The following is a 56290-nucleotide window of genomic DNA, read 5'->3' as shown; positions in this document are numbered from 1 at the left end:
TTAATGTTGTCTTTTCTATGAGTGCTGGAACCAATTTTGGTTATAGAAATGGAGTTTTGGCAGAGAAATTAAGTTGTAATAAATGGTTTAAAAAGCAGCGATCAATGCCCAAGACACAGATAATGTGTATAAAAACAAGCTGAGGAATGGAAACATCAGCATAGAAAGTTTAGCTTTCGACAGAGGTTGATAGCCCAAAATATTGTGATATATTTTATATGGCCAAAAACCACTGTACATTTGACACAGCTTAGCTCATAACTACATTTTTGGATTGCATGGAATATCCACTCATATCTCCTCCGATGTTTCTCTTTATAGGCCAGGAGAGTCTCGTTTTAAAGAAAAGTGGCTCAAAGATGTAATTGAAAGCAAAATCACCATGATGGAGACAGTCAACTTTTAATTCCCTTTGAGTTGTTGCTTTTTAAAACAAACAAACAAACAAACAAAACCCCTCTCCTTTATGTAGGTTTTCTGTGTCTCATTTTGTAAATAAAAGTTTGTGTACTCGTAGTCAAGTGCATTGCCATTTTGGGGTGGTTTTTCTTTTTCTTTTGCTGAATATTAAAATTACTTAATTCATAGACAGTGGTAATATGAAAAATGTGAATCATTACACCAAGCATTAAGACCATCCATCCTGCAGTTGCTTCCTGGCCAGTAGATCATGGGAGTCAGAGATCCCCATTTACTGTGACATTTGAGTCTATATGGGCACAATATACACTAGGAAAGGAAGCTTGGCCTGCACAAACTCGCACTGTCAGTAACTGACAGTCCCCTTTTTAGGGACCTCCACCAGGGGATATTCGATCTTCATAGAATCATAGAATAGCAGAGTTGGAAGGGGCCTACAAGGCCATCAAGTCCAACCCCCTGCTCAATGCAGGAATCCACCCTAAAGCATCCTCGACAGATGGTTGTCCAGCTACCTCTTGAAGGCCTCTAGTGTGGGAGAGCCCACAACCTCCCTAGGTAACTGATTCCACCGTCGCACTGCTCTAACAGTCAGGAAGTTTTTCCTGATGTCCAGCCGGAATCTGGCTTCCTTTAACTTGAGCCCGTTATTCCGTGTCCTGCACTCTGGGAGGATCGAGAAGAGATCCTGGCCCTCCTCTGTGTGACAACCTTTTAAGTATTTGAAGAGTGCTATCATGTCTCCCCTCAATCTTCTCTTCTCCAGGCTAAACATGCCCAGTTCTTTCAGTCTCTCTTCATAGGGCTTTGTTTCTAGACCTCTGATCATCCTGGTTGCCCTCTTCTGAACATTCAAGACTTGCCTGTTCTACATAACCCCCAAATCCAAATTTGAGAATCAAGTCTCCAAATAACAATTAGTGCATTCAAAGTTGTTAGAATAAGGTGACAGCAGCTTCCCTCCCACACCTCACTCCTACAAATTTCAGAGAATGAATCATGGCTTCAAACTGGCAAACCAACATGTGAAAGACAGCAACACACAAAGTGATCAGATGCACCCAAGGGAACACTTTATTTTAAAAATATTTTGGAAGAGTGCAAGAAAGGGGTACTCAGAATGTAGCAGATAAAGCCCCCCCACACACACTGGGGTTTTCCTGTTTTGTTTTGGGTTTGGTTCCCCCCACCCCCTTTTCAGACTGCAGCTTCCTGTGCTTTGTCAGAGGTGCCCTGAGGTTGTCCTGAAGTGGGGGGGATGGCCTGTTGGGCAGCCCCAAAGATTTCTGAAGGGGGGCGGTCAGAAGTCCTAACGCACAGCCTGTGCAACTGCGACATGGACCTTTGAACCACCCCACCAGTTTATAGATATCTACCCCATCCATCCTATTCAGACACTATTTACAATGTCAGGCAGGAAGAAGCTTACATTCTTCTTTTGTAAGTTCTAGGTCATCACTCTTCATATTGCCAAATATACAGAATTTGAAAATAACGAAGTTAAATCTGTACTATGTGATGTAATTCTATTTACAAGGTGTCCGAGCAAAAAAAAAAAAAAACCCCAAGACTACGGTGTAAGCCAATTTGTGCTATTAAAAATGAAGGGAGGAACGCTTACTTACAAACAAAAAATGCATACATTCTGGACAGGAAGCTTATAAAGGTGATGTCCAGCATTAAGAGTGGTTCAGTCTTGTCGGGTGTACAGGGGTAGACACACAATGTCATTGGGCCATCTTTTATTTCTCTAGGCCAATGAAAGATCTCTTCAATCTATTCTGTCCTGCACTTTGGGCTCAACATTTTTTTATCCAAGAACGTAGAGCAAAGTGACCTTAATAAAACCACAAGTTTCAGCCATGGAAGTCCCTGTTTTTATCCATCTGGGATGAGCTAGTTACTTCGCGGCTCAGAATTTTAACAAGCGTTCCCAGATCATCAACAGATGGCAACATCTCTGATTGCCAGCAATATTTTGGTATCGTTTGCGTGACGGTTGGCCTTGCTCAATTCCTACCTCACTTCGTGCAGGCCTGTATACTTCTGCTATTGGCAAAGCCACGTAAGTTTGTTAACAAAACCTGCCAACACTGTTATAATACTCATGAACCGTTTTCCAAAGTTGAGGCAGCGTTAGGCCCAAGCAAGCAGGGCTGTGGGACTGGACACACCAATTTTCAAACTGCTATTATCAGGCGGGGATGGCCGACAACGGTTCCAAGTGGTGGTGTACAAGCAGAGCAAGCAGCTCATTTTTCGTCTTTGCCTTTGGTTTTTCTGTAGACCATCTCGCGGAAGCTTGCCAGGATCTTGTTCTCTCTCTTCCGCCTCTCCTCCTGGTTGAAAGATGCCAGGGCTCTCTTCTCATCTGCACTGTAGATCTGGTTCTCTTTGCGCAGACGCACAGCTTCCATTCGCCGATGTCTGGTGAGGTACACAGCGCTCATTAAGAACCGGGAGCATTCAACACCAACACCACCCCCGTTCAACCCAAAACAGAATATTCCCTTTACTACAAGGGCAGTTTTCCTTAGGTGTAACATAAATGTCTTCCCCCACCCCTCCACGCCCTGCAGTATGTAAGAGCTAAACAGATGATAAATCCATATAATGTAGTAAAGCCTCATAGCAATTCCCATCAGGACACCTACCTACTGCCACTCATTACATAGCCAGACTTCTCAAATGATGCAATCTCTTCACTGGTGAGGCCAATTTCACCTCTCCTAGGGATGCGTTTTCCAGCTTTTACATACTCCGCCATGGCAGCGCCTTCACCAGGGAGTAAAGCATGTCCATAGCTTTAAGAAATAAAGGGAACACCATCTCAAACAAATGAAGTCGCTAAGCCTTTCAAAATCGTGGATGTAATCTGCTAAATCCATCCCAGTACTATTTAAGCAAGCTAGAAACCTTCATGGCTGCAAACTATGGTGGCCTAGTTAGGTTTTCTTATTTCTTTCCTCTGGTTAAGCTTACTGTTTTGCCTGGGCAACACCAAGTATAGAGGCTGGGACAGACAGTGCAGCCTGGGAACCAATTTCCCCTCACAATGAAGGCAACATGTTCAGAATGAAATGTAAGATTTGTGGTTCCACTGCAGGTCTATTCAGAATCCATAGATAATGCAGTGTACCTTTATGCATTCACACTGGGAAGTTGGGAGATTGGGTGATGGACTATACCTCCAACCCATTAAATGATCAATTCTAGGACAGTATATATCTAGTGTGTTGCCTAACAGAGCGCCAAGAGAAAGAGGAAGTCCTGAAATGAAATCTCACCTCATGAATTAATGGCCTTGAGCAAGCTACTATTCTTTCAAGTTTCAGGCCTCAAGCTGTAGTATGAAGATAACACCACCAGCCAACCTTAAAGGGTGCTTACTATAAGTATGACTGTGATTAATGAAAAATTACTATCATCATCATCAACTATTAAATTTCTATACTGCTCCATAGCCAAAGCTCTCTGAGCGGTTTACAAAAGATCAAAAGGCTCTGAACGTCTGTGTGAGCTATATAACTGAAAGGAACTATATTTACGTCGGAAATCTTACTTCAAGGGCCGGTCATCTTGAGAGGCATGGGTAATGGGAGCTTCTGGTCCAATGAAGTCCACTGCATCTGTGTTTTCTACAAGGAGTCAAGAAAAAAAAAAGGAATGAAGACAAAGCATTCTGCAAAGCATTAAAAATGCCTATTATATCCTTGCCAACCTTTCTGTTGATCTGCCTCACTCAATGGATCCCTCCCTTCTACTGGTCTTGGACTTATTTGCATGGCATATTTCTTTTGATAGCCTCCTACCCTTGAGTTTTTCAACAGAAAAAGGCAGGATACTAAACCTCTCCACCGTGCCTGGGTCCAGCTCCAGCTGAGAGCCCCCTCCCTCCTGCTTCCAACTGTCTCTGGAGAGGCCACCAGTGAGGGAGGAAGCAGCAGCCAGGCACCTCTCCACCGTGCCTGGGTCCAGCTCCAGCTGAGAGCCCCCTCCCTCCTGCTACCAACTGTCACTGCTGAACTTTACAACTAAGATTGTAGTGCCTGAATTTGCTTTCCTTTTCCCCCTCCTCCTCCTCCTCCCTCCCAATTCCCTTTCCTTTTGTGTCACGTCTTTTAGATTGTAAGCCTGTGGGCAGGGACTGTCAAGAAATACTTTTGTAAGCCGCCGTGAGAGCCTTTTTTGGCTGAAGGGCGGCATAAAAAAATCCTTAAATAAATAAATAAAAATAAAATAAAATAAACAAAGAATTAGCAGTTATCTTACAAAGAAATCATTTCAAAGCCGACATCCATCCACAACCCTTTAAGGATGTGTATGTGAATGCATTTTTGTCAGACATCCTGGGTAGTGACAACCTACTTGATCTTTCAATCCAGAGATCATCCCCTTGCAGTGCTTCATCATCAGAATCTTCGCTGCTTGACTCGCTGGAGTCCTTCCTGCTCTTCTTACTCCTTTTCTTCTTGGACTTTTTTCTGTTAAGAAGGGCTGAGATGCAGTGAATTTGTAAAATCAAAGTTCAAGAGGGCTGGGAACAAGGGTGGAATGCTTTGGCCAACTGTCACCCCTGGAAATTACCAGCAGCATCAACGAATGAGTGGAAAGATAAAGGCATTGAAGTATGAATTAAGGCGTATATAGGAAACCACCCATGGCCTACGAAAAGTTTTGTGCTTTTCCTGTGCGTGTACAACAAGCAATGCAGCACAAGGGGAACCGGGTCTGTCCCACTGAAGCCTGTGAAGGTGTTTTTTTTTATAAAGATCACCACATGAATAAAATAAATTTTGCCACCCTTTTCAGTCCCTCGCGGTGCAATCTTATGCCTGTGTACTCAGTATAAGAGTTTAATAAGACTTGCTCCCAAGTATAGGATTGCAGCCTTAGTTGTATTAAAAACATACTGGATCAGACCAAAGGCCCATCTAGTCCAGCATTCTAGACCACCCTCCTGCTTGTTTTCACCAGCAGCTGATATACAGAGGTATACTGGCTTTGACACTGGACATAATATATAGCCAGCATGACTGGTTGACACTGATAGCATTATTCTCCATGAATGTGCGTAGCCCCCTTTTAAAGCCGTCCAAGGTGGTGGCTATCCCTACATTACACATCACCTCACTAAAATATTTTACACTGGTGAAAATGAGCGAATTCAAGAACAAAAAGGAGGAAGGTAAAAAAAACACAATTGAGTGTAGAAACTTTAACAAAAAGCAATAACTAAGAGCAGAATCATGGTCTTAAAGAGTTCTCTTGGTGACACCACAGACATGAGACCTGTTCAGAAGACACCTTAAGCCCTGCTGGTTAAGGCTTTTGGTTAAGCAGGAGGGTTTAAGGTGTCTTGTGCGATGCGTTTCCCTGCTCACTCATTAACCACAGTCGGACCGCCTGCAGCAGGGTTGGCAGCTCTAACCGTGGCTTCAAATGTTGTGTGCGACAGCACGGCTTGTGGTTAGTGCTAACCCCAGAGAACCATTGTTTTGCTAACCATAGTTTCGCTGACCAGGCCCTTTGGCTTTGTAAATAGCAGATGAGGGAACAGGATAAATAATAAGATGCGCGTGTATGGTTTTAAGAGATCTTACTTTCTGTGCTTCTTCTTCTTCTTCTTCTTAGCTCTCTTCTTTCCCCCCTCACCTGAAACATTAATCACCAATCAGTCAATCAATCGGGGGGGGGGGGAAGACACAAAATACATGAGGGTGCGAGGGATGGAAACCCAGCAGGGTTTGGGGTTGTCTCCCCCAGCCTGATGCGCTCCAGACGACTTGGACTGCAATTCCCATCCTTCCAAGCCACCATGGCCACAGTAGCTGGGGATGATGGATGTTGCAGTCCAACGCATGTTGGGGAGAGCCCATTCGGTGAAGGCTGGTGTATCCATTCCAGTGTTGGGCTGGGACCAGTAAAGCCCAGGTTCAGATCCCGGCTCAGTTATGAAGGTTACTGGTTGACCCTGGTCCAGTCATTCACTTTACCAACCTAATGTATCTCATAAGAAGAGAATAAAGGGAGTGGTCTTAGGGAAGAGCCATGTATCCCACCCTGCGCTCCCTGGAAGAAGGGCAGATTAAGATTATAAAAGCAGAACGGGAACACTAGCCATAAACAACAGGCTCGCACATACGTGAAGCAACTTTTCGCTTCTTTTTCTTCTTCTTTTTCTTCTCCTCCTCTGAAAACACAATTGAAAAGGAAATGATTTACAATCAAGGCAAACCGTTCACTCCAACGCATTTCTCTCTGAGCTGATAGCTCCTGACTCTGAGGCAGCAACTGCTCCCTTAAAAGAAACCATAACTGCTTCTCAGCTGCAGAAACATTCTTCAGACCTACTGGGGAAAACTACAGCCTTGCTTTCTACAGTGGGGAGGGCAGGACAGACAGGCGAATGGATTGCCGCAGCACGGGGGGACAGAATAACATTTTCAAGTAATCTGTATGCAGTTGTTAAGGCAACTGAAACTGTCCCTGAGACAGGAATTGGTAACCTTAATTCTTTTTGATGAAACTTATTCTAGCAATTCCATCTGCAATACATTAAATGGCAGACAATCAGGTGCAATGGGTGAACCTACCAACATGTTCTCGGGGGGGGGGGGGCGCAGCTGCAAGGAAATCCAGGTGCTTGGGGCCTGTGGATTTCCCCTAGAGTCCTGGCGCATCCGCTAGAGTTTGTGTGTGGGGAGTCTCTGTCTTTATACAAGGTGCAATTTACATAGAAGGAAGCGCATGGCTGCAAATGGCATAAAATATGCCAATTACAGCTGTAATTTTCCCATGATAGGATAATGGCAGGTGCCATTAGCCCATTTCATCTTTTAAGAACAGAGAGCCGCCCTGTGCAAAATCCAAGGATGCACAGGTAAGGGGGAGGCTGCTCCGCTGCGGACTCTGGAGGTCAGATTCTTGGGAATCCGGCCTCATTGGGGTCCGCAGCAGATTTCTCCAGCATTCCTACTTGTGTCCTCCAGATGTTTTGCGCTACAAGTTCCATAATGTCTGACTAGTGACCATGTTGGTTGTGGTTTATGGGAACTGTAGACCAAAACATCTGGACAGCACCAGGTTGCCTTCCCAACTACTTGGTTTTTCATAGAAGCTACTGATGTACCTAAACATCTAATCTATATAGAATACCTTCTGAGCTGGAATCAGAGGAGCTGCTCTTTTTAGATGTCCCATCTTCATCTTCTGCAGGGGTATGTTCATCAGAACTAGATTTAAGGGCAGAACACAAAACAATTTAATCTTAGTCGAATAAAATACAAAAGATGAAAGCTTAACTTGAAAAACTTTTTTCATACGGCCAAACCAAAAACATAGAAATGCTTAAGTGGACTGGCTTTCAGAGTAGGAGTTTCAATAAAATATATTTCTATGCCATGTTCCAGACACTATACCAGAATACATGTATAATTTTGAATTGGAGCTTAACATTCCAGGGAGTCTACAATCTGATCTGCTTGGATTCCACCCTTGTCCAAGTTAGAGATGGAGAACTGGGCTTCAAAATGTGAGAAAGTAGAACAGAAAATATATTTTACATCACCACATTGGCAGAGAAGTATAAAAGAGGAAGAGAAAACAAAATTAAAAACAACTTTATTTACTCTGGGTCAGGAACTTTCGGTGAGAACCCCCAAACTTCAGGTGCTCCGAGTTCACCTATTCTTTCTCTCTCATTTAATCTCCTGTAAAAGACAAGTCTGTTATAACCCAGAACACACCTTGCACATATAAAAAATCAACATGACACATTGTGATGTAAGCTACAAACATACAAAAACAACATGCATTTTGAACACAGATATCAATATATCGGCACTTTGCATGCTTTCATACAGAAGGTGCAAGACTCATAGGAGTGAAAGGGTTAAACCTGACCATAGGTAATTAGGCCTTTAATGCTAAGGCAATTCGGAACCTAGTTGACCAATAGCAACACACACACACTTTTAAGGTTATCCTAAAGCAGATCTAAAACCCCACAACAGCAAATTCAGTGTATGAGACATTTGCATCTATGCATTGGGGAAGCTTTATCCCATTAAAATCACTATCTACTCAATGCTATGAGTATTTACTCAGAAGTAAATCCTTCTGAATTCAATGACTCCTATTCCTACATAAGCGTACATAGAATTGCTGCCTGAGATCAAAGTCAATTCAACTATATAAGTTGTTTATGTATCACATCCTAACCCACAATGTCCTGGAACCACAGAAACCATCTCCCAGCTATAAAGATATAACAATGGTAAGGAACAAGTAGAAATACTTGGAGAAAAGCTGGGATGTTTTATGATATTAATGCACTGCATCAGGAGAGACTTGAAATCAAATTGAGTGTCAGATTGAGACATCTTTTAAAAAATATTTTACTTAAAAGTCTATATCTCATCAAACGGCAGACCTATCAGGAATTAAATTTAAAATCATAAAACAACTAAGGAGCTGTTTTATACAGGAAACTGCAGCCAAGACTCAATCAGCAGCAAAACAAGCATTGAAATAATAATGCTCAGTAATATAAAACACCCCGTAACATAAAACACCCTATCTCACATGTGAATGCAAATAAAGTACGTGCCAGGTGAACATCCATGGGAACATTTCACAGGCAGGGTCTGGCCACCAAGAAGGCCCTGTCTTGGGTTATTATCCATCTAAGCTAGTCTTTTTCAACCTTAGGTCCAGAGATGACACTGGACTACTAGAATTCATGATCACTAGCCACAAGTGATTATGGGAAGTGTAGTCTAACATCTGGGGACCCAGATCTGAAGACAATCTTGAGGAGAGGGCAGATGGTTGTTTAGGTACCTGAGCCCAAAGACATATATTTAATTCATTATTTATTTATTACGTTTATACCCTGTTATTTTTCCTGGTGGAAGAATTCAAGGCAGCAGCATACATAATCCTCCTCCTTTCCATTTTTATCCTCACAACAACAACCCAGTGAGGTAGGTTGGGCTGAGAATCTGTGACTGCCTCAAAGGCACTCAGTGAGCTTCTGTGGTTGAGTGGGGACTAGAACCCAGATCTCCCAACTCCCAGTCCAACACTCTAACCACTTCAACACACTGGCTCTGTGTAAGGCTTTGGACCACCACAGAGATCAAACCCAACAGCTTTTATGGCTCCAGGAGTTTGCTTTAAGTGTATATTGGCAGTTCTGCTCCTTTCAATAACTGCCTTGGAAATATTTATTATCTACTCCAGGAAAGCTCTGGTGTGGGCTGGTCCATGAAGTCACGAAGAGTCGGAAGTGACTGAACGAATAAACAACAAAACCCCCAGGAAATGCTTCTCTGGTAAACTGCTGCTTTACAGGGAAGGCCAACAACCCACAAATTGGAGAAAGACAAAAATGGTGAAACTACCTGAATATTTGTACTTGAGAGACTGTGGGGTTGTGTGTGGGGGGGAATTGCTGGCCAGGGGGATTGAGACATTTCAAAAAGCATGCCCACCCTTTATTTTGTGAACCGCCCAGAGAGCTTTTTGTACAAAGTGTTGGTCATTACCTTTAAAGCCCTAAATGGTTTGGGTCCAGGTTACCTGCGGGATCACCTTCTCCCATATAGTCCGCCCCACACACTCAGGTCCTCTGGGGAGAACATACTTCAGTCAGCTAAAACTAGGCTGACATCAGTTTCCCAGAGGACTTTTCTTCTGTCACCCCCAGATTGTGGAATGGCCTGCCGGAGGAGATTTGTAAAATTAACTCTCTGTGTGATTTTAAGGCAGCTTTAAAGACTAGCCTTTTCCGGCAGGCCTATCCAGATCAATGTTAAATCATGAATTTTTAAGATGTGTTGATTCCTGTTCTACTGTTGTTCTCCGCCTCAATCCAAAGGGAGAGGTGGGTAAGAAATAAACATATTATTATTATTATTATTATTATTATTATTATTATTTATTCCTAACTGCAGCCTGACCTGGGGGGGGGGTGTTGGGGTTGTTCGTCCTCAGTTGAAAGCCTGCATACATTTAAATCAACCTGGTGCCCTCCAGATGTTTTCGACTACAACTCCCAGCATTCCTGGCCGACGGCCAAGCTGGCCTGGGCTGATGGGAGTTATAGTCCAAGACACCGGGAAGGAGCTAAGCTGGGCGGGGGAGGCTGATTTAAACGTACCGACACAGCAAACAGGTGCGGGGAGGGAGAGGGGGCAGTGGGGCTGGCGACACTTTGGGACCCAACGGGGCTCGTCACTCGCCTCTGCCGCAGCGACTCCTCCTGCTCCTTGCCGTAATGCTCGAGGCCGTGCCGGTGGCTAAAGTGGTGCGGGGGCCCAGGCCGCTGGCGAAACCCACTGGGCTCGCGGGACCGGGACCGGGACCTGGACCGGGACCGCCTGCTCCGGCTGGGCCTAGGCGGAGAAGGGCTGGCCGAGCCCTCACCGCGCCCGCGCCGGGAGGACGGAGACTCCACCGGGCTCCGCGAGCGGGACACCGGAGCCATCGCCTAGCAACCGCCAGGCTCCACTGGCCGCCACAAGCGAGTAGGCCGCAGCCGCTTCCGGGTAAGGCGACGATTCCCGATGACGACGAAGACAACAGCGCTCCTTCCTGCCTCGAGCATAGCGTCACTTCCGGCCAAGCCACCGCCATGTGTAATAGCTAAGCATTTCGGTAGCTTCTTTTCTCTCAAGCTCTCTCACCTTCAATGCCTGGCCAGGGCCGTCTTGAAGCTGTTGTCGTGATTTTCTTTGTCCCCACAGAAAACAAAAACAACTCCTAGCATGCCTTTTGCCCAGAGCTGCACCCTCCTCTTCTGCTCCAGATGGGGCATAGTGAACAGTCGCGAGAGCTTTGGTTATTGGGTGGTATAGAAATGAAATAAATAAATAAATAGTAACCGAGGCAGCCAACCCACGCGCTCTCGCTTCAGGCCCAGGACGGTGAGACACTTCCAGATCATGATGATGATGATGATGATGATGATAATAATAATTTATTTGTTACCCGCCTCTCCCTCTGGATCGAGGCAGGGTGCAACACAAATAAAAACACCATAAAATACAAAGCCTGATAAATCCTCCCTCCTACCCAAGGTTATTGAAACTGAAGAGTGAATGGAGGAATGACTGACAGCAAGGGCTAGAATGGAATGGTGGGCGGAGTTAGTGGCAGTTGGGGAAAGTGAGTTAGTGGGGGCTGAGTTAGGACTGAGACATAGACTGAATTCGGACAACATGCTAATCAACAGTTGTTTCCCATTCTGTTCCTATCCCCCACCCCCAGTCGATTAGCATGTCATTCGAACTCAGCCATAGTGGTGCCCATGTCCTCTGAGGCACTTTCCTCCTCTAGTGGCTTATGGTGCTCCATGACAGAGCATCGAGGAGTAGCATTATTATTATTATTATTATTATTATTATTATTATTATTATTATTATTTATTTATTTATTTATTTATTTATTTATATAGCACCATCAATGTACATGGTGCTGTACAGAGTAAAACAGTGAATAGCAAGACTCTGCCGCATAGGCTTACAATCTAATAAAATCATAGTAAAACAATAAGGAGGGGAAGAGAATGCAAACAGGCACAGAGTAGGGTAAGCAGGCACAGGGTAGGGTAAAACTAACAGTATAAAGTCTGCACAACATCAAGTTTTAAAAGCATTGCCAAGGAGGGGAGGTAAGCGGCTGTCAGTGGACACACACAACTTTGGCCAAGTCCTGCTTGGATTGCCTCAGCCCATACTTCTCACCCACTAAGTGTTCCATCAGGATCCTGTAATGAAGGGCCGGGCACTTGTCCCCCTTTCTCAAGCCTGTTTCTGGGCATGCACAGAGTGCTTCCCTTCCCGCCTTCCCTCTAAAGGATGAAGGCTGCACCAATATCAGGACAGGGTGCCTCTGAGCATGTCCAGAGTTTGGCATCTCAAAGACATGTTGTTGTACCTAGTTATGATTTTAACACCACACATGGCAGGTGGGAGGAGGCACTGCAAATGGATGCAGCCCATTTATGTGGGTTGTTTCCTTTTATGTGGAATTGGGTTGATTGCTTGAGACTGAGTTTAGGAATCACAATGGTCGCCAAAGGCCAGTAAATCCGGCCTCCCACCCAAGGCATCTTGGGAGTTCTGCCCAAGGCATGCTGGGAATTGTAGGCATAAACCTAGGTTTTTATTAAATTCTTTAAAAATACTTAACCCCCCCCCCACCCGAAATTCATATTTCTAGATTTTTTTCCTGATCCATGTACACGAGGACCTGTCTGGGTGAACAGCATTAAGGCAGTACCATATGTGGAAGAGGGTAAACATTTTGGGACATACGTGACACACGCATACTTTCCGCTTTATAGGTAGAGATTAACAATTATCCCCATAGAGATAGGAAAAGAAGATGGTGCAGACACACATCACTTCCGGGATGCGCCACGGAATTCGGGGCAGGACCATGGGGAGCCGCTCTACAAGCGGAACTCTGTGCTGCCCTTATTCCTTGCCACCAATTCCCCTGCATGTTCAATGCGTAACCGGAAGTGTCGGGATAGTTTCCTTAAGTGTAGCCTCTCGACTGCACTGAAGCGGTTGAGCACGCAAAAGGAGAAATGTCCGTTTGTTTTCTTGCCCCCCGTCCCTCACTTCCGGTCATATTGTCAAATTGCTCCGGTGTCAGATCCTTCGATTTACAATGCTATTTTTTCCCAACAAGACTTTTTTTTTTTTTAAAAAAAGAAGACTTAAAGTTGTATAGACTCCCAAAGTTTACGATCTCTTAGACATGTGTCCTTTTGATCTCTATGATCACCCTCTACATCCGGGTGCATCACTTTATAGCGCCCGTGTTGCGCCAAGGCTCCTGCGGTTAGATCCTAGAGGCGGTTCCTTTGTGCTTGGATGGGCTGCAGCCCCTAAGAGACGATGGAGCCTGGCGCCATGACCGAGGCGGGAGGCAAGACTCCAGGTAAGCGCATCCCTTTACGGCCCCCTCGCAGGCGAGGTTAAGAAGCCCCATCAGCAACTTCAAAAAAAAGAAGGGGGGGAGGGGATTTTAGGGTGGCCTCTTTGATCCGGCGCCTTTGGATCAAAGGAAAAGCGAAGTGGGGCCTTCTCGCGGTGATCCGGAGCGCGGCTTCCTTTTTCTATGGAGTTCAGATATCCTGGCCCCGGTTTTGTTCTCTAGGACTAAAAATGTGCAGACTGAGGCGCTTCCCGTTATATTTCGTGGCTCTGGGTGGCCTATTATGGAATAAAGATCAGTCTTTTTAACGCAAGGGGTCCTCAGTTTACTGTTACAACATTTCTGCTAAACTGGGATTTCTCAAACAAACCACGTTCACAAATATTGTTCCCTCTCTAGATTAGACGAACTGGCACTGTTACTTTTCGGGACTGGTTCAGCGATCCACAAAACAGTCTTGTGAGTTGCCGCATTCTAATACCTCTCAAGGGCTTTAATGGCTAGATAACACGTATCTTTTGAAGGTGTGTGCAATTCCCAACGTTGCAAATTGGATAACTGCAAATTGCTAGAAGGCATTTTGGGGTACCTACGCTAGTACATTATTTTGCAACTTAACTGGGAGGTGATTCATGTGAATGTTCCTTTATAATGGGTTTAGGTGTGAGGGTGTTAACTTTTGGAGCGATTATTTTGTATGAAGATGCTCCTTCACTTCATCTTGTCTTAAGTTAAATTTTGATGAAGTATCAAAACCCTAGGCAACTGAGAACAGTTTAGTTTGAAACCTGATTTACAAGGATAGTATTATTCATGATGTAGCACTGTTCTGTTAGAAGAATAACAGGTAGAGCTACTTGTTGCTATAAGCAAGTAGTAATGCGGTCCAAAAAAGACTGTCTTTTTGTCTTTAGCTCTGCCACCATTTCTCTCTTCAAGGAACTGAAACTGTCAACCACTGTATTGAAGATAAGGTGTGGAATACGGGAAATACTTGCCCAAATAGAGGAAGAACACACAAATGATCCTTCAGCCTCCTTTTCCCCCCTACCAGAGGACCACCACCCCTTTACTAATTCTGTGGCTGGTTATACGAGCAGTTAACCCAATCCTGGGAGATCCATATTTTCTTCCTATTAGGAAAATATTCCAGGAGGGGCTCATTAGTTCAGGTTCTCCCAGAAAACAGCACAAAATAGTAGTAGATTCTATCGAGAAAACATGTGTATTGAACTCTAGGGCTGTGCTAACTGCGGGCTTAGTAGTACAAGCAGTGATTTCAGGTGAGCAGCTCTGACTACACACCATCAATATACTGTGGAATTAAATGACAATAGGAGATTAAGCAGCCGCAGATTACTTTTTAAAAGAGACCATTGCTACTTGAGGCCTCTTTAAAAAGTGTGTTTTCCTGTCAGTTAATCAACTTCTTTTTGAGATGCTAATGACATCTTCCCTAATCTATCACTTCCCTAAGTAAAAACAAATGGTTAGCATTGCTGATTTGCTTTCCTGCTCTTCGACAGCTCATGGATTTCCCAGTTAGATACAGCCTTGGCTTCACTAAAACACCAGGGGCAATCGGTTCAGCTGCTATTATGGGATAGGCTACCTTTTGTGGGAGGATACTTCTATCCTTAGCAAAGGGCAAACTGAAGCACTACCTTTTCTGTGGCTCCAGGGATACCTGGGCTGCACCATGTTGACTCAGTCAGAAAATGTGCTTTGTTGCTGTGATAACTATATATTGTTTTATCTAAGTAGGGCAGTAGGGCAGAAATATTTTTTATATGTCAATGTGTTTTTACCATGCTGATGCACCTGTTTAAGGCTGATCCAACTCTGGATCTGTGCTTCTTAAAGTAAGGGGTGCCCCTTACATTTACTGTATCTGTAGTTTTTCTGGAATGAGGCCTGACCTCTCTTATTCCTGATTAGTCCCATGCCGTTTAATGGGTGCCTATCTGGACTCAGATGGATTCTAAATTCTTGCTACAGCAGATTTTGTGCAGATAAAGAGCAATGACTGCATAGCTAAAGATTGCCTAGACAAAGAGCAATTATAACCATTTTAATGCTTATTTAGAAGCCGCGATTGTTGGGAAGAGAGTTGGTGACCCCATCATTCGTTCACCCCTATTCGAGGATGATTTGCTCCCAAGGTACAGCGTGTCTAGGATTGCGGTCATGGAGCGCCATCCTCTATGCATGTTGACACGGAAGTCGTTCCCGTTGTATCAAAGGGAGTTGACTCCCACAGGTTAAGTGTGCATAGGCTCGGCGCCTTCATGATTGCTGTGGGGAAGCGTCCCCCGGGCGCACGTGGCTTAAGCGCTTGCAATGCGTTCTTCCACGTGGGCGGCTCTCTCGGACCTGCCCTTGCTCAGCCTTTCCAGCTGCCGGCTCCATTTAAAGGAAAGATGGAGCCGCCAGAACTTAAGCACCCCAAAGCCGGAAGTTCCCGAAGCGCCTTCTCTCCCCCCGCCCACCGTCCGGAACCTTCCGACGGCTGCCGAGCGCGTTCGGGTTCAGGTCTTTCCCCTGTTCCCTCCACCGCTCCCGGAAACTGCCGAGGGGAGCCGAGCGCGGTCGGGTTCAGGTCTTTCCCCTATTCCCTCCACCGCTCCCGGAAACTGCCGAGGTCGGGAGGCGCTACGGCGACGGACAGCGCTCCCTAGCGGCTGCACCCGGCGTGGCATGGGAGGCGGCGCGGAGGGCCAGCGTGTGCGGCGCCGGCCTCGTCGAGCGGCGGAAGGAGCGCGGCGGTCGCCCGCCCGCCGAGGAGCCCAGGTATCACGGGCGCCGCTTCTGCCCCTCGCCGCTTCCCTCGCGGGGCCGGGGCCGCCGGGCCAGCTCGTCGCGGCAGCCGGGGAGCGGAGGCGGCGCCCCCTCCTTTGTGTCGCCGCTTTGCCCGGCCGCCCCGGCCTCTTCGTCTGAAGGGAAGGGAAGGGGCGTCGTGGGGGGCAGCACCGCCCTGCCCCGCCGGCTTTCGGGATGCAGGACGGGAGGAGGAGAGGAGGCAACCCCCTTGGGAAGCCCCCCACCCCACCGGTCTCCTCCCCATTCCCAAACCTGTCACTGACCTCTGTCTGTGGCTAATTCATTTTGGGTGCAGTCCTAGGCAGGCTTAGACAAAACAATGTCCTACAGTTCCCATGCTGGCTTGGGGATTGTAGGACATTTGTCTGGCTGGGGATTGTAGGACATTTATCTGGCTGGGGATTGTAGGACATTTGGGAGGCGCTACTGTTCATCCAGTGGCCAACGAGCTGTCAACCAGGAATCCACAAGCAGGACATGGTGGAACAGTACCCACCCACCCATGTTCCCCAGCAACTGGTGTATATGGAGATTGTTCTGGCTGGGGGATGCTGGGGATTGGAGGGCATTTTTGTCTAAACATGCATAGGATGTTTAGGCCAAAGCCCCCCCCCCCAGTTCAAGCCCCAGCATCTCCAGGGAGGGCTGGAGAAGACCCTGGTAATGGGGGGCAGCTGGGTAGAAAGGGAGAGGCAGACGTTGACAGGCGGTGTAGATCATCCTTCTGTGTTGGACTACAATTCCCAAGACTCCCCAGTCAGCATGGCTGAGGCTCTGGAATCCTGGGAGTTGTAGTCCAACACATCTGGCAGGCACCAGGTTGTGGAAGGCTGGGATAAGATTGGGCAGCTTCCCATGTTTCTTGCCATCCTCATCCCTGCTTAGGTGTCATTGTGCCTTCCTTTCAACACTCAGCTCCTCTAGTGTTACTGCTTCTCATGTGCCCAATTCCATTGTCGTTCCTTCTCTTCCAGCTTCCTTGCTCTAGATTCATTGCTTCTCTCCATCCATCTTCACTCAACAACACCCCCCCCGCCCCCACCATGCATACTAAAGTAGGGTGACCACATGAAAAGGAGGACAGGGCTCCTGTAACTTTAACAGTAATGTAGAAAAGGGAATTTCAGCAGCTGTCAATTGAAGAGGGTGAAATTCTCTCTTCATCACAACAGTTAAAGCTACACTAGCTATAGTAGAGTGGCCAGATACAAAAGAGGGCAGGGCTTCTGCAGCTTTAAGTGTTGTGATGAAGAGGGAATTCCACCCTCTTCAATTCACACCTTCTGAAATTCCCTTTTCTATATTATTATTAAAGATACAGGAGCCCTGTCCTCCTTTTCATATGGTAACCCTAACTAAAGTCACTGCTTATTCCTCTCACTTTCCCCCCCTTCCCACTCCCTCTGGGATCAACGTTCACTTTAGTTTTATCGTTCCCCCCCTTCACCTACCCTGCCTGCTAGCATTGGTTCTCTCCTCCCTCTTCCCACCCTTTTAATTTGTATATCAATGTGTGCACTTAAGACGGCTTCTCTTTCACGGTCTATAATGCTTAACAGCATCCACCCATGACGCCTCTCAGCTTAACAAGCGTTCTTGTTGTCGCTTGTCATGGTGCCCTCAGCCTTCAGTTCTGTGCATGTAAAAACAGAACTATCCAAAGGAACTGCGTGCAGAGTTGATCTCGCCCCACCTCCTTTCGCCATATTTCTGTGAACAGTGGGAAGATGAGCAGAGTTGAGCATAACGTGCGGTATGCATTTCAGCAGGCAGCAAAGATTTCCCAAGATTTCTGCTGTCCTGTTCTTTTCCAAAAGAAACTTGTTGTTCCAGTTTGACGAAAGTATTCTTCATAACAAATTTATGTGCTTCACTTTCTAAGATTGCTGCTTCATCTACCAGTGCCGTTTCATTGTCTTTAATACCACCCTAGCAGATGAAGTTTTCCTGATAATGGACAGTAGGAAAATCTTCAGCTGCCAGGTTTTTGTGGTCAAATTCAAACAGCACTAACCAGGACATCTGACAGGGAAGGGTGAGAAAGGAGCGTGTGGAGATACTGCTCATTGCCCAGGGAATAGTCTAAAACAGTGGTTCTCAACCTTCCTAATGCCGCGACCCTTTAATACAGTTCCTCATGTTGTGGTGACCCCCAACCATAAAATTATTTTCGTTCTTCTCTACACGATCCATTGTCATGGGATGGTTTGCTAATGAAAATAATACATAACAATAGCTTTAATAATACAAAAGATGATACATGACATAGTTCAGTCAATACAGTTTCCTAAGACCATCGGAAATATGTGTTTTCCGATGGTCTTAGGCGACCCCTGTGAAAGGGTCATTCGACCCCCAAAGGGGTCCCGACCCACAGGTTGAGAACCGCTGGTCTAAAAGCACATGAGGCAGCCACCTTGATGAAGCTAAGCAGGTCTGGGTCTGGTCAGTGCTTGGAGGGGAGACCATATAAATAAATAAACCATGCTGATTGAGCCATGGCTTATCAGACCAGGATAATTACATCTGAACCAGTCCTGCTTTTCAGGCTGCTTTTTAAAAGCATCAGGGCTGTGGAGGGTGGCAGCTCATTCTTTCTCTTGTCTCTGTTCTGCGAGCTCCTGGGTTATTACAATATAGTAAGTTCAGATCCCTTTGTAAAACTTTTCATCTGTTTTAATTTTGATTGCTGGGCCATCGAAGATTTCAAGAGCAGAGAAGTGATAACGCTTGTAAAAGCTCATAAAACTATATTAAAGCCTCAGCCCACGCCCTCTCGATTTCTTTTCTAAAAGGTCCTCCCACCCATCTTTAGCACACCTTTCTCCCTCGCTCCTTCTCTCGCTAGCTTCCCCTTAGCCAAAATTCATTCAAATACACAAGCCCAGGTAACTCAGAAAACTTGCAGCACCTTTGCAGACTGGTTGCTTCTTTACTAGTTCCATACAGGTGGTAGAAAAGTTCCATACAGGTGGTTGAAATCTACGTTTGTAGGCTAAGCAACCTTGGAAGCTCAGAAGCCTGCCTCCTAGAACCATTTATTCCACTGATAACTGCAGCATGGGGTGGGACCAGTTAGGATTAGTCCAAGCTAGCTTGATTCCCAGATGATAGCATGGTTGAGGGGACCCAGCTGTAGCCCTGGAAGTAAGGCTCTCTAGGGTCGCCTTCCCCAACCGGCTGCCCTCTGTATGTATTTATTTATTACATTTTTATACTGACCCACAGCCGAAGCTCTCTGGGCGGTTTACAAAAGTTAAAAACAGTGAACATTAAAAACAAATATATATTTTTTTAAAAGCATAAAAACAGCAATATCATTTAAAACAACTATTCTGGGGGCCAGTTAAAAAAACTCAGCATATGTTGTTAACTGCCTGGAAGAAGAGAAAAGTCTTAACCTGGCGCCAAAAAGTTAACAGTGTTGGTGCCAGGCGAGCCTCATCAGGGAGATTATTCCATAATTGGGGGGTCACCACTGAAAAGGCCATCTCTCTTGTTGCCATCCTCCGAGCTTACCTCGGAGTAGGCACTCGGAGGAGGACCTTAGATGTTGAGCGCAGTGTATGGGTAGGTTCATGTTGGGAGAGGTGTTCCATCAGGTATTGTGGTCCCAAGCCGTGTAAGGCTTTATATGTTAAAACCAGCACCTTGAATTGGGCTCGGAAACGTATAGGCAGCCAATGCAAGCGGACCAGAATCGGTCTTGGACTGCAATTCCCGTCATTCTCAGGCAGCGGGGTAAGCTGCTGTAGTACTGTAGGGTCTCAAAAGTTCAGCTTGGTTCACTCACAGCTTCCAAGCAAGAGCAATTGTGGACCGATTATCCCACTTACAGCTGCAGCACAGGGTGGGTGAAGGCTGTTCCAGAGCTCTTTACCCAGATGGCTGAATTAGCTTTACACTTGGAAATGAGTCTTTGCCTGGTTTCAGGAACTCAAATGCTTAATTCTGTTGCCCTGCTACATATCCAGTCTGTAGTCCCTATGTAGCATATTCCTCCATGGAGGTGACTTGCCATGCCTCTATTGGTCAATCTATCTCCCTAATCTACAGGCCCTACAAGAATTGCATTTCTCATTTCACTAGCGGCCACCCTTTCTCTTTCTTTATATGCTGCAGGATGAGCTGCACCTACTTTTAGGGTGACCATATGAAAAGGAGGACAGGGCTCCTGTATCTTTAACAGTTGCATTGAAAAGGAAATTTCCGCAGGTGTCATTTGTATATATGGAGAACCTGGTGAAATTCCCTCTTCATCACAACATTTAAAGCTGCAGGTGCCCTGCCCTCTTTTAAATCTGGTCACTCTAGTATAGCTCCTGCACCTTTAACTGTTGTGATGAAGAGGGAATTTCATCAGGTTCTCCATATATATAAATGATACCTGCTGAAATTCCCTTTTCTATGCAACTGTTAATTAATTAATTACATTTCTATACCGCCCAGAGAGCTCTGTTAAAGATACAGGAACCCTGTCCTCCTTTTCATATGGTCACCGTACCGACTTTTATTATTCCGATATTCAACATTGCCTCTTTGCTCTAGGGTTGCAATAGGAAACTAGGCTTCTGTGCCTTTAATAATTGCAAAGTAGGGAGAATTACAACAGATGCAACTTACATCATAGCGCTGCAATTATGGGGATCTGTGTGCCTGTTGAAATTCTCTTTTCATAGCATTCTTAAAGGCACAGGATCTTGGTGATTTGTTCGTTCTGGCTACCTGATTTATTGAGCATATGTAATAGCTCTCCATTGAGCCTCTCTGCCTAAATGTCTCCTTTGCATTGTCTTTGCTGCAAAGACATCAAAAATAGCTACATTTATCTTTTCACTTAGGAGAATAAAATATGCACTTATCATTAAAAGACTGATATAATATCATTCTTAGTGAATTGGATTTGCACAGATTTGGGCATATGAGTTTGTAAAATACATACGTATATCTGTAAGATACTTTTAGGAAAGGGGTTAACATTCATGGACAACCATTTGTTTTGATATAGTTCAAAAGTGCTTTTCTGTAGGGGTGTGCACGGAACCCCCGCTCCGCTTCTCTTCCAGATCCGCGATTTGCGGATAGGGCCGCCCCATCCCACCCGCGCTCTGCCTATGTCCGCTCCGCTCTGCTGCAGAGCTCCGGATCCGGATCGGAGCTCCGTTCCCCCCCCCATAGGCTTGCATTAAGCTAAAAAAGTATACATCTTTTTTTCTGTTAAAGTTAGAAACCTCAAGTTTGGCACCATGACACCTCATGGATGTATACACACGCACGCCAAGACCCAAGGCAATCCCATCATCCCCTGATTTTTGGGGAATTTATGAAAATCGGGCACCCCATTCACACCCCTTTCGATAGCTCCGTCAATTTGCACGTTAAAAACCTCAAACTCGCCACCATGATAGCTTATCCAGGGATACACACGCACGCCCAGACTCAAGGCAGTCCCATCATCCCCTGATTTTTGGGGAATTTATGAAAATCAGGCACATCCCATTCACACCCCTTTCGATAGCTCCGTCAATTTGCACTTTAGAAACCTCAAACTCGGCACCATGATAGCTTATCCAGGGATACACATGCACGCCAAGGTACAAGCCGATGGCAACAGCGGCAGACTCTGGTAAGGGACCAAGGGGGAGGGGGGCCTTACCTGCCTCCGTCCGCGGTCCGTCGGCTTCTTCAATTGAGCCCGCGGTTCAACCAGGAAGTCTGGGCCGCAAGCCTGGTAAATCCCACTTACCTTTCCGGCAGAGCTCCGGATCGTGGTGAAGGATCCGCCTTCACCTCGATCTTCTTGAAGGCCCTCCTCCTAGTGGTCACCTGTCTCACTTCCTTTGGCAGGGGCTCATGGAGAAGGACCCCTGAAGATGACCTTAGGGTCCCGGTAGGTACATATGGGAGGAGGCGTTCCTTCAGAGAGCCTGGCCCCAAGCCGTTTAGGGCTTTAAATGTTAATACCTTAAATACCTGTAGAGGAGAGGAGCAGCTGGTCAGCAGATGTAATGCCCATCAGGTGGGGGTGGTTAGCAGCAGAAACACCCTGCAGAAATGCATTCCTCCCCAGCCCCAATCACACTCCAACTTCTAAAACTCTGGTATCCCCCCCCCCCCCCCAATAGTATATTTAGGATCATAGCCTTGGTAAAGGAAACATGTTGTAGTTAATATTCTTAGGTAGGGTGACCATATGAAAAGGAGGACAGGGCTCTTGTATCTTTAACAGTTGCATAGAAAAGGGAATTCTAGCAGGTGTCATTTGTATATATGGAGAACCTGGTGAAATTCCCTCTTCATCACAACAGTTAAAGCTGCAGGAGCTATACTGCAGCTATACTGTAACCAGATTTAAAAGAGGACAGGGCACCTGCAGCTTTAACTGTGGTGATGAAGAGGGAGTTTCACCAGGTTCTCCATATATACAAATGACAGCTGCTGAAATTCTCTTTTCAATACAACTGTTAAAGATACAGGAGGCCTGTCCTCCTTTTCATATGGTCACCCTATCTTAGGGTACAATCCTGTGACTTGCGCCCTTGATGCTTCTAAGCTTCCCAACCTGGTTCTGTCCTTGTTGACGGTGAGGGGGACGTGTGTGTGTGTGTGTGTGTGTGTGTGTGTGTGTGTGTGTGTATTCCAGGATCTGAGAGTGGAGCACTGTCTCTGACCTTGGAGCTAGGAATCCGAAGTATCCTATGCCCCCACCCCACCGCAAATGCTGTCAACCCCCTCTTTCCCTCCCCCCAACAGATATGCCCGGTTTTGAAAAACTTTTAGAGTTTTCTGTTAATACATAGCTTCAAAACAAGATACTCTCATAGGAAAAAGAAGTTACTTTCATAGCTATTTCAATTTAAAAGCATTTATTCTAGTTCAAGATGAACTCTTCTGTAGTGGGATTTTTTTTTTTTTTACGAACACACTTCTTTCTCATTATAGGAATGGAGACCAGAAAGCTCATAACAGCAACAGACAACCAGTATTCTGGTATTCTGTTAAAAGCTTTGGATGAACAGCGAGGCCATGGTTTTTTTTGCGACGTTACCGTCATTGTGGAGGACCGAAAATTTCGAGCCCACCGAAACATCCTTTCAGCCTCAAGCACTTACTTTCACCAGCTCTTCTCAGTGGCCGGGCAAGTGGTTGAGCTGAACTTTATAAGGGCAGAGATCTTTGCGGAAATCCTCAACTACATCTACAGCTCCAAAATCGTCCGGGTGAGATCAGACTTGCTCGATGAGTTAATTAAGTCGGGGCAACTGTTGGGAGTGAAATTCCTGGCTGATCTGGGTGCTCCTCTGCAGCAGGTCAAGAGCATGTCTGGGGGTGCCAAGCCCAGCCCTTCAGAACAGCCTGACTCGGATGCGAACGGCCTTGAAGCACCAAAGCCCCCAGTGCAACCGGAGAGTCAAAATGTCATTACGGGGCAGCCTGTTATAACCGAATCGTTTTCACTGTACGGGGAGGAGTGCGATGCCACCAAGATCACCATTAGTGATTCCGATGACGACGATGACGACGTCATCTTCTGCTCGGAGCTTGTGCCTCCAAAGGACCGTTCTCTGGAGGCCAAAGTGGTGATGCAGAACCAGCCTTGCCCAAATCCTGCAGGGGCCAATGACCAATCAAACAGTAGCAGCAGCGGCGGCTCGCCTCCTCAGTCAGCTGCAATGGCAGCTCCGAGGCTCGAAGTGTCTACTGCTCCATCGAATCCGACGGAAAGCCAAGTGCCTGCTGAACTGCCTGCCCCCTCTGCTCCAAAGTCTGCCGCTCCTAAAGTCCTGATGTTAAGCCCACCACAGATCAGCGCTTCGCCGGACGTTGGCTCATCGCACGAAATAGAGGTGTCTCCAATACCCGAGGAGAATCAGCAGCCGTCCAATAACGATTCCTTAACTGACATGGAAACGAATGCTATTGATGAGGAGGAAGAGGAGGAAGACGACGTGGAAGATGATGACGACATCCTTGGCTCATCCAGCCCAGGCTCAGCCAGCAGCAGCTCTCTCGTCCAGCAACCCACGACCCCTAAGTCTGCTGCTGCTGCTGCTGCTGCTGCTACTGCTGTTGCCACCTCCTCCTCTGCTGCTGCTGATGTTGCAGGAGTACAGAAGAAGCCAGGGGTTAGCTTTCCGCAAGAACCCGTCTCCCAGCCTGGAGAGTTCAAAATAAAAATCTCGGATGTTCTTTCTGGCAGCAACAAGGATGCTCCAGCTGGCGTGGCGCCAAAGCACATCACAGAAGGCCAGAAGACCATCACTTTAGATACAGCTACTGAGATAGAAGGCTTGTCGACGGGCTGCAAAGTTTACGCAAATATCGGCGAAGATACCTATGACATTGTCATTCCAGTGAAAGATGAGGCTGACGGAGAAGTCCGGCTGGACGATTTGCCCAGAACGTCGGGGGATGATCCTGCAAACAGAAAGCGCCTGAAAGTAAAACACGATGACCACTATGAGCTCATAATGGATGGAAAAGTCTATTATATCTGCATTGTATGCAGGAGGTCGTACGTTTGTCTTACAAGTTTGCGGAGACATTTCAACGTCCATTCCTGGGAGAAGAAATACCCGTGCCGCTACTGTGAGAAAGTTTTCCCGCTTGCGGAATACCGCACCAAGCACGAAATCCATCACACTGGGGAGCGGAGGTATCAGTGCTTGGCATGTGGTCAATGTTTCATCAACTATCAGGTCATGGCTACGCACATAAGATCCGTACATAGCCAGGATCCTTCTGGAGAATCCAAGCTCTATCGTTTGCATCCTTGTAGGTCTTTGCAGATCAGAAATTATGCATATATATCAGGTAGTTCAAGCAATATCCCTATGGTCAATGACAATGCTCTCGTTTATCCGGTCGGGCCTGTAAAAGATGCGTCTCAAGATCCGGCACCGAACCCTCCAGCAAAACCAATGACCTGGGATGATATCTTTGTTCCGCAGGGAAATGAATCGCTTTTTAAACAAAATCCATCGGATGGTAGTACTGAATTTGAATTTGTGATACCGGAATCTTACTGAATGATCTCCGATGGGAATGTTTGGTTTTATATATATATATATGTAAAAGTAAAACTCTTCTTAAATGGGCTGCTCAAAAATGTTGTAGAACATCTCATGTTATCTAATAAGTCAGTGTGTTTTTACCTAGCCAGCAAAGGGTAGTATTTTAAGACTAGAATTCCTGTAATCTTTGAGTGATCTTGTGAAAGAAAATTGGTCAGGAAAATAAACAACTTTACTAGAATACAGGAAAAACGGCATTTAGGAAGTTAGGTGTTAAATGTGCTTGGCTCATTAACGTGGATCAAAATCTGGGAGGTTATAGTTCAAAAAGGTGTCTTTCCTTTGCAAGAATGGGACATGTTTCCAATAACACATAGAATAAGGGGAGTATTTCTTGTCCCTTGAACTACTTACAATGTAACCCTTTCATATTAGCACTTTAATGCTGAAAACAGTTTCATTATTAACAAAAAAGGGCAGTCAGGTTAGTGTTTTTTGGGGTATAGCTTAGTTGTTTTTCAAATTAGAAATCACTCCTTTAACATAGTACTGTGAGGGGCCAGTCATCTTGTCCGTAAATCAAGTTACTTTGGAAAGGTCCTGATTCTGGTCTTCTGCTTCAAAATAACCACTGTAGTTTCACAAAAACGCTCATCATGTAGGCTTGCCATCTTGGAGGAGAAAAGAGACCGTCTGTCTGAGGGAAACTGTACACGTTTTATTTATATTTGGTAATTAAAATTATTCGGTGGCTGGACCATTGTGTTTTATCCTTTGACATCGGAGGGGCTCTGTTACTCAAAATGCCAAGTGACGTTCAAGAAGAGTATCCTTCCCCCAGTTTTTCTAATAAGGAATTATTTTGGACCCTCTGCCTACTGAAAGTATGCTAATGGTTTGGATTAAGTTGCTGTTTTTCCATTTTGCTCTTTATGGGAAAAGGTTGTGACAAATATACTTTGCTAGGTATTACGACTGAAGGAGTGTAGAAGCTGCTTTCCAAAGCCACACCTTTGCTCCGTAATTGAGCTTATTTATAGTTTTTAGGGAACATAGTGCATTTGAACAGCTTCATATAGGTTTTATATCACAAGCGTTTCAGGCCTCAGGGGTTTTTGGGTTTGTTTGTTTTTAAACAGTGCTTCTTTCATCCTTGCAAATTGGTCCACACTTTTAAGTACTTTGGTAATAGCAGAAATCCAACTTGAGTAAGAAATGTTTGTCCTGAAAGTAAACTGGTCAACAGTCATGTAGTCTATTGTTTTACGTAAAGTGTCTTGAATTTTTGTAAATTAAAATACGGGGTGGCCAGGGTTTGGGGGTGGGCAATGTCCTTTATAGAAGACTGAAAAGGATTGTGATGAATATAACTAGTTAGAGATCAAGTGGTTTGTCATTAAAATCTCTTTTTTTCATCACTTTAGGAATTTTGGTTCTCTTTTTCATGTTTTCTGAAATAAAACTTCTGTTGCATATTCAAAGCAATCATTCCTAAACCTTAATTTTCTGTCTTTTGGTTTAAAAACACTGCTTTTCTGGCCAGAAAGTGAAGCTCTGTTGTAGAGGAAATGTTTGAAAGGATAATGATTACAGGGCACTGGAAATCAGTGTATGTAGTAATGAAAGAAATGTAACTTCATTTATGTAGGTGTAAAGTGCAGCTCTTTTGTTCTCTAGGCTGAGAATACACTCGTTTAACAAAAAAATAGTTTGTAAATCATCTTTTAAAATTGGCACTTCATATTTAAATCAATGATTTGTGATTTTTTTTTCATATATTTTTTTAACATTTCCTACTAGTTGAGGTTGTGCCATCAGGCACAGGAGGCACATTAAAGTATTTCCAGCGTTTTAATGTTTCACTGACATTTTATGAGCTAACAATATTTGCCCATAGCAACAGAAGTTGCTTTGTGCTAAAGCAAAGATGACCTGCCGCTCATTTGAAAGACAAGTTGATGTATTCTATAGAGATGTTAAAGCTGCAGTTAAACATGCTGTCCTTCCAGAAAATACTGATTATCAGCAGTATCTACTGAGACTCTTAAAACTTAAAATCAGTGCCTATTGAAGGTGTCTTTTATTTTATTTTTTGGCAAAACTGGAAGACTTGGGTTCAAAGCTGTGTGTTTTTGCTAGATGACTTGTACCTGCATGCATCTCAGGTTCCTAGCATTTCCTAGGAAGAAAGTTTCAGTATCCAAAGTGAAGAGTTCTTATAAAGTGTGTTTATATTTTTGAAATCCGTTGCTTCCAGTATTTATGGGGTTGGAGATATGCTGGACCCTTTCCGTACCTTACTTTTTTAATGACACCATATTGTTTTTATATTAAGCATCTGGCTGTAGCTTTTATAGGACATTTTATTTTAACTTTAGCTTCCAGTCTCACCTGTTCACCTTTCTGTAAATATTAAGATATTGGCTCTGGGAAGAAAGCATTTTCAGTATGCTACTGTAACCTAAAAAAATCATTCGCACAAAAAAGATAAATGTTAATTTGCAGCTTCTAGCGGAAATGCCTTAGGAAATCTAGGCCCAAGACTAAAACAACTGTAGTAATAGTGTCTTGACATGGCAGTTCAAAACATGTTCGGCTTGGAAGCCAGTGTCCTTGATTTCGGTTTGACTTGTTCCAACCGTGTTCTGCTGCAGTCATTTTTCACTTGTGCAGAATGAGGTGGCATAATTCTAGAAGTACCATTCATACTGCATTGATATTTTTTAATGCTTCCCCAACATAAAAAGAGAGAGAACCAGTGTGCTATAATGTGTTGTGCTAGGATTGGGGAGTCCTGGGTTCTAGTCCCCATTTTGCCATGAGTTACTTTGGGCTAGTCACTGCCTAACCTACCTCACAGGGTGGTGGTTGTGAGGATCAAATGCAAAGGAGGAGGAAGATCATGTAGGCCACCTTGGAAGAAAGGCGAGATAAAAAAAAGTAACATCCTTTCTGCCTGCAGTGGCACAGTCCAGAACGCTACCGCCTCGTTTTGTGTAATATATACGAACAGCTCTTCGTTCCAAGTAAAAAAAAATTGGGAGAAAGTGTACCTCCTCTTTAATGGTTTGCTTTGCAAATTCATATCACAGCATTCTAGTGTATGGGTAGAACAATAAAAAGAAAATTGATACATTGCTTATTTATTTCCTACTAAAACATAAAACATTAATAAAAAGATGCAAAAGGGCAGTGGTTTATTTCACACTGGTTTTTACTGAACTATTACGCTTCTTTTTAAATCAATACAGTACTGTAATGTATATAACTTGTACAGCTTTTTCCTGAACCCACCCTTTTGGGAATTGTGTTTTGCTTTTCATTAACCAATACTTGACCTTTAGTTCTTAGAGCTTTGTATGGCAAAAATAAAAGCTTTTAATTCTACCCAAGTGCAAACTGTTTATTTTTGAGAACCACCAAAACAATGCTTTCTCTTGTCTGGAGCCCACTTTTGACAAAGAGGGTAGCTTTTCTGCTCCCACATTCTGAAAAGGAATCTTGAAAATGTGTGCAGGCATAAACTAACTGCTTACGGGCCATTCAGTGACCTTATGGGCCAGTATACAAACAAGGTTTACCTTCCTTTTGTATTTGATGTTAGCATCTAATTGTTTTGGTATGATGCACAGAAAAGGAAAACTTCAGGAAGCAGATCTGCAGCACTGTATGCTCCCACCTGCTCCAATATAATCTGTTTTTCTTGGCATGAAAGCTGCCATATACTGTCAGATGATTTTCCATCAAGCTCATAGAGAAGCATTTCACATCACCTGTTACTTGACTGGACATCAGGAAAAACTTCCTGCCTGTTAGAGCAGTACGACAATGGAACCAGTTACCTAGGGAGGTTGTGGGCTCTCCCACACTAGAGGCCTTCAAGAGGCAGCTGGACAGCCATCTGTCAGGGATGCTTTAGGGTGGATTCTTGCATTGAGCAGGGGGTTGGACTTGATGGCCTTGTAGGCCCCTTCCAACTCTACCATTCTATGATCCTTTTCCCCTTTGTCAAACATCCTTTGCTTGCTAATTTCCTCCCTTGCCCCACCGCAACCCTGGACTTAAAAACTTTCCCATAAGATACTTCCAGCTATGTTCAGATGTTGAATAATGCTTTTGCGAACCGATTTCATTCTTCCGCCATTGAGATGGGAGCTGGGTTGGAACCTGACTTAGCCATACTTCAAGTAGACCCACTGAAACCAACGAGACTTGAGCTGGTTGTGGTTCATTTGTTCCCCTTGCTTACGAATAGGTCTACTCGTAAGCCTAAGTCTGGCTCTAACCCTGAATCTCTAGCTTTTCTAGTTTGTGGATGAATTCGGGAACCAGCCGTCCATGTCAAGGAATTAAAATAGAAACAAAATTCTCACTGTTTTTATTTTGGTTTTTATAAATTATTCAAAGGTTACATGAATCATATACATAATACATTCTCACAGGAAATGCATTTAAAGGTGGATACGGTGCATATGACTACAGTATTCCCATTTTTTTTGAATGCATACACTTCTGCCAAAGCTAAAGAAAACTAGTGTTTGAGTGGGGCGATTGTTACTTTATGTAAAAATGGTTTGCATTAAAAAGCAACCAAAGTGCTGTTACCCAATCATTCCATCAGCACAATGTCTTTGGCACTCACTGATAACGAAATCTAAGTGTCTGGTTTAGTGTGATAGAGTTCTTCTCTGTAATGTTACGTCTTTTTATATTTTTACAGACTACTGCAGCAGGTGATCGCTCTACAAAGGAGGTTAACATAATTCATGACATATTAGCATGGCAGCTAAACCAATAGCAGCAACGAAAAAGCTTGTTGTCTTGGATTTTCTGGAGAAAAGGTCCTGGGAAGGACAGGTGAATTGGCTTTGCAAACTTGCTTCCCAAATGAAACTTGGAAAACTCTTGGAAAACCCCATGAATGTGATTGCGAGAGACGCCAAAATGTGCTTGCCAATCTCAGTGGGGTAACATTCTGGTGAAAGATGCCTGTTTTTGGCTAACGACTAATGAACGAAAGCTTTTAAAAATAGCTACACACACACCATGCCTGGTTTGAAGACATCAAGTGTCTTCAGCGTGATTTCAGGTAATGGCCCGTATGGCACAGATCCGGAGGGAAGATACAGGCTGTTATGAAGCCCTTAGACAGGTCTTCACTCCAGATATTTAACTATTTGCCTCTGTGGCTTTACACATTACAGGAGACTGTACTGTAAGGTTGGGGAAGGTGTGTTGTGATCTTTTTAACTGGACATGCCAGTGATTGAACCTGGGACCTTCTGCATGCAAAGTACCTGTTCTACCGCTAAGATTCAAAACCAGTTCTGTTGTTCCAAAATGCAGACACCCTGCTGGAGTCTGGAGTCCAACCAAAGCAGGTCGGGAGGGAACTTAACTTTCAGTGGAAAAGTAAGTTCCATCTGTGACTAAAAGGTACGCAGGAAGGAACACCAGTGTTTGCAACGTGGTCTGCTCAGCCAGAGCCTCCTTCACGTGTAATTCTGGAATACTTATGTGACTCCCAAGCAAATGGGGAACCGGGCCAGCACATGGCATCTGTTCTAGAAGTCTTTTTACACGATTCCCCTCCCCTCCCCCTTTCTCTCTCTTTTGCATCAATGGTGCTCAAAGGATCTGGCCACAAACCAGCACAGAATTGAGCATGCTGAAGCCAACTGAAATCAGTGGGTTGGAGCCAGGTTTATGCAGAGTAAGCCCATTGAAATCAATGCTTAAATTAGTTTTTGAGCCTCGTGTGGCGCAGAGCGGTAAAGCAGCAGTTTCTGCAGCTGAAACTCTCCCCACAGCCTGAGTTCGATTCCAGCGGAAGCTGGTTTCAGGCAGCCAGCTCGGGTCGACTCAGCCTTCCATCCTCCCGAGGTCTGTAAAATGAGTACCCAGTTAGCTGGGGGAAAGGTAATAACGGCTGGGGAAGGCAACGGCAAACCACCCCGCTATAAGGCCTGCCAAGAAAACGTCAGCGAAAGCTGGCGTCCCTCCAAGAGTCAGTAATGACTCAGTGCTTGCACGAGAGGTTCCTTTCCTTTTCCTAAATTAGTTTTAGCTTTAAGCCCCATTGATTTCAGTGGGTCTACTTCTGAGTAAGACTAAATCTAGATCCAACACAGTGTTTCACTCTGTTTCAGACTCTGGCCTCTCTCAGTCCAAGAACTATGCTAGTATTGGTATTCTTAAATGTCACCTAACACATGAGCTGTATTTTACGCTTGTATAAAAAGAAACATTTGTCCACCACTTCTCTTAAAGTCTATTCATCTATTTTAGCTTCAAGGTAGACCAGATTAGTGCCAATTGAATGATCCAAGTTATTAAACTTGTCTAAAACATTTTGCATAGGAGCAAGTTTTCATACAGTCATTTAAAAGTGTGATAGTACTGCATGGTACAGAGTTCCTCCTACTTGTTGCATGTTTTAAATGTCTTTCCCACCCTGTCTTAATGGCTCAAGAGAGCCAGTGTGGTGTAGTGGTTAAAGTGACGGACTGGGAGTCCGGAGATCCGAGTTCTAGTCCCCACTTAGCCATGGAAGCTCTTTGGGCCACACAGATCTACCTCACAGGATTGTTGTCAGGATAAAATGGAGAGAAGGATTATGTACACTATCTTGCGTTCCTTGGAGGAAAAAAGGCAGGGTATAAATGCAACAAAATAAATAAAATAAACGATGAAATAAAATCTCTTTTGCACCTTACCCACTGAATCCCCACGAAATAGGTTTGGTTAGATGCTCTCCAGATGTTTTGAACTACAACTTAAGAGTTCCTGACCATTAGTCATGTTGGCTGGGCCTGATGGGAAATGCAGTTCAATGACATCTGGCTGGTTAGGCTGATGGCACAGTGGTCAGCTGAGCCTAATACATGCACCGATGGAGACTCCTCAGCCAATGAAGCTGACTGGTCAATCCCTGACCCCTGCAACGCCCTCCACAAGAGGCAACTTTCCAAAATGCCAAAGTGGTAACAGTGAAATGCCAGTTTTATTCTTTTAAAATTCAGTTTATTGACAGTGGGGTATTTTCCCCTTTCAAGCCATTCTCTCCTTCCATTTTTATGGGCTCAGTCAAAGGCAGAATCAACTCCGTGTACAAAGTCATTTTATGGCTCTCTAGGGAAGAGAGTGGGACCAAAACCCACCTACGTACTAGCAGTAGGTAGGTCAATATGAAAAAAGTAATCCCATGAAGCAGGAGTGAATTCAGTCTGTAAGTTGCACAGGAAACTGAAGTTGCTTCTTTCTAAATAGGGGCATCCTTAAAAGATCTGATCAGTCCTGAAAATCCTCCAAAGTTACAAGAGCAACTAAATATTCTCCCTTTAAGAAAAGAAATTCAACCTTCGGCCAAACTGTGTGGCTTTGTATTATTTCAAAGAGCAAAGTATCCGTTACGGCACCTGCTATCTTTTGTTACATTGAAAACCTAGATAGGAAAACAAAGGGCAATTCATATATAACATTTTTCCTAATCGTGTAAAGCAAAGTGTTACCTATGAAGCAGCCTTTATTTTCTATTGTACTGCAGTGCTGACACTTCTGCCGCTAGGTGTCAGTATAGAGCTATTCACACAGCAAACGGCAGCGCTATAATTCGCTTGGTGACCAACGACATCACAAGGAATTTGCTCACAAGGAATAAGGAAACAACGCTTGAAAATAGCTCATTCTTCATGAATTTCCATTCGAAGGCCCGTCTTCAGTGTGCAGAATTAAGGCCTCCGCATATCATGGACCATTTCCTTCTCGTACCCATACATCCAAGCTCTTTGGCTTTAAGCCTGGGTGTGGGGAACCGGTGGCCTTATACACGTGGTTGGACACCCAACTCTGTTTAGCTCCAGCCAGCATGACAAATGGTCAGGGATACTGGGTGATGTAGTCAAGCGTCATCGAGTGGGCCACGGGTCCCTGCTTTAAGCCAACTAATTACATTTCACTTAAAGCAGCAGCACGAAGGGAGTAAGAAGCACACTGTATAAGCCCCTATTGGAAAGGGCAAAATGATAGATCACGCTTGCAGATCCTCTTTCAATCTGAGGGGCCGCAGTCTAGCAGTGGGTGAGGACAAAGGCAAAAAACAGCAGGGCCAAAATACCACAAGGCGCCAGCATATTTTAGCTTAAAGCTCTTCGTACCAGTAACTAAGCCTTGAAGCATTTTAGTCTTATGGGGGGGGGGGGGGAACTGCACAAAAGCCAGAAAATCACCAAACCATCAGTCATTGGGGGGAAGGGGGTGGTTTCTGAGGTACCCTGGGGGAGGGACTGATTTCCCCCACCCCACCCCAGGTGTGAGGTCCTGCATGCTTGCTATAGGTCCTGGTTAGCCATCCGTCACCTTTCAGCAAGCGATTTGCTCAACGCGAGATCAGGAAAACCAAATGGCAAAAGCAGCATTGTCCTTAAAAGTCAACCAGAGCCCTTAAACACCGCGCATTTAAAGACACAACGAAACCAAACCTGCCAGTACCCACTGCTGTATCCCTCACTTTTCACCGCTTTGAATTCATTCGCATCGATCTGGCCCAGACCTAGGCTACTGAAACAAAGTGTCCCAAGCCCCCCCCCCCCCCCGGTGTTATATTTCTAGGTATGCAATATGTCACGGTGTGCCCGTGCCCTCGCTCTCCTGTATAAAAGGTTCACAAGGAGTTCCAGCGCTGGTGTTTCGCCCTCCCCTCCCTACGGCGTGTAAGGGGGCGGCTTTTCAAACGGCGGGAAATAGGGTGGGGAGTAACGGGGAGGAGCAGTGGGGGACCACACGTAGCTCGGGGACGGAGAGAGCGACGGAGGGTCGTCCGAAAGGCCGGACGGCGTCGAGGCCGGAAACATGCTGGAATGCTGCAACGAAGACGGGAGAAAGAGAGCGAGAGAGAGAGGGAAAAGCCGTTACTGACATCATGGGGAGGAAGAAATACGTCTCCCTGGGTTTTCTAAACACGGGACGCGTTTGCCCTCAGAACCCAGGAAGCCGCCTGGTGGCAGCTCGGGTTGTCTGTCCATCCATGGCTGGCTGGGGAAAATGGGTGTTGTACTCCAGCATGTCCGGAGGATGCTGCGTTGGAGAAGGCGGCCCAAGGCAGAGGTCTTTTCCATCATGTGTTACTTGGTTCCTTTTTCGAACTCGAGAGGCCAACGGCTGAACCTGGGGCCTTCAGCGTGCTCTGCGCAGCTGGTGTTACCCCACCCCCAAGGGATTTTGCCAGGTCACAGATAAAAGCCTAGAACAGGGATCTTTCAGGAGCCACATATTGACGGTGTACAGGGCCATGCTTCTCTCTCTGCCGCCCCTTATTTCTCTCTGCCACCCCCATTCTCTTTTGCTCTCTCTGCCACCCCCTTTCCTATCTCTCTCTCTCTGCCACCCCCTTTCCTCTCTCTCTCTCTCTGCCACCCCCTTTCCTCTCTCTCTCTCTCTGCCACCCCCTTTCCTCTCTCTCTCTCTGCCACCCCCTTTCCTCTCTCTCTCTCTGTGCCACCCCCTTTCCTCTCTCTCTCTCTCTGCCACCCCTTTCCCCTCTCTCTCTCTCTGCCACCCCCTTTCCTCTCTCCCTCTCTGCCACCCCTTTCTTTCTCTGCCACCCCTTTTCTCTCTCTTTCTGCCACCCCCTTTTCTCTGTTTCTTTTTCTGCCACCCTCTTTCTCTCTCTTTTCTCTTCTATCCTCCCCCTCCTCTCTCTCTTGTTCTCCCTCGCAGCAGAATGCTGGGGGAAACAGTCTCTTCTCTGCAAACAAGGTATACAGGAGTTGGCAACTTTGGCTGTACCCCCGCAAGGGAGCCAAATCCAGGGGGGCGGGCGGGCAATAAAAAACCACAGCCAAAACGGCCCCTAACGCTGCCATAGAGTGCGAAGAGAGTCAAAATTAACTTGGGACTCCGTGAAAGCTACAGATGCCATTTTGGGGGAGTCCCCCTGAATTTGGGGGAGTGGCAGAGGCTGCGGAGGCCGCATGTGTGCCCCACCCATAGAATAGCCAAAGCTCTCTGGGCTGGTCCCCAAACTCTGAAAATAAACATGGCAGCTGTTGGTGCGACATACCTGGAAGTCATATGCTGAATACGGCGGCAGATGAGGCGTGCTGTGATAATACGTATTGTAGGACGTCGCCTGGGGTCTCGAGTAATAGGACACGGCGGGCCGGGCATTTTCAACTGTACAATTAAGAGCAGGAAGCGAGGGAACCTGGGGGAAATCATGGGAAATGGAAAACTCAATTCGCACGCGTTCTATGCACCCAAAGGGCAAAAGGAGACAGGAACACTGCAAGAGAGATTTGAGAAGAGCAAAGAGCCCAATCCGATCTGCTTTGCACTCTGTGCCATTTGCCGATGGCTTTCAAAACCAAGCCGGTGTTAGTGTTACAACCAAAGGGCCGTTCCTGTGCTTTGCTTTCCGCGTCCTTCAGCCTGGAATCAGCCATACAAACAAGGGAATCAATCCTTCGTTCGTGGTCGGTTCCCGTTCATTTCAGTCAAACTTGCTGGTGGGAAATGTCCAAAGTCGATTCAGCATCTACCTTTAAACTAGACAGAGAAGAGCTATAGCTCACATTTTTAAAATGCTGTCCAGCGTTAATGTTGGATCCTGGAATGGATCTTGATTATGTTTTCCATTGCTTTGTTAATTGCTGAGGATCTGGAAGAACAGAAGACTCAGCAGAAACTTAAAGGTCAACTCTACACCTGGACATTGAGTGTCATAATTGAATAATTGTCTAACTGATTGTCTTCAATTAAGGGTTGCAAGGAGTTGCATCATTGTACAGGTTGTCTATAAAAGTAAATGTATTTTCAAGTTCACTACTACTTCCATGTCCCTTACCCAACTTGATGTGAGCTGTATTGACTGACAGTTTGTAAGTATTTGTATCTGTACTGCCATAACTAAATTATATATTTATTTGCCAGTAAAAAGTTTATTTTAACCTACATGAATCTTTGTCTTAATTCACGTCTTTGCTGACTTGGCTGAGAACCACTGCAACCTCTGCTAGTCTCTGGAAGGCCCAGACAGAGACTTAACACAAAAGGTTATGTGCCAGAATCCCAGTCTGTGCCACAACTAATCAGCTTCTAAAGCCATAACTCAACAGTTAAACCTCTCTCCCCCTCCACCCCTAAAGCAAACAGCTGGCAATGGGCCAGGGTAGAATCTTTCCTCGCAGGCACACGCAAGGCTGCGTGTGGGGTCTAGCACACGTTTTGCATGCGGAAGGTTCCAAGTAAAAACCATGACGTGGCAAAAGGCTTTGAAGGACTGGGAAAAATCCTCCCCACGAACCTCAGAGAACCACTACCAGTTAATTTAGATGGGGGGTGGGGCAACTTATGGCCCTCCAGCTATTTTGGCCCACAACTCCCATGTTCCCTCACCATCAGCTATGGTGGCTAGGGCTGATATGGGAGTTGTAGTCCAATCTTGGAATTGTAGGTCACAAGCTGAATAGGAGCCAACATTGTGATGTGGCTGCAAAAAAGGCAAATGCTATTTTGGGATGCATTAATAGAAGTATAACTTCCAAATCGTGTGAGGTACTGGTTCCCTTCTGTCTGGCACTGGTTAGGCCTCGTCTTGAGTACTGTGTCCCGTTCTGGATACCAGACTTCAAGAAGCTGGGGGAGGTGTTTAGAGGAGGGCAATAAGGATGATCAGGGGTCTGGAAACAAAGCCCTATGCGGAGAGACTGAAAGAACTGGGCATGTTTAGCCTTGAGAAGAGAAGGCTGAGGGGAGACATGATAGCCCTCTTCCAGTACTTGAAAGGTTGTCACACAGAGGAGGGCCAGGATCGCTTCTCGATCATCCCAGAATGCAGGACATGGAATAATGGGCTCAAGTTACAGGAAGCCAGATTCTGGCTGGACATCAGGAAACAACTTCCTGACAGAGCAGTACAACAGTGAAACCAACGACCTAGGAAGGTGGTGGGCTCTCCCAAACTGGAGGCCTTCAAGAGGCAGCTGGACAACCATCTGTCAGGGATGCTTTAGGGTGGATTCCTGCATTGAGCAGGGGGTTGGACTTGATGGCTTTATAGGCCCCTTCCAATTCTACTATTCTATGATTCGATGTTCTAGTTTGCTGCACCCCCACCCCTTCCTCTCAGTCTGGAGTCTGATCTCCGGCTACTTCCTCCTGCATCCAGAGACACGGCTCAGGTCCCCTGCAGGCGGATACCCTCTTACCATATCTTTAAAGCCGCCCAGGATGGCAGCGGTGATGATGCCCAGAAACAAGCCAATGATGTTCAAGATGGTGGCTGACCAGAGCAAATGGTAAAGGTGGATGATGTCTTGGCAGCTGCTGACGTCGATGTATTCGTAATAGCCGCCGGAGATCTCCACTCTGCTGAAACCAAATAAGCGTTTGTTTTAAAAAGGACCCAAACAGCTTCGTTGCACCCAGTACATTGTCACCGTACACTTTTCGCAGCAGGACAACCACTATTACCAGTGAGTTGCAGAGGTGAGAGTGATGGGCTGAGATTGGGGAGGAGCCGGGTTCTTGTCCCCAGGCACATTAGGCTGGGGATTTGAACCCAGGCCTTCCTGATCTACATCCCACTAGGCTAGCCTGGCCTTATGTTCGCCACCAAGATCTGAAAGCAGAAAAAGATACAGAGGGCAGCTTGGAGGCTGGCAAAAAGGCAGAGGGCCTTCTCAGTGGTAGCCCCCATCCCTGACTGGGGAATGAGCTCCCCACTGAGGCTGGCCTGTTGTCAACACTGCCAACTTTTCAACACCAGGTTAAGACTGTCCACTACTCCCAAATATTTCATGGCATATGATAATATGTTAATGTCGGTTGTTTTATCAGGTACCTTATTGTAATTGTTTTCTGTCTTAAATGGTTTTTAAACTTTGTCCAATTAAATGGTTTTATATTGTGTCTAATCATTTTTGTGAACTGCCCAGATTGCTTTGGCTATTGGGCTGTACAGAAACGAGATAAATGAATGAACGAAGGAAAACCTGATCAACTGGTTGTCGAATGAATGACTTGGGCAACCAAAGCTACCGTTAAGCATGGAACCCACCCTGAAATGGTCTTTTCATGTGCAGCGGTTGCAGGATTTGACCTGCTGTGGGCCAGAAACGGCAGGCCCGTTGTACTCTCCGCCTCCGGGTAAGGGTCCTCGTTTTCATTTTCCTGTCACTCACCTCCCACAGTTGTACAGATCACAGCAGAAACAGGTATTGGTTTTGATCTTAGGTGTGCAGGCGGTACGGTGCTGGGGGTGGCAGACTGCCTGTGGGCACAACACATAAAACAGGGCATCAGAAGTATAGGGCAAAAGCCCCCAAAAGGGACAGCAAGATATTCTTAAAACAGTTCCAGACTGCTCTGGCTAACAGATAGGCAGGTAATCCCTGTTTCTGACAATGCACCATATATAGAATAGATACACACACACACACACACACACACACACACACACACACACATATAAAAATTATCCCTGCACACAGAAAACTAGCATATCAAGGAAAATACTAGGCCAGGGATGGGCAACTTGTGGCCCTTCAGTTCCTTTGGCCTACAGCTTTAATAACATGACTAATCTATGATACAAAGTATAAAAAGTCTTTATAAAAAATTTATATACTTCAGCTCTTGAGTGGTATAGAAATGCAATACAGAAATAAATAAAATACTAGAGCATATAAATTATACCAAAACAAAAAACTAGACAGTCCACATACATGGTGCCATTGCTGGTTTCTAATACTGTAATACCACAATAGGCTATACTAGTACATGTTAATACTACAATAGGTGTTTCTCGCCTGCCCAAGTGTCTCTACTTCCCTTGCTCGGCTTCGTCCATTTTCTTCAGCTGCCCCTTACGCCTGGAACGCTCTTCCAGAACATTTGAGAACTACAAGTTCAACCGCAGCTTTTAAAGCTCAGCTACTTTTCTTTTTCCTAAAGCTTTTAAAACTTGATTTTGTTCTGACTTTATACTGTTAGTTTTACCCTACCCAGTGCCTGTTTACCCTACCCAGTGCCTGTTTGCATTCTCTTCCCCTCCTTATTGTTTTACTATGATTTTAATAGAATGTAAGCCTATGCGGCAGGGTCTTGCTATTTACTGTTTTACTCTGTACAGCACCATGTACATTGATGGTGCTATATAAATAAATAATAATAATAATTAATATGTAGCCTATTGTAGTATTATTGGTATTAGAAACCAGCAACGTCACCATGTATGTGAACTGTCTAGTTTTTGGTTTTGTATAATTTTACATGTGCTTAGAGAGAGAGAGAGAGAGAGAGAGAGAGAGAGACTTTTTATACTTTGTATTATAGATTAGGCATTTTATTAAAGTTCATTTCATGGTAGCTCCATTCTTCTCTTTAATTATCTGAAAACTCTCTTAAACCCGTTTTGCTTCTTTTCAACAGCCTAGAAACACATCTTGGATTTGTGAAGGATTGGACAGGCTGATTCCTGCCGTCCAAGCGAGCTGAGTATTTTCCTGGGACCCTGCCAGTCCGCCCAGCCGACACGGACTTTCCACTCACTGGCGCTGCAGAAAAAGAGGGACGAATGGCACAGCTACTCACCTGTGGCTGGGCTGTATTTTTAGAATAGTAATGACACCGTCCTGCATACAGCGGCCTCAGATCCTGTAACCGGAAAGGCAGAAAGAGCAGCCCGTTATGTTTTTTGTAATGAAAAGGAAATGGAAGAGGTCATACCCTCATATGGATTACTGAGACAACTGTGGATCTGGTGTGGTGTAGTGGTTAGAGTACTGGACCGGGACTCGGGAGATGAGGGTTCTAGTTTCCACTCGGCTGCGACACTCACTGGATGACTTTGGACCGGTCACAAAGGCCATAGCTAGACCTAAGGTTTATCCCTGGATCGTCCAGGGGTCAAACCTGTTCATCTAGGTGACGCACAGGGGATCCAGTGCTCAGGCAGGGGCGAACCCTGGAGGATCCCAGGATAAGCCTTAGGTCTAGCTGTGGCCTAAGTCCCAGTTTAACCTATACCACAAGGTTGTTGTGAGGATAAAATTGGAGAGGAAGAATCAGTAAACCATCTTGGGCTCCTTTGCAAGAGGAAAAAAGCTGGGATATAAACGCAATGATACATTTTTCACATCCTCACAGCAACCCTAGGAGGTAGGCTAGCAAGAGAGAGGGGCTTGTTTCGGGCCACCCAGTGAGCATAAGATGTTAGAGTAGATCCAAGCAGACCAAAGTCCAGTGTGCCTCTTCCCACAGTGGCCAAGCAGATGCCTCCGGGAAGCCTTGGTCTGATCCAGCATGGCTCTTCTAATCTTCTAAGCCTACAAGCGGGGTGCAAATGGAACGTCCCTCTCCCCCCAGCAGCTGATATACAGTGACATCTGAAGATGGAGGTTTCCTTGAGAGATCCCCGCTTCTCCTCCTCCACACTTTTGCCTAACCCCCCCTTTGAAGCCATCTCAGTTAGTGGCCGTCGCAAATTCCTCAACGTTGTTCTTAGGTATACGTGGTCTTTGTGTACCCTGTTTGTGTGTTTTATGTAAATAGGTTGTAAACTTGTATACTGTATATTGTATACTGGGCCTGTTCAGGTGCCATACGGGGATAGGACGCTAACCCCTTTGCAGCAAATGGTTAGTGACCCTGTTTAAACTGTGGTTATGTAGCCACCATGGTTAGGAACGGTTCACACAGAACGCTAAGTCGTGGTTCACATGACATGCTAAGCCATAATGTTTAGCTCAAAATGCTTAACCACCATCCTATATCAACTTTGCTGTGTGGTTTTATCCTGGTTGCGCTTTTTATACTGTATTTCGTAATTGTGTTTTAAACTGTTGGGTGTTTTACTGTGGTTTTAATTTTTGTGAACCGCCCAGAGAGCTTCGGCTATTGGGCGGTATAAAAATGTAATAAATAAAATAAAATAATAAAATAAAAATAGCTTAGCGTGTCACCCGAACAGGATCAAAGTAATTTAATTTGATGTTATTAATCTTCGTAAACCAGCCAGAGAGCCTCAACTATGGGGTGGTACAGAAATGATGATGATGATGATGATAATAATAATAATAATAATAATAATAATAATAATAATAATAATTCCGCACTAACATCCAAAAAGCAAGTGTACTTAAAACAGGTTTAAAAGTCAGGAGATTCCTGCATCAGTAAAACAGCATGACTTGGCAAAGCCCATCATGTTCATCTAGAAAAACCACCATGAGCGAGAAACGCGAGATGATGATGATGATGATGATGATGATGATGATGGTAATAATAATGATATCACCATGCAATGGCCACATACTGTCAATCATATGTTCACAGCCTTGCTTTAGAAAATAAAATCAATGGCGAGAATATCAAGAAACCAGACTATATACCCAAACGCCTTATCTTGCACTTCCCTCTCCCTGCTGACATCCACCCAGCCCTGCTTCCAGGCATGGGGGGAGGTGGCGATGCGCCCACACACCCAGTTTGGCCCACGTACTCACTATGTGCCTAGCAGCAAACACGCCGTCCACAATGGCGCAGCAGAAGGCAGCGATGACGCCAAAACTGATAAACACGATCGATGCAACCAGCTGTGGAAAAAGAGAAGTCTGAAAGACGCCCCAAGTGGCATTTTTAAAACTAACACACACTTTCACCAAACCAACAGGATTGTCTACTCCGGCCTTCCCAATAGTTTTGGACTGCAGCACCCATCATTCCCAAATGACAGGAGTGGCAGTCCCACACACCTGCAGGGCATGAAGTTCGGGAAGGCTGCTTCCCCACTCTGACTGGGAACGGTGCTGCCGTGTCTTGGACAGAGGTGCGGTCAAGTCCTGCTACCCAAGAGATCCTTTTAATTGGAAGTGTCAGGGAGTGAACCAAGGATCTCCCATGTCAGATTGGCTACACGTCCATGAAAACAACAATGGCAGTGCTTTGCCTTTTAGCCAATTATGTTTCCTAGAGTTCTTCAGAAGGATACATGTTTAATTAAGTTCTCTTGTCCTTTTTTATGGTTCTACCACTGGCTGTCCACCCTCTATTCCACAGGTGACAAGTTCACAAGCTAGAACAGAAAGCCAATGGTCCAGAGTTTTCTGCCTTAGAAGAAACCGACAAATGTCCCACACTTCTTTTGACCCAATGCAGTCAGTTGGGTGAACTTCCCCCCCCCCCCACCTAAGTTTTCAGATGGTAGAGTTGGGCGGGGCGGGGGGCTTATTATTCGCCGTGTATGGTGGCAGCTGAAAGCCGGCCGTGAGAGTCGTCGTCAGCAGACAGAAGAGCGGAACTCTGGAAGTGCAACAGAGGATATGACACGGAACGGAATGGCAGAGAGGCGCTCGGCCCAACGTGAGTGACTCCTGCAGCCTGGCCAACGGATCACTGAGGAAAGCTACCAGGCCGGATCCCCCAGAGCTGCTGGGCTACAGCTGTTCCAGCAGTCAGACTGCTCCCTGGTTGCCTCCAGCTCCCAAGGTACTCATGTATGATGTTTCTATACCGTCTTTCTGTCACAAGCAAATGTTTAACATTTCAAAACAACAGCTAAGACCAGAGATTAAAAAGCGGGTAAAGGGGAAATGGGAGGAAAAGGAAGATAAGCCCAGACAAGGATCACAGCCGATTCACAAGAGGTAGTTGTGTACAAAGATGTCACAGAACAGAGGGAAAAGAACCGAATGGCTATTCCTTAGTTGATTATACTGGTACCCCCATTTTTCAGCCAAGACTGGATCCTCCCCAAAGCAGCTCGCATCCAGGAAAAATCCAGCAGAAAGATACAGTATGTTTGGGCAACATGGATGTCTGGATGTGCAGGAGCCTCTCCTGGTCCATGGCAGTTGATGACATAGTCTGGATTCTAGGCTCTTCCTTCTGGAGGGAGAGGGCAGAAGTTGCAGGTGGACCCAGAGGCAGAGATTGATCCTCAAAGGGGCCAACCCAGAGAAGCAGACCTTCAGTCAGCTGATGGGAGGGGACTTTGCTGCTGCAGTAGCCCTCCCAAGAGGGCCCCCAGGAGGGATGGCTGCTGACGGAGGCAGTTGGCCGCTGACAGTTCTGAGTCGTTCCCAGTCGAGCTGATGGAAGGGATCTGGTGGCTTCTTCGTCCCCTCTGCTGCAGCCAGGTACTCGCCTGCCCCTAAGCCCGAATGCCTAGATGACCGTCCGGCTGGGCGCACGGCTTCTCTGGCCCGTGCTAGCTGAACAGGGAAGGTGGTGGCCTTCTTCAGGGATTCCTTCTTGTGGCAACGTTTACTTTTGGAAGTGTTTTGGGAGAAGGGCTAGCTGGGCGGCAAGAGAAGAGAAGCCAATCCGCTGTTTCGTTACATTGTGCCGTATAATGCGATCGCTCGGGGGTTAGAGGGCACGACTTAGGTGCAGAAGGTCTCGGATTTGAATCCTGGTATCTCAAGTTGAAAGGATCAGGTAGCAGAGCGTGGGAAAGCCTCTTGCCCAAGGCCCTGTAGAGCTGCTGCCAGTCTGTGTAGAGGTGCGAGACGGGCCAATGGGCCAACTTGTTATAAGGCAGCTACCTATGTTCATTTGGAGCAGAGGTGTTAAACCTCACGCCCGTGGGCTGAATCCCAGCCCTCCAGGGCTCCTCAGCCACACCCCTTCCCTTGGCCACACAATCTTTCCCCAGACCACCGAACATTTCAGGGTTTCCCAGCTTTTGCACAGGACGTTCCTTAACAACTCTAAAAGACTGGACGCCTCTCCTGAGGATTAGTTACTGGCTTCAAGGTAACACATGCCAGCAATTTTACCTCTGCACCTTTTGCCCACCGCATAGATGCATCCCCAAGGGCTTCTCCAGAATTGATTTCGGCCCCTGGGCTGAAAGAGGTTCAACACACCTGATCTAGAGCCTCTCTAGTTCAGTTGTAAATCCCGTGTTTTGCATGCAGAAGGTCCCAAGTTCGATCTCCGGCAACCTCTCCAGGTAGGGCTGGAAAAAAAACCCGCCTGAAACCCCGGAGAGCTTCTGCTGCTGCCAGTTAGTGTCGGCAATGCTGGGCTCCCTGGACCCATGGTCTGACTCAGTCTAGGGCAGCTTCCTACGTCCCCAGTTTTGCTGCTGCGTGGGTTTTTCGGAGAGAGCAACATGCCTCTGTCCACCTGTAGATTTCAGTTTCAACCCAATACTCCATAAAGTAGGGCAAACTGCCCATTCCTCCTCCCGCGGAGAAGGCGGCTGCTTACTCCTCCCATCTCTCATTGCAAGAGCACAGTCGTCCGTCCCCCCACCGGCAAAGAGAAACGCCGCCAAGTAATAACCCTGTGCCAGATTGTGTAAACTGCCCTTCAGAGAAGCAGGGACAGGTAGCTGGGAAGACACAGCCGGTTAAGGCGCTCCTGTTCCGTCATGACAGAGGAAGCTACCTGTCGCTGTCATGACGGAACCAGGATGATCAGGAGTCTGGAAACAAAGCCCTATGAGAAGAGACTGAAAGAACTGGGCATGTTTAGCCTGGAGACGAGAAGATTGAGGGGAGACATGACAGCACTCTTCAAATACTTGAAGAGGAGGGCCAGGATCTCTTCTTGATCCTCCCAGAGTGCAGGACACGGAATAACGGGCTCAAGATCCAGGAAGCCAGATTCCGGCTGGACATCAGGAAAAACTTCCTGACTGTTAGAGCAGTGCGACAATGGAACCAGTTACCTAGGGAGGTTGTGGGCTCTCCCACACTTGAGGCCTTCAAGAGGCAGCAGGACAACCATCTGTCAGGGATGCTTTAATGTGGATTCTTGCACTGAGCAGGGGGCTGGACTCGATGGCCTTATACGCCCCTTCCAACTCTACTATTCTACGATTCTATGAAGATGACGAAAAAGATGGCAGGCATGAGGAGGAGAGGAAGGACAACCGGGAGATGGGGATGGAGGAAATCGGAAAAGGAAAGCAATGACCAGGCACAGAAATGCCCACGGATACCATGCATTTTTATGATGGGCGGCTATGAATACCTACAATTGTGCCTCCTCTATAACTCTATGATATAGGAGGGGAACCTCCAGCCCGTGGGCCTAATCCTCATCTGGCCTGTGGAGTCTTCATGGTTTCCTCCAGGGGGCGGAGCTTGGCCTCCAAGCCACCCCCCTCCCCGGAAGAATCCCTGCTGTTATCTGTAACAGAACAGCGGTGATTTTCCTGCACATAAGTCTATTATCATAGCGCACGAGTGCAGAATTCAACTTCCTAATACCCTCAACGTTGACTCATCCTTTGAAAAACAAAGCAAAATGTGGTTTCTGTCCCTCATGACTAAGCGGAGAAGGTTAGGACTGAGCAAATTTTTTCTAGGACAAGAGGCTTTCGTATTCAACATACCCTCCTTGACTCTCCCTCTGGACTAGCAGGAGCGGATTAAAGCATGCAGGCACCTGCGAGGTTCCTCTGTTGCTCGCGTAAGCGATCGTTCCTAAATCCTCCTGACGATCCCGATGAATAAAACGAAATTAAAAAAACAATAGTATGGGAAAGATTACAAACAGGGCAAGAGAAAGCAGAGATAAGAACATGTAAGGGAGTGCAAGAAAAAGTGGAGATAAGAGTGTATGGGGAAGTGGAGGGGAATGGGGCAGTGAAATGTCAGAGATTTTGCTATGGAAAATGGCAGCCGTTGGCCAACCAGGATGGAGGGTCATTCTGAGCAACAGAAGCTTCAGAAACATTGTACCTTTCGGGGAACCTGTCCGTCGACCCGCACGGACTAAGGGTTCACTCCAGAACTGCCCAACGCTGCCCTGGGGTAACATACTGGAGGAGAAATCCATAATAGTGGCCAAGAGAGAAGCAGTCATGAACCATCGGCTTAGTGAAAAGGTCCTCGCTAACGCCAAAGGAATCTCAAGGAACGCGATTTGCCTCGCATATTTCGTACCAGCCGCATAAAGTTGCCGGGATCTCAGGTTAACGAGGGCTTTAAAAGAGTAGAGCAAGGGCCGGCTTGAAATCACACCGTCACTGGAGAAGGGGCATGAATGGAATGTCGCGTGGCTGCAACACAATCCCAGCTACCCAGCTAGTGGTAAAGCATTGCTCCCGTTGTCGAGAGCCAACTTCTACGCCCTACGGGGACATCTGCAAGCAGAGAGGAAAGGGTGATTCTTGTGCAATGCTGGGAAAGTTTGAAAACAGGGAACCCCATAAGTAGGATGGGTTCCGGGCTTGTATCACAGCAGCACTTACATAGGAACATAGGAAGCTGCCTTATACTGAGTCAGACCACTGGTCCATCTACACCAGTGTTGTTGACACTGGCCGGCAGGGCTTCAGGCGAGATTCTTTTCTTCACCCTACCTGGAGAAGCCAAGGATCGAACCTGGGACCTTCTGCGTGCAAAGCAGGTGCTCTATCACACTGAGCTATGGATTGGCAGTGCTGGTGGGAACATATGAAGCTGACGTACAATGACTCAACACCATTGGTCCATCAGTACTGTTGTGCCCGCGGACGCCTCTCTTGGCGCTCATAAGGTTCCCTGCATCTCCTGATTTTTATTTTATTTTTTAAGATTTTTACTTTTATTTCTTAAGATGTTTACTTTAAAAAAAAAAATGGGAGACTGGCGAGCTGCAAAGTGAAGGGATGCCCTCTGCTGCCATCTTTATTTGGGTTCCAAAGAATGGTTTCGTGTTTTGGAGCTCAGATCACCATCTCTGTGTTGTTCTTGGGCAAAGTTACTTTTCTTTTTGCCTCACCAGTTTGCTTCCTGGGAATGGTTTTTGATTGGCCGTGCTCACCATGCCAGCCATATTTATTTATTTATTTATTACATTTTTATACCGCCCAATAGCCGAAGCTCTCTGGGCGGTTCACAAAAATTAAATCATAATAAAACAACCAACAGGTTAAAAGCACAAATACAAAGACACAAATTTAAAGAATGGGCAAGCCATTTTGTGAGAGCGCCCACGACACTATCAAAATACCAAATGTTGTCCACCGCCTCAAAAAGGTTGGGGGACCCTAATCTGGCCAGCAACATTTTTCCAGGGTCCCAGGCAGAGAGAGAGACAGAGAGAGATCTTTTCCATGCTCTTTTCGGCTAGAGGTGTAGAAGACTGCACCTGGGAGCTTCTCCACACAAAACAGGTGCTCTACCACTGAGCTATAGCTTAGTGGGAAATAGCCATGGTTAGGTGCAGGAAGTAAACATGGTTAAATCATGTGCCATTTACTACCTCCTAACTTGGCACAAGGGGTACTTAACCACTTGGCAAACTAATCAAGTGGCAATGAGAACATAAATTCTGCATTTCTTCCATCATGGAGCTTAAGGTTGTGTACATGGGTTCCCAGGCAGGCCCCCATCCAGATACTGACCAGCTCCAGATTTCCTTAACTCTGGAGAGGTTGAAGACTTCAAACAAAGCCTGTTTCCAATTTTTCTATACTTGTCAGAAATCTAGGGGAGTGGCAAAGTTCTCATCACTTGGCAAGGTGATACAGAAGAGGAGAATACCAAGTAGGTTACACCGTACATCCAATATCATCACTGTTCCAAGCCCCAAAGTCAAGGTGGTTCCAAGTTATTTTCTGCCCATTGAGTTAAACTGAAAGAAGCACCCGTTTCTGCTTCCAGCATAAGGAAATGTATAGCAACCACTAAGATTTTGACAGTCCCTCTACAGATATTGAAACTTACCATTTGCCTTTTATTTTCTATCAAATTTGATCCAATAATTCCAAGAAATGACCCAAAACCAAGCTGAAAGGCAAGGATTTCAAACATTTAAAATCTGAAAAGTCACCCAGTTTAGCTACTCAGCACAGATACAGAATTAAGCAGGGTGGGGGAAGAGAAGAGGAACACACACACAGGCCTGGTTCAGACAACACGCTAAACCACGCTGCTTAACCACAAAACGGTTAAGGGAATGCATTAACCATTCCACTAACCATTTTGTGGTTAAGCAGCATGGTTTAGCCGTGTTGTCTGAATCAGGCCACTGATATTTCAACACTTCAAATAAGAAGACTTGAACAACCATGAACAGTTAAAATTAAAAAGAGAATCTCCAAAGTATTGTAATAGCATTCCTGATTTTTACTGGTAGAAATTACCACCGGTATGTTACACACCGGAACATGAGCAAATCAAACAAGGAGTGCCCCCCATTCCCCCCCCCCATGTGTCTTTTAGCAGGTTAACATGCAGCAGTAGTCTGAACTGAAAGCAAATTCCCAATTGAGCTAATGACAATAATAATAATAATAATAATAATAATAATAATAATAATAATAATTTGCCTTGAAGCCAGGATTTATTTGTTTGTTTATTTGATATGTGGCCCCATATCAAAATGTCCACAGAGAAGTTCACACACTAAAACAGGTTAAAAAGTAAGTACAATGATAAAAACATAAATGTCTAAGGGTGCAATCCTCTGCATGCTTAGACAGGAAAAAGTCCCTCAATTCCCAGCATTTCCCAGCCAGCTATGCTGGGAGCTGTAGGGCTTTTTTCAGTATAGGATTTCACCCTAATATGTCTCAAATATCTGGGAGAAGGAATTGTCTTTGCTGGGCACTGAAAAGATAGCAGTACGGGTGCCAGATGAGTCTCCTTGGGGAGGGATTTCCCCCAAATAGAGCACTACCCACCTAACTTCCTTCAGCAGGGGCACCCAGAGGAGGGTCTTCAAAGATGACCTGACATCAATGGGAGGAGACGTTCCTTTAGGACAGGGGTGGGCAACTTGTGGCCCTCTAGATGTTTCAACCTATTACTCGCCTCACCCCTCACCATTGGCAATGCTGGCCAGACATCTGGAAGGCCACAAGCTGCCTAGTCCTGCCCTAGATACTCCGTCCCCAAGCTATCGATTTGTGTCTCAGTGTCTGGTACAACAGCAGGCGTGGATGTGGGGGCATTCCCACATTTCCCCAACCCAGGAAAACACACAGCCCTCCTCCCAAGTAGCCCCGAGAGATTGTCCCCCTGCATTCACATGGTGCCGTGCTCTGATCTGAAGCGGGAGCTCACGGGATTTAGCTGCGCAAGGCAAGCCAAACGTTGCAGCACCTAGGAGAGCGCCGAGTGAGCTACTTCCTCAGACAGGGCCTGAGACACCAGACTGATGCCTTTTACCAGGAACCAAAGGAGGAATTGCACATCGGAGAGTCAGAGAAGTATAAGCGCAGGTCTGCGTAATTTCAGGCTCGGGAACCAAATCTAGTCCATCTTAGGTCCCAATCCGGCCTTCTGGGGTTACACCCAGAAATGGCATCTGGCCCCTAGGCTGAAAGAGCTTCCAACAACCGTGTGATAACGAAATGCAAAAAGTACACTCTGCAGCCATTCAATAGGGTAACCATGTGAAAAGGAGGACAGGGCTCCTGTATCTTTAACAGTTGTATTGAAAAGGGGATTTCAGCAGGTGTCATTTGTATATATGGAGAACCTGGTGAAATTTCCTCTTCCTCACAACAGTTAAAGCTGCAGGAGCCCTGCCCTCTTTTAAATCTGGTCACTCTAGTATAGCTCTAGTATAGAAGAGGGAATTTCACCAGGTTCTCCATATATACAAATGACACCTGCTGAAACTCCCTTTTCTATGCAACTGTTAAAGATACAGGAGCCCTGTCCTCCTTTTCATATGGTCACCCTACATTCAATGAAAGCTTAAATAAAGGGGGAGGGGGAATAAGCACAGTGTTCATTCATGACAGAGGTAACTAGTGTTAACACAAAACTTGTTCGTGTGTCTCCACCACCCCACCATACAATTCCAAAATGTTGTTAGCAGCATTTAACAACATTTACTAAGTTTGTTTGTTTTTAATGGACCCCAGAACTGTTGTTGTTTAAAATGGATACTGTTTTATACTGTTGTTTTTATATATTTTTGATGGTTTTAAATTTTGTATACTTTTTTTTAAAATGTCCACTGTTTTTAACTTTTGTAAACCGCCCAGAGAGCTTCGGCTATGCGGCGGTATATAAATTTAATAAAATAAATAAATAGGGAGGGGAAAGACAGGGAGAGCATGCTAGCTAGCTCCATCCCCTGTTGCATTCCCCCCCATGCATTGGAGCTCTGAATGTCTGCAATGGAGGGGGGGAAAGGCTGGCATCAAAGGTAGGTCTGGATGGGGTTATGACCTGGAGACCCCTGGACTTAGTGGAGTTTGTGGTTGCGATGTCAGTGGGGAGGTGAATCTGTTCCAGCTTTCAGTCTGAACTCTAAACGAGTTATCCAAGGTGAGATATTTCCTTTAGCATTCTGACTGGGTCTGGCTGAAACCCGGAGCGGATTCACCACCCCACTGACATCAGAGCCACCAGCCTCCACTCCCAGAGGCCTGGATTTGGTCCCTGGACTTGAGTTTCTACCCCCTTTGCTTCAAGGAAACCAAATGTTTTAACTGTGAAAGCAAGCAATACGAGCAGACGTTCGACACTTAAGACTTCTCCATCTTAGCCATTTGGAAAACTTATCAGGACTCCGCAGGGGACCACAAGGTTACTCAACCTACCTAGGGATTCTATACTTACAATAACCCCCGGGTAATACCCTCCGACAGTCACATTCTGGGTTCTTGTTGTAGCCGCAAGCCCAACCGTGAGAATTAACAGAGACACAATGAGAAGGGTCACTGTTACGTAGAGGGAATTTCTTTTTCTTCTATTGAAAGACCCTAAAACATACACATACAAAAAACACAATGTGCTGATTCCATCGATGGAGTAGCAAAGCACACCCACTCCCAAAAGCATTGTATCCTACCCCGATTTATTGGCGGCATCACAAGACAGCTCGCTATAACATTCAACATTTGCTTCTGTTTTATCTGGTGCTGTTTTTCAAACGTCTTCCTGTTAACTTCTATTTTATTTTTAGATTGTAAAACTTTTAAATTGTATTTTATCTGCATCTTACTGTTTCGTATTTTAACATTTTAATTGTTGCGAGCTGCACAGAGAGATTTGCCTATTGGGCGGTATAAAAATCCAATAAATAAATACATAAATAAACACGTAGGAGAAGAGGTTGCTGCCTTATACCAGGGATGGCAGAAGGAAGAGCAGTAGACGTTTTGAACTTCAACTCCCAGAAGGTTCTGCCAAGCATCGCCAATGGTCAGCAATGCTGGGAGTTTTTATTAACATTTTTATTAATGATTTGGATGAAGAGGGACAGGGAACGCTTATCAAATTTGCATATGACACAAAATTGGGTGGGACAGCTAGTACCCTGGAAGACAGAAGCAAACTTCAAAGTGATCTTGATAGGCTGGAGCACTGGGCTGAAAACAACAGAATGAAATTTAATAGGGATAAATGCCAAGTTCTACACCTAGGAAAAAGAAACCAAATGCATGTTTACAAGGTGGGGGACACTTGGCTCAGCAATACTACAAATGGGAAGGATCTTGGAACTGTTGTAGATCACAAGCTGAATAGGACCCAACAGTGTGATGTGGCTGCAAAAAAGGCAAATGCTATTTTGGGCTGCATTAATAGAAGTATAGCTTTCAAATCACGTGAGGTACTGGTTCCCCTCTATTTGGCCCTGGTTATGCCTCATCTTGAGTATTGCGTCCAGTTCTGGGCACCACACTTCAAGAAGGATGCAGACAAGCTGGAGCGTGTTCAGAGGAGGGCAATGAGGATGACCGGGGGTCTGGAAACAAAGCCCTATGAGGAGAGACTGAAAGAACTGGGCATGTTTAGCCTGGAGAAGAGAAGATTGAGGGGAGACATGATAGCACTCTTCAAATACTTAAAAGGTTGTCACACAGAAGAGGGCCAGGATCTCTTTTTGATCCTTCCAGGACACGGAATAATGGGTTCAAGTTACAGGAAGCCAGATTCCGGCTGGACATCAGGAAAAACTTCCTGACTGTTAGAGCAGTATGACAATGGAACCAGTTACCTAGGGAGGTGGTGGGCTCTCCCACACTAGAGTCATTCAAGAGGCAGCTGGACAACTATCTGTCAGGGATGCTTTAAGGTGGATTCCTGCATTGAGCAGGGGGTTGGACTCGATGGCCTTATAGGTCCCTTCCAACTCTACTATTCTATGATTCTATGAGTTGAAGTCGAAAACATCTTGAAATCTACTTTCTGCCCACCCCGGCTTATATTATAATAATAATAATAATAATAATAATAATAATAATAATAATAATAATAATAATATAATATTTCTTACCCGCCTCTCCCTTTGGATCGAGGCAGGGAACAACATTAGTACAATACAGTATAAATCAGATACATAAAATTAATTAAAAGAGCATAGAAAATCAATACAGCATCAAAATAACAATCAACAGATCTTAAAAACTCTTTGTTTGACATTCATCTGGGTAGGCCTGCCAGAGGCGATTAGTCTTCTGGCTGACTTAAACTCGGAGAGAGTGTTAAGTTGACGAATCTCCTCCGTCAGGCCATTCCACAGTCTGGGGGTGGCAGAAGAAAAGGTCCTCTGGGTAACAGTTGTCAGCTCAGACAAGCTACCCTTCTAGCCTGGTATTCTCAGCTCTAACTGGAAGCAGCCTTTCTCATTCACACCCCTTCTGGCTAATACACCTATATCACCCTACAACAGCTTTGCCCAACCTGGTCTCCTTCAAATATATTGGACTGAAACAATGGGAGTTGCATCCAACAGTCCTAGAGGACACTTGGTGGGAAAGGATTGCCTTTCAAAGTGCCAAATAATCTGGCAAACGCTCTCTCTTTCTCTCTAAGGGGGTGTCTATATGGCTTCTTTACCCTGTTGTGGCTGCGCAGTGGTGCTGCGTTGCTTACATGCCATGGCTGCCAGCTCACAGTCACGTTGGGCATTTACTCCCGAAACTGCACTGTATCGCGGTGTGGTTTTACTGTGATATTTTTCATTACTCCAAAGTCACCACATTGTTTCTCCATCTTACAGTGGTGGCCTTCGGTTGAGTTAAGCCTAGTGGGCGTTGCAGGGGGGCAGATCCAAGCCCAATTGTGATTCCCCCCTCCCCATCCAGGTAAGCATGGGAATACAGGGCAGGCTTGATGAGGCAAATGACTACCGGCGCTGCGGTTTTCCTGTGCTCCCCTCTTACCATCTATATTTATCGCTTCTGCTTCGCAGCAGCAATGCTGCGGCATTTTGAGGTAATCGGCGAGAATCCACCCAACCCCCTACCCGATTCCATATCTTAAACTTGTAAACCTTCAGAAGCAGGGCTGGCGCTACCATTAGGCCAACTAGGCAGCCGCTTAGGGCGCAGACCTCAGAGGGGCGCAGTACTGCCCTTTAAGGATCCTTTGGCCCATCCAGCGCCTGCCGCGGCGCGGCTCCTTTGGGGCGGAGGGGGCATGGCCTTTGCCTGATGGGGGCGGAGCCCCAGCCAGCTGCCCACGGGGACCCGCTTGGTAAGTCCACTTGGCAGGCGGGGAGCCTCCACTGGAGCCTGGAGTGGCGTGCTGCGGGCTGGCTGGACAGGCAGAGAAGGTACTGTGCTGGCACTCTTGAGCACCCCCTGGGTGGGCCATCTCCCTGGCTGGAAGGGCGAAGCAAGCGAGGAGAGGCTCTGCATCACCCTGAGCCCCCCGCTTCTCCCTGTGGCTTAATACATGCCACTCTTGCCAAGGCGTCCTCCAAACTTCTGCCTCTCAACCGCCCCTTTCGCCCTCTTCTCCCCATCTTGGATTCTAGGGATGGATCCTGCGGACCTTTAAGGGCAATATTTTTTGGGGTGTGTGTGTGTGTGCAAGTAGCTCGCCTTGCCTAGGGAGCAAAATAGTCTGGCACTGGCCCTGTTCAGAAGCATTTCGGAGAAAGCGTCTACCATCACCAAAACTGCACACACATGGGGCATGGATGGTGCAGACCAGTTTTAAAAGCTTAAAAAGAATGTGCATTTGCTAAGAATGTACGACAGATCTGGCTGGGGGCATCTCATCCAGCATCTACAATCAAACATTTACTCCCCACTGAAGCGACGCTCATTGTACGGAGGTGAAGGACTTTACGGCGGAATTTAATGTGGAAACACACCGCTGCGCTTTGAGAAAGTGCCGTGCGTCCACACCTCCAAGCAGTAAGGAGTCCCCAAATGCTAATCGACGCTGGGAAATAAGCAACCCGTGGCAAGGAAAGAGGTGCTTCAACTAAATGATGAAAGAGAACATGGAGAATCTGGTGAAATTTACATCCCTCCCTAAAGAAAATTGCCTCCATACAGCCAGCAGAAGACTCTCCTACAGCCTCTCTTAAACTGATCAAGGGACTGGAGCACCTCTCCCATGAGGGAAGACTACAACAGCTGGGATTGTTTAGCTTGGAAAAAAGGAGGCTAAGGAGAGACATGATAGAGGTGTACAAAAATCATGCAACGTGGATAGGGAGACACCTTTCTCCCTCTCCTATAATACTAGAATCCGGGCACAGGCTTACTGCCTCTGATACGCAAGACAGCACCTAGCCATCAGGGCTAGTAGCCCTAGATTGTCTTCTCCAGGAATTTGTCCAACCCTCTTTTTAAGCCATCCAAATTGGTGGCCATCACTACATCTCATGGTAGCGAATTCCATAGTTTAACTCTATGCTTTGTGAAGAAGCCCTTCCTTTTACCTGTCCTAAATCTCCCACCAATCAGCATCGGACAGAGAGAGAGAGAGAGAGATATTTTCTCCTTATCCACTTTCTCTCCGGAGTTTCACGCAAGGGTCTTTCCCGCTCCTACCTGGAGACCGCACAAATCAAACCTTTTGTGTACAAAGCATGTACTCTACTACTGAGACACACCTGTTAGGGACATAGCAGGCTGCCTTATATGAAGTCAGTCTGCCGTCTCCAACGATATTAGACAGAAAGCAGATCTCCAGACACGTTGGCGTTCATCGACCAGCATTCCTAACCATTGGCCATGCTGCCAGAGGCTTCTGGGAGTTAAAAGCCCCGAAGATCTGGAAATCCCCTTTCTGCCCACCCGTTCTACGTTGCCTGTCAGATGCTCTCCAAGGCCTTTTCCATCCCTACCTGGGGATTTGGGCAACTGAACCTGGGACCACAGCGCATGTGTTCAGCACCACTGAGCTAGGACCACCTTGCCAATGAATGAAAGGAGATGCCCGGACATCGCATCTGGCCTACCCTCGCAATAAGGCAAACTGGGCTTTGTAGTCCCATCAGAGGAGCCAACCGGGAAGGACGCAACGAAGGGATGCTGCGTTGGGCTGCAACTCCGCAATTCCCGGCCAGCCTGGCCATTGCGTGAAGGATGCTTGAAAAGACGACGCGGGCCTCCCACCTACCCACCCACCCGCCAGCCAGCTAGCCAACCAAGAAGCGGCAGCGCTTTTAAATAGAAACGCAGCCCGGAGCTCCGGCGGCAGGAAGCAGCTCAGGCATTTAGCAAAACAGCCGGGGTCGCCTTTCAGCCGAGCGCCCTCCTCGACTCTCCTTGCCAGCTTCGCCAAGCCCGCCCCATCCCACCTCCGCTTCTCCTGCTTGGAGCTGCAAGCGGCTACGGGGAAAGACAGCAGCAAAAGGAGGGAGGGAGGGAAGGAGGGAGGGAGGGAAACCTGGTTGCTTGCCCAGGCGATCAGGGGCCCCCACGCGAGTGAAAGGCTTTCCAACCATCTCGCCCTAGGGAAAACCTGGGGAGGGGAGGCGAGGAGGCGCTCTTAGTGACCCGCTTTTTTTGCAAAGGACCCCAAAAGCAGCGCGCAAAAAGAGGCCACCCGATTACGCGGGACGCCCCCCCCCCCCATCCCCTCCGTCCGTCTCTCTGCCGGTGCAACGGGGGAAAAGGGCGCAGAAGCGGCTCACCCGCGGAGTCGGCGAGGGGGGTCGCGCTGGAGCGCGGCTGCGTCAAGGCCTGGCGCATGGTGGTGGCGGCGGCTCCTCCCGAGCCCGGGCCTTCCCCGTAAGGTGCGCGCCGGCGGCGGCGGCGGCTACAGCCCTGCGCGACGCGTCCTCCTCCTCCTCTTCCTCCTGCCCCGCTCGGGGCTCATGCTCTGGGCGGCGGCAGAAGGAGCGGCGGCGGCGGCTCCCTCCAGCTGCTAGAGGCGGCCTTCGGCGCTTGCGCAAGCCGGGGAGCCGTCCGCCCGCCAGCCCGGCTCCCTGCA

At 46.3% G+C, this 56290-nt stretch overlaps 3 protein-coding genes across 8 annotated transcripts; 1 reads left to right on the top strand and 2 right to left on the bottom strand.

Moving 5' to 3' along the window:
- Positions 1 to 1471: 1471 nt before the first annotated feature.
- NKAP (NFKB activating protein) lies at positions 1472 to 10979 on the bottom strand. The gene is made up of 9 exons (XM_063141765.1): positions 10668 to 10979; positions 8052 to 8132; positions 7579 to 7655; positions 6566 to 6613; positions 6024 to 6075; positions 4789 to 4904; positions 3983 to 4058; positions 3075 to 3224; positions 1472 to 2847 (listed from the first exon to the last, which is right to left on the bottom strand). The coding sequence occupies exons 1-9, from the start codon at positions 10910 to 10912 to the stop codon at positions 2673 to 2675; spliced, it is 1020 nt and encodes a 339-aa protein (XP_062997835.1). The 5' UTR covers positions 10913 to 10979; the 3' UTR covers positions 1472 to 2672.
- A 2313-nt stretch (positions 10980 to 13292) lies between these two features.
- Positions 13293 to 30104, top strand: ZBTB33 (zinc finger and BTB domain containing 33). Of its 4 annotated transcripts, XM_063141940.1 has the most exons (3): positions 13293 to 13377; positions 23137 to 24850; positions 29929 to 30104. In XM_063141940.1, the coding sequence occupies exons 1-3, from the start codon at positions 13335 to 13337 to the stop codon at positions 29969 to 29971; spliced, it is 1800 nt and encodes a 599-aa protein (XP_062998010.1). In that variant the 5' UTR covers positions 13293 to 13334; the 3' UTR covers positions 29972 to 30104. The 4 variants fall into 4 exon arrangements, with proteins under 4 accessions (XP_062998010.1, XP_062998007.1, XP_062998009.1 ...); XM_063141937.1 differs by lacking the exon at positions 29929 to 30104 and having other exon boundaries at positions 23137 to 28595; XM_063141939.1 differs by lacking the exons at positions 13293 to 13377; positions 29929 to 30104 and adding an exon at positions 13768 to 13833 and having other exon boundaries at positions 23137 to 28595.
- A 3697-nt stretch (positions 30105 to 33801) lies between these two features.
- On the bottom strand, positions 33802 to 56058 carry TMEM255A (transmembrane protein 255A). 3 transcript variants are annotated; one of them, XM_063141946.1, is made up of 9 exons: positions 55992 to 56058; positions 50729 to 50871; positions 47876 to 47938; positions 41714 to 41803; positions 39801 to 39863; positions 38390 to 38478; positions 37415 to 37577; positions 35269 to 35412; positions 33802 to 34069 (listed from the first exon to the last, which is right to left on the bottom strand). In XM_063141946.1, exons 1-9 carry the CDS (start codon positions 56047 to 56049, stop codon positions 33911 to 33913), a joined length of 972 nt encoding a protein of 323 aa, XP_062998016.1. In that variant the 5' UTR covers positions 56050 to 56058; the 3' UTR covers positions 33802 to 33910. The 3 variants fall into 3 exon arrangements, with proteins under 3 accessions (XP_062998016.1, XP_062998017.1, XP_062998018.1); XM_063141947.1 differs by having other exon boundaries at positions 37415 to 37574; XM_063141948.1 differs by lacking the exons at positions 41714 to 41803; positions 47876 to 47938.
- Positions 56059 to 56290: the final 232 nt, after the last annotated feature.

Source organism: Elgaria multicarinata, chromosome 15 (assembly GCF_023053635.1).
Source record: "Elgaria multicarinata webbii isolate HBS135686 ecotype San Diego chromosome 15, rElgMul1.1.pri, whole genome shotgun sequence".
Lineage (NCBI taxonomy): Eukaryota > Metazoa > Chordata > Lepidosauria > Squamata > Anguidae > Elgaria > Elgaria multicarinata.
The sequence above is the reverse complement of the archived record's forward strand: the minus strand, read 5'-3'. Positions and strand labels throughout refer to the sequence as shown.

Excerpts from the sequence above, each read along its gene's own strand:
- NKAP (XM_063141765.1), bottom strand. The coding sequence starts at position 10,912 with ATGGCTCCGGTGTCCCGCTCGCGGAGCCCGGTGGAGTCTCCGTCCTCC. Across the intron at positions 8,133-10,667 it reads GAGGAGTCGCTGCGGCAGAG|GAGATTAAATGAGAGAGAAA; the intron begins GCGAGTGACGAG and ends TGTCTTTTACAG. Across the intron at positions 4,905-6,023 it reads AAGAAGAAGAAGCACAGAAA|AAAAAAGTCCAAGAAGAAAA; the intron begins GTAAGATCTCTT and ends CCTTCTTAACAG.
- TMEM255A (XM_063141946.1), bottom strand. The coding sequence starts at position 56,049 with ATGCGCCAGGCCTTGACGCAGCCGCGCTCCAGCGCGACCCCCCTCGCC. Across the intron at positions 41,804-47,875 it reads TAGAAAATAAAAGGCAAATG|CTGGTTGCATCGATCGTGTT; the intron begins GTAAGTTTCAAT and ends CTTTTTCCACAG. Across the intron at positions 38,479-39,800 it reads AAAATACAGCCCAGCCACAG|GCAGTCTGCCACCCCCAGCA; the intron begins GTGAGTAGCTGT and ends TTGTGCCCACAG.
- ZBTB33 (XM_063141937.1), top strand. The coding sequence starts at position 13,335 with ATGGAGCCTGGCGCCATGACCGAGGCGGGAGGCAAGACTCCAG. Across the intron at positions 13,378-23,136 it reads GGCGGGAGGCAAGACTCCAG|GAATGGAGACCAGAAAGCTC; the intron begins GTAAGCGCATCC and ends TTCTCATTATAG.